Here is a 72,089-nt window from a genome sequence, read left to right on the forward strand (position 1 = left end):
ATTTTGCCATCTGGATGATATTTGATCCTAAATACCCACTTGCAGCCAATTAAATTTTGAGAAGGATCTGGTTTAACCTAGGACCAAGTTCCAGCATTCATAAGTGCATTGTATTCATCAGTGGAAGATACCCTCCAAACTTTTTCCTTGATGGTTGCAGCAATGGTTCTGGGAATATGACTTACAAAAGCAGTCTGCAAAGGATGTTTAGTAGCATAATAGGACTTTGGAGTGTAAATTCCATTCTTTCCTCTAGTAATCATGTTATGATCATTTCTAGTAAGAACGGAAGAAGTAACTGATTTTGAAGTGGAATGAAGAGGAGGAGAAAGAGTGGAAGTGGGAGAAGTACTTATGTTGGAAGATGAAGGTAAAGGATCAACAGATGATAATGAGGATGTAATGTCAGTGTATGGGAAAGAATGTTCATTGAATGAAACATGTCTGGAGATATAGACAGTACCTGTATTTGGATCAAGACATCTGTAACCTTTATGTTGCAAGCTATAACCTAGAAAAACGCAAAGTTTGCTTCTTGGTTCAAGCTTATTAGAAGTATAGGGTTTTAACCATGGAAAACAAGCACATCCAAACACTTTAAGAAAATTGTAATCAGGTTGTTTGTGAAACAAAACATAATAGGGTGAAGTGAAATCAAGATCTCTAGTTGGTAATTTGTTGATAAGGTAGTTAGCAGTTTGAAGAGCTTCTACCCAATACATGTTTGGTAATCTAGATTGATAAAGTAGAGTTCTAGTGACTCCTAGAAGATGTTTATGCTTGACTTCAGCAACACCATTCTGTTCTGGTGTATGAGGACAACTGAACTCATGAGTAATTCCTCTAGATTGTCAATATTGGTTAAGAAAGGTATTTAGAAACTCTCCACCATTGTCAGTCCTAATACTAATGTTTAATGAGATAGAAGTTTTTCAACTCTAGTTATAAATGAGATAAAAGCTTGTTTAAAATCAGATTTGGAAGTCAAAGGTAAAACCAAACAGTAATTTGTGTATTCATCAATGACATTTGCATAATACAAACTGCCTGACACAGAAGCTACATGACATGGTCCCCAAAGATCCATGTGCAACAATTCTAAGGGCTTACTAGCCACAGAAGAGGACAATTGAAATGGCAATTTTTGGGATCTGCATAATTTGTAGTCATTACAAAAGACAGGTTTATTTGAAACATTAGCTAGATTTAAAAGTTTACAGATTTTCTGAAAAGTCTGAAAAGATGGATGGCCAAATCTTTTGTGTAGAAGAGCTGTATCACTGATTGTGGAAGTGTAGGCTTGAGGTGGTGAACTGAAGTTGATAGGGTATAAGCCATTTTTATGTGGACCTTGGAAGAGAATCTTCCCAGAGGTCTGATCCTTCAGAGAGAAACCATGAGAATCAAGAGTTAGAGAACAATGATTATCAGTAGTGAATTTATGAGCTGACAATAAGTTTTGAGAAGCATGATTAACAAGAAGAATATCATTTAACATGAAAGAATGATCATTAACAATCTTACTAGAGTGTCATGTATGAGTAATAGACATACCTCCTCCATTTGCAGTTTGAATGATTTCTGAACCATCATAAGGAGTAACTTCTTGTAAAGTAGCAGTTGTTGATGTGATGTGATTGTTAGCTCCATTATCTACAATCCATTCATCAGTGTCAAAATTATCAGCTGCAACTAGCATTGCTTGCAGATTTATTGGTGGTGCTCTTCCTTTGTAGGTGAAGTTAAGTCTATGGCTACATTCTGGTGCAAGATGACTATCAGATAGACAAATTTGACACTTCTCAGGAATGATGTGTCCTCTACCATATGAGTGTCTGGAGAAAATTGAAGGATTTGGATATCTACCACTTGTAGAGATTCTACCTCTGAAATTGCCTCTGCTTGAATTTCCTCTATAGTATCCCCTTGAGTTATTTGCCATAAAAGCCTTTGCATCCATTTAAGTTTTAGTAGCTTTGAGTCTATCACTAACTACTACCTCTTCACTTAAAAGATTATTGTGTAACCCAATACTAGTGATAGGTGGATTTCTGTGCCTCATAGATGTAGCAAATGGTATGTATTCAGAATTAAGAGCCTTAAGAGTGACAACAACAATCTCTCTATCTGACACAATTTCCCCTGCAGCAGCTAATTGATCTGATAACTGTTTGATCTCATTGATAAGAGTAGGAATCGATTTATCACCTTGAGTTAGAGAGAGAAGTTTTGTTCGCAGTTGAATAGAATGTGTGGATGAAGCTTTAGAAAATCGATCTTCTATGCTTTTCCATAACTGATGAGAAGATGTAGATCTTGAAAAGTAGGCAATTACAATATCTGAGATTGTAGAATTGATCCACATAATGATAGTAGAATCTTCTTCAAGCCAATCAGTGTAGTTAGGATTCTCAATACCATTGGCTTCATTTCTTGGTGAAGTGTATTGAGGAGGACATGGATATGAACCATCCAAGAAGCGCCCAAGCTTGTATTTTTGAATCACAGGATTCATGAGATTTCTTCATGTGAAATAATTGTCTTCTTTGAGTTTTAGATGAACAAAATTTGTGATTTGATTGAGAGGAACTTTAGAAAAAGTAATGGCGGTGGGATTTTCCATTGAAAAAGTTGAAAAACAGATCTGAGATTCAGAAATTGATGTTGAAAAGAAAGAATGTAATGAAGCCAAAAGAGTGAAAAAGAATCACAGTAGCATAGTAAATGATAGGAATTCAATTGATAATCCTATTAAACCAGATTTTAATGACAAATCTTCAAAGAAACAATCAAGAAATAAGATAAGTGTGTAAAGAAATCACCAGGAACACATCGAAAAAGCTTCAAATTTGATTGAAGAGTTAGAGAACACAGCAGATTGCAGTGACTTGTTGTAGATCACACAGGGTCGAAGCACAGTTGATGAACAAACCCTAACCTATCTGATACCATATTAACATAGTGTTTATGATGATTAATCTCAAATCTTGATTATAGAGAAAATACAATTCATCACAGAATAAAGAAGATAGAGAAGGTATTAATACATGTCTCAACCGACACTAACAGACAGAAACAAAGTGATCTCACACGTGAGAAATAATAACGGCTTATGACAGGCTGGCTGTTCTCCTACACCACTAAATGAGATTAACCTGCACTGCATCTGTCTTCACTGATAACTCTATCTTTAAAAACCCTAAAAATCAAATGATATCAGAATTTCTACTTACCTCAAGAAAAGGGGATTAACATAGATAAGCGAGGAGAAACAGAGTAATTAGTAATGGTAGCAATTGCTGGGGTGATACCAATGGGGAAAGGAAAACAAAAAATTGAAATGGCGTTAAGTTTCTGATCCGGTATGGAAGAGAGAAGAGGAAGAACCTCGTGATATTAAATTTTTGATCTAATAATGGAAATGAAAATATATTTCACGGGTCGCCCTATAACCCGCGTTTTTCATAGTAAATCTAAGTCGTTCTTGATATGGTATCCAACAATCTTAACCGTTATTTATGTTTGAAATCTATGGCTGAGGTGGATTGTTCGTGGTTGTCTAATTAACGTTGTCCCCCGATCCCTCCTCTCTAAAAATCTAATTATTTACCTGAACACAATCTTACAAGTTCCATTAATATCGTTAATTTACTAATATAAGCAAAGCGAATGGTTAATATACATATCAATCATAGCAGAAATGTCAGATTTGACTAGATTTTCTTATATGAACCATATATAATTAAAAAGAAAAGAAAACAATATTTATTCTTATGCGACAAAAGGTATGGAAAAAATAATCATATTACAAATACACGAAAAAAAATTCCAATTATATAAGAAGAATATTCCCATACTTAATAAGTACGAAATAATTACAAACTTTCGGTTGGCAACCTAGCAACAAGCTGGGCTCCAACACCTTTTTGAATAGCAATATCTAATCTATGAAAAATAAAACTACCATAATATTTCTATATTTGTTGAAATTTTTATGTTGCAAATATTTAACTAATTTTGGAAGTCCGGGATATTTTTTCTTTTTAATTGTCTTCTATAATCAAATTATCTCAAATTATAATAAACTATATAAATTCTAAGATATCGATTGATATTATTACCATAACAAAATATTTTTCAAAGTTTAGTGACTCTTTATATAAGGAACTATAGCAAGAACCGCATTTGTTTGCGTACTATTTTTTTCTTTCATAGTTGTTTGTTTTCTTTCGTTGTTGTTTTTCTATTGTTTCTTGAAATTGAGATTTTTGATGGCTAATTTATTTTCGTTATTTGATTTTTATGTGCAATCAATACTTCCAAAAGAAGTTGTGGCAAAGGGAGCGCTCATGAATATTGATATTAGAGGTGAATAAATTGATTTAATATGGCTTCTATTGGTTTTAGGATTTTGTTTTCGGATTTTGTTTGAATTTTTTGTTGATGCTTAATTGGTGTTTACATTTTCTGTTTGGACTATATACGAGGAGAAGCATACGAGGTACCAAGCTTATAAGAGCCTAATTTTAGAAAAACCTACAAAAAAAAATTAATAAAACATCAGCATTTGGTTGTTCCATCAAATTTCCGTCTGGACTACATACGAGAAGAAGCATACAAGGTACCAAGCTTAATAGTAACTCCATTTTCTTGATCAAATGCTTATAAGAGCCTAATTTTAGAAAAACCTACAAATTTTTTTAATAAAATATCAGCATTATTGGTTGTTCCATCAAAGTTGTTTTATGGTGCTATTCTATCATTTTCTGGATTAATAATTTTTGGTACGGCCTCCGTAATAACGTGATCATGCAAGTATTACTCCTATTTTCATAGTCATTGCATTATTTAAATTACTTATTCCATCCATTTGTTTTCATATTCATTGCATAATTGAAATTACTTATTCCATCCATTTGCATGTCCAGATTTCGGATGGGATCCTATATTTCAACCTGATGACTATGATTTGATGGGACCTAATGTAACCTATATTTATTCCATGTTATATTAAAGGTGACAAAAATATGTATATATATATATGTATATCCAAATTTAAAATACTCATGTTTATGTGTGCTTCTATATTAATCGTAAGAATCTACATTTATTTCATGTAATTAAGAAAATTTAAACTATTTTTAGGCGACACAAATGTTATATTTATAGAATTATCTATATATATCGTGTGCGTGTGTGTATGAGTATACTAAATGCAGGTATCTATCTTAAAAAGTAAAAGGAATAGATTTTTTTGGATATTTATTAATATTGTTTCCAAAACTTTTTTTCTTTTTGGAGCAAAGGCAAACAGATTGTCTGCACACGTGGCTTCTTTTACGGACTGATTTGCGTTTGTTGGTTGTTTAGCAGGTGTGCTCAAAGGTTTTCTGTTGTATTTCGAATATATTTCTGCAAGGAAAGATATCTTGATAGCATGAAGCGTTCGGTAAATTTCTTTGTCTCTTTTAAACCTTTTAAGTCTTTACATATACATATGTGCAAGAATAAAATATTTAGGTTTATTGCATGGCGTCTATAATCGGGTTTATAGCAGTGAAATCATTTTTTTTCTTTGTGCTCCGAAGATTCTTCTTTGCTTTGTACTTTTGTTCTGCAGTCATTGGTATTATGAACACAATACATAAATGTGGTTACGTGGCAATATAATCATTTATTTTCCTTTATTTCTTCTAGGATTCTTCTTCGATTTTAGTTAGCCCATGATAATTTTCCTACCAGCTGAAATAGCAATCGACTTTATTGGCCAAGCCAAATCGATTGGACAAGGTTTATATTTAAACTATGCTTATCATGTTCCAAATGTGGATTTATAATTCTGCCGACGTTATCACATACTCGGAATATCATAAGCATTCTCTCCATAAAATATAACTTAGGTTGCTATATAGTTGATATTAAAAAAAATAACATTAATAGCTGTAGTTTTGTTATTTTTTCGCCGCAAAAATGATTCACAATTATGATGTTCTTCCGAAATATGCTAACCAAGGTATTTCGTGTACTTTTTCCTAACTCTTCCACTTTATATATGGAGAAGATATATGTATGTGGAACATACAACACGGATTAGCGTAAGTGTCTACTTCGTCTAAATGGGTGGATGAGGATTGTAAATTTCCGTTTATGATGGTAGTAAGCCCGTGAATTTGTTATGGGTCTAATAACAAAAATGAAATTGCATGTACTTTTTGTTAGTTTTTACTGTTAATAGTCATGTAACTTTCTATTTTTTTTTAAACATCTGTAACTTTGTACTTCACAAATGCGATAATGTTCCAGAAGTGGTGGTAGTGGCAGTTGTTGTCCCCATAATAAATAAAAATGCTCCAGAAGTGGTGGTACTGGCAGTACTCGTCACCATAATAAACAAAGCACTCTTGAAAACTATAAGTTTTAGCAGTTTCGAGATCGACATCGAACTGTACAAAAAAATTGGCTATATGTTTTTTGGCATTTGGTAAGTTACAAAATTTCCCTACATAATTAATGCAACACACCACCGGTAGAAATGTACCTACCAAGAAACCAAATTTGGAATCTATGACTTTTAGAACAAAGAGACCAAGAATATTAAACTTTCTATCGTTGTTTTTCTTTCAAACTCTTTATTCAAGTGAATGTCCTCTTGAGGATTTTATGGCTCTTATTGTTGATCCTAATCACCCCAATTATCATATCATAAAAGTCAAATAGTAAAATAATAACATTAACCAGTTTCCTGTTGTTTACCCCAATTATCATATCATATCATAAAATAATAGCCCGATGTGTAATTATACCAGGTTCCCTCAGTGCCTAACTTTATAATTTCATGATTCCATAAATCAAGATGTCAGATCAAAGTTGAGCTCACCATGTCTTAATTTTTCCTGTATAACGCTATGAAAGAAATTCTAAAACAACCATATTTGGTTTTCCGATCAAGTTATGAGTTCAAGATCGAACTCATTTACATGTCCTAATCTCCCGTATATAAGGCTCTGAAAGAAATTGAAAAAAAAAATCTTTTTATCTTTGGAAAATTTTGTTAGTATTTATTTTGCATTAGCAATACTCTTTCATTTCAGGCTGCAATGTATGTTTACGTTAGAGGATACTGCAGGAGGTAAAACATGCAGATGGAAACTTGATATGGTTGGAATATAGACAATTAGGAGAATTGATACTGATAAATATGATTTAGTATATTGGCGTCGATCATTTGTAGAAAGGGAAGCTCTCCTTGGAGATACCAGTCGGTACCCTATCTCCTTTTTCCTTTTTTTCAGCATCTATAAATATACATTTTCTTTTGTTGTTATCGATGAATTCCTCTAAATTGCACAATTTCATTTGACCATTGTAGTTACTGACATTTGCGTTCTTTAGTGACGCCCGAGGATTATAATTAATCATTCTTGTTGAAGCCAAATCTTCCTTTTCCTACTGATTAAGAATAATGCAGCACACAAATAACAGAGAGAAACAATGTAAACGTAAACACAAGAAGAAATTGAAGCCAAAAAATTCTATTAAGAATTTGTACTAATGCTTACAAACCCTTTGGCTCAAAGCCTGTATTTATACTAAAAACAAAGCGCCTAATACAATTCCAGAAATACTGAACTTCTAACAAAAGAAAATACGTACCAAGCAAGCAAACCAAACAACTTCCTATGCAAGAAAAACTAACGGAACATTCTAGTTCCTTATGGAATAAACTCTCGCTTTCCTGTTATAGTTCAAAGACCACGAAGTCTTGATTGAACTCAATTTCTAACAGCCTCCCTCAATCCAAGACTCTGTAAACTTGTCATTCCCATCATTGCTCTTAGATTAATAAAAGTCTCAGCTTTCAAATCTTTTGTGAAAATATCAGCAATTTGTTCTTCACTTAGACAGAAACTCATAATAATCTCCTTATTTGTTACTAGTTCACGAATATAATGATATTTAATATCAATATGCTTGCTTCTTCCATGGAAAACTGGATTCTTTGTCAGTGCAATAGTTGAATTATTGTCACACATAATCTCTGTAGGACCTTTTTGTTTATGATTCAATAAGTCTAACATTATTCTTAACCATACTGCATGAGTAGCACAAGAAGCAGCAACTATGTACTCAGCTTCAGTTGTTGAAAGAGCAACCACCTGTTGTTTTTTCGATGACCAACTAAAGAAGCTTGATCCAATATGAAAACCATAGCCTGGAGTGCTCTTTTCATCTTCAATATCTCCAGCCCAATCACTGTCAGCATACCCAATTAATTCAGATTCTTCTGATGATGTATAAAACATTCCCAAATCCATAGTGCCACAGAGATAACACAATAGGCGTTTTGCTGCTTGCAAATGAGACTGTCGAGGATCTTCCATAAAACGACTAATTATTCCAACTCCAAGCACAATATCTGGTCTTGTGGCAGTTAAATACCTAAGACTAGCAACTAATCTTGTATACAAAGTTGGATCAACAAGCTCCCCTCCTTCTTCTTTTACTAACTTCAATCTTCCTTCCACTGGAGTTAGAATTGGTTTACAGTTGTTCATGTTAAAAGGTTTCCAAATATCCTTTGCATATTTTTGTTGAGAAACAAAGATACCATAATCATTTTGTAAAACTTCAATTCCAATAAAGTAAGAAATCTTACCCAAATCAGTCATCTCAAACTGTTTGATCATAGCCTCCCTGAATTCATTAAACATTTGCATATTATTACCTGTGAATATAAGATCATCTACATATAAACAAATAATAAGAAAAGCATCTTCACATCCAAATCTCACGTACAAGGTGTGCTCAAATGGACATTTCTCAAACCCATTATCAGTGAAGTACTCATCAATTCTTGTGTACCATGCTCGTGGTGCTTGCTTCAAGCCATAAAGAGCCCTTTTAAGTTTATGCACTTGATTTTCTTTTCCTTCCACAACATATCCAGCAGGCTGCTCCACATCCACTTCTTCTTCAAGTATTCCATTCAAAAACACAGATTTTACGTCCATCTGGAAAATATTCCACTTATACTGTGCTGCCAATGCAATAATCATTCTAACAGTATCATGTCTAGCTACAGGAGCAAATACTTCAAAGTAATCAATGCCTGGTTTTTGGTTGTACCCTTTAACCACCAACCTAGCCTTTAATCTTTCCACTTCTCCATTGGGTTTAAATTTTGTTTTAAACACCCATTTTACACCTATTTCCTTCTTGTCTTCAGGAAGTATTGTAAGTTCCCAAGTATTGGTCTTCTCTATTGCATGAATATCTTCATTCATAGCATGTATCCATCTTTGATCTTGTGAAGCGTCATCATAAGTCACAGGATCACAGTCTCCAAAGAGTGCAAAATTGATTAATTCTTCTTCAATATTATCACTATCTCTGCTAAGAACACAATCATGTAAACATGCTGGTAAAACACGATTTCTTGTTGGTCTTGAAAGTCTTTCTTGAGTTTCAGCAGTGGATGTGGTAGATTGTGTTGGTGCTGGCAACACAACTTCAGTGTCTACTTGTGTATTTTCTTCTTGAATATCAACTAAAATTGTTGCCTCTGTTGATGATGCAGCTTTCTTATTCGAATCCCATTGACTTTGTTCATCAAAAATCACATCTCTACTTACAATATTCTTGTTTGTTGTAGGATTAAACAGTTTATATCCTTTTGGTTGACTACTATAGCCAACAAATATGCACTTTTCACTCTTATCATCAAGTTTTTTCCTTATTTGATCTGGAACATGTGAGTATGTTATGCAACCAAACACTTTCATATGTCTAATGCTTGGCTTCCTTTCTGTCCATTTCTCTTCTGGAGTTTTTCCCATAGTACTCCTAGTTGGACACTTATTCAGTATATATATTGCACATGAAACAGTTTCTCCCAAAAATTCTTTTGGCAACCCTTTAGCTCTTCTCATAGTTCTAACCATTTACATGATGGTTCTATTTTTCCTTTCTGCCACACCATTTTGTTGTGGTATGTATCTTGTTGTGACTTGATGCTCAATTCCATTTTCTTCCAAGAAATTATTTACTGCAATATACTCAGTGCCTCTATCTGTTCTTAGCGCTTTGATTCTTTTGCCAACTTGAGTTTCAACATAAGCTTTAAACTTCTTAAAGTACTCAAAAGCATCACTCTTTTGCGTCATCAAGTAAACCCAACCTTTTCTACTAAAGTCATCAATAAAAGTGATAAAATAGTTGTTACCACCTCTTGAGAATTCTTCTATTGGTCCACATAAATCAGAGTGAACTAATCCCAAAGGTTCTTCAGATCTTACAGATTTCCCAGCTGGAAAAGGATCTCTATGCTGGTTTCCAAAGATACAATCTTCTTCTTTTTTTGATAAATCATTAAATTTTATTACCAAAGAGATCAGAGTTACAAATATGCCATGAAAAATATTCAAGGCACTGACCTAACAAAAAAATACATCCCATTACATAAGGCCCAAAAAAATTAAAATTGTGAACTCAACAAGACCAACTCTGATTTTTCTGAACAGAGTGCTTATACATCCATATTTTTCATTTAGGAGCTGAATCTGAAGTAAATACCATCTTCCATCTCCAATTGGTTCAGGAAACTTGGTTTGTCTTCATAGTATATGATTGTCCCTCTTGTAAGAATAACACCCCTTTTTGCCAACTTATCAGCAGAGAAGTTAATCTCTCTATATGAGTGTAAAAAAGTGATTTCAGGGATGAATTTTCTTATGTTGTTCCATCTATTCACCACTATCCAGGGTATTTTGTTATTGCAGAAAGTAAGTAAAACTGCTTTAGAATCTAGGCTGAAGCATACCTTCTTGTATTTTTTCTTCACAGCCCATTAACCAGCAACTATCAAGGCCATAACTTCTGCCAGATGGTTTGTTGCAATTCTCAATCCTCCAGAAGCAGCTCCCAAACATCCACCACTGTCATTCCTTGCTACAAATCCCAATCCTGCATTACCAGGATTGCCCTTTGATGCACCATCACAACATATCAGAACTTAACCTCTTGCAGGGAGCTTGAAAAAACATTGCTTTACATATGTCATCTTTGTAGCTATTCCTGTGATTCCAAAGTGAAGTAATATTTGCAGATCATACATATTCCCCGTTTGGCTCCTTTCATTCTTACTCCACATTCCTTTGTGTAAAATAATATACTCTGTTTAAACTTTTCAAAGTTTGGTTCTTCATTTTCATAAATATTCTTATTTCTTGTATGACAGAGTTCCACCATTACTTTGAAAGCACAGTTGCACCAGATTTCTTGAATTGCTTTACTTTTCCTTTTTGCAAGTTTCGGTATTTCTTCAAAAGATGTGGGATTAAGAAAGTGGAAAATACCTCCCAGCCAACGCTATACTTTAGTGCTGAAAGAGCATTCCCATAAAATATGATTCATTGTGTCTTGTGCATTGCCACACAGATAACATTTTGATATTGTTGAGAAACCCTTCTTCCTTACGGCTTCCTCAGTTGCACAAGCCCCTCTTAGAATCTTCCACAAATTGGTAGATGTATATGGATGCACACTGGGATCCCATACTTGTTTTGACCAAGACATTACTGGATATTTCTTTCTTATTTGTTGTACTACACTAGCAACTGAAAATTTGCCTTCAAATCTTTCTCCCATATCAGTTTGTCAGGTCCATATCCAATAGTTGGCACTTCGTTCTTCTCAAAATAATTGAACATTTGTATTGGGATTTGCCATACACCATCCACAATTAGATCTGCAACTTTCAGATTTAGATTACTTAGAACAAATTGATCTTTTGCATGCCTCTCAATAAGAGCATAATCCTTGATCCATTTATCCTGCCATACTGAGATTGATTTTCCATCACCCACAATCCATCTTTTGTTATTATTTATCTCAGTAATGACCCATTTAAATCCTGGCCAAATGGATGACTGTTTGTAAGAAGTAGTCCATTCATTGTTCTTGTCTTTGTATTTTGCTCTCATGAATTTTGTCCACTCAACATCTTCAGTTTCAATCTTCTATAAGAGTTTCATCAGCAGTGCTTTATTCATCACCTCCAAGCTCCTTAACCCTAAGCCACCTTCAGTTATTGGAGCATTTACTTCATCCCACTTGACTGTGATTAGTTTTTTAACTGCAGGATCACCAGACCACAAAAAATTCCTGATAATTCTTTCACATTCTATTATAACATATTTAGGCCATTTGTAAACTTCCATATTATAGATAGGAATGTTGCATAGAACATGATTTACTAGAGTTAATCTAGCTGAGAAAGCTAGCAACTTACCAATCCAACCATCTAGCATTTTTTGCATTAGTTCCACCATCCCCCAAACTTGATATGTTTTGACTCTTCCTGGACATAGAATAACCCCCAAGTAGGTATCAGGGAGTTCTGAAAGGCCCATTTGTAAATATTCAGCAATCCCATTTCTTCTTGTATCAGAGATTCCACCTACAAAGCATTTGCTTTTGTTCTTATTAACAATTTGCCCTGATGACAATTGATACTTATTTAAGAAGCTCATAAAATTATCCAATGACTTCTTATGACCATTGCAGAATATGAAAATATCATCTACAAACATCAAGTGTGAAGGTTGACAGTTACCTCTTGTGACCATTGCTTGTATCTTCCCTTCTTGTATCAATTTTGATATATTTCTACTAAGTACTTCCTCTGCAAGAATGAAAAGTATGGGTGATAATGGATCACCTTGTATGAGCCCTCTTCCAACCCCAAAAAACTCACATGGGCTACCATTGACAAGCACAAAGATCATTGCAGACTCAAAGATTTTCCTGATCCATTTAATGCCCACTTCAGAGAAACCAAATCTTCTAAGTACTTCAAATAAGAATTCTCAGCTTAATGAGTCAAAATCTTGAGTTATGTCTAGCTTGATACCCACATTTCCCCCTCTTCTTTTTATGTTCAGTTCATTTATCATCTCAGATACTAACACTATTTTATCATGTATGTTCCTCCCCTTAATGAATGCACTTTGTTGATAAGAAATTAACTTTTCAATCAAAGAACTGATTCTAGTGGTAATAATTTTGGTGAAGATCTTGAATATAAAATTTGCTAAACCAATAGGTCTAAATTGTTCTTCTCTTCTTGCACCTTGATTCTTAGGAAGAAGGAATAGAAAATTTGAGTTGAGTCCTTTAGGAATGAATCTGTGAGACCAGCAATACTGAATTGTTTCAATTAATTCTGCACCAATTATGCTCCATGCAAATATGTAGAAGCTGCCATGAAATCCATCTGGTCCTGGAGCACTTTTTGCATTCATGCTAAAAACTGCCTCCTTGATCTCAATTGCAGTGGGAACAACATCCAAAAAATTATTATCTTCTTCAGTCAGTATCTTGGGAATTGCTTCCATTATCTCCTCATGAATAATAACATTCTGATACTCAAACTTCTTTGTAAAATGATCCACTAAAGTGGTTGCAATTTGAGCTTGATCAGTAATTACATTGCCCTCAGTGTTCTCCAGTTCTGTTGTATTATTGTGAGCTTGTCTTATTTTTATTGAAGAATGAAAGAAGTCTGTATTAGCACCACCTTTCTTGACCCACTTAATTATGGCTTTGTCCCTCATTAACTCATTATATTATTTTGAAACAACCTCTTGTTTGCCCCTTGCGGTAACCAGATTATTTAATAATTTAGTATTTTCAGGATCTGCATCTGACAATAAGGTTGCAGCAAGTACTTCATCCTCATTAGTTTTCATTTTAATTATGAGATCACCAAATACCTCACAGTTCCACGATCGAAATTTTGATAGTGGCAAAAGGTTGTCGTTCACTCAGACTTGATGAGATTGTTTTTAACAATTAATAAACTAAAAGAAAAGAAAAATATATATACAAAATATTGTCACAAGATGAAGATATGACCAGGACTCAGAATTCCACAAGACTTCAATTTCATGCAGTTTAAATACCAATTCTAAACAATAATAGCTCATGATATAAAGTTTCATTGACTCTAATTCATTGCCTAAAATAGATTTCGAAAGTAATGGATGTAAATCTAAAGCATGGGATATCAAAACATTTAAGCAAGCATAACCCATCAATTGAAATGACAACAATTCAATGATAATCATGATTCAATTAAATACTGTGCAATTAGTCATAAAAAGAATTACTATAATTACCGCATTAGTGAAATTTGGCTTTCATCATTATCCCGGTGATGGGGTCTAGCTCCACATGTTGGAAACATGCTCAAAATTCATTTTTATTGCTCAATGGGTGTTTACAAATATGAAAAGGGAGGAAAAATTATTAAACCGGGTTGTAACACTTATTTTTGTTACAAACAAAACTGTTACGGAGAACGATAGAAGCAATGTGTCACTATCACTGTATCTATACGACTGCCACGTCTTTGTCGCTGTCACTGTAGCTTCAGCGACTGTTTTTAGCAGCAGTTGTTCTTCATGTTCTTCCTCCTTATGCAGCAGCAGAAATATATTCTCTGCAGTTCTGTTTTTCACTCTGTACTGCTCCCCAAACTCTCCATACGCCCTCTCTGGTGCCCGAGAACCTATTTTATACTCAACAGGGTCATCCAATCTCTGCATTAACTCCGGAAATCTCTTCACAACTCGCCAGTGAAAAAAAAATATTCTCGGGAATATTTCCCTATTTTACCTCCTCACACGTTGATTCTCTGCCAGCACACTCTGAACAGGTCAATACACGTTCCAGAATGTTGATCGAGTCATCAGAACATGTTCAAACTCTTCAAAACCCGTGAAATATTCTTCTCGAGAAAGTGTTGCTCTGTTTACTTCAACGCGAGAATCCAGCCAATTTTAATCGATCAAATCACTCATGATAGTTTTGTTGGGACATATCAGAACTACCCAACAAATTTCAGCCCTTTAGTCTACCTAGAACTCCTTCAAACTTCGATCGAAAATCACACAGTTCTGTTCTTCATTTTCCCGCCAAAATGAAATTCAAAACAAGAAGATGGGTGCTAAGGATGAATTTGGGATACGCATAACCTTGGGTGCCCCTTATCCAAATCTGGGATCCGTATAGCAAATGTCCTCCGGGGTGCCTTTAGCAGTTTTTCGAGCCGAATTTTCCAAAAATGTTTATTTCCCAAAAATACCTACAAACACACAAAACACCATAATAAGTACAAAATCGAGTACCAACATAGAGAAACTTGAGGACAACTTAGACACAAAAATGTGTCTATCAAATACCCCCAAACTTATTATTTGCTAGTCCTCGAGCAAAACTAATCTAGAAAATAAAAACTTAACTCACTAGGTGGCCCTAGTGACCGAGATATAGTCTCGGGAGGGTTTACCATAGGTGTACCCACAAAACCTTTACTCTAGACCCTAGCTATCTACGCAGAACCTTGGAAGGCACTAAATAATCTCCTTGGTTGGCATACAATCATTGACTATAGGAGGAAGTACCCTGATGCGAAATTCCAGTTGTTGTACACGAGTTTTCACTCAAGCATACTAAAATTCATACAAAGTGACAGAGCTCTACTCAGATTGTTTCTGTACATCATAACCGGAGTCAACCAATCACATGGAAAGATTAAGAAGATGGATAAAGAGAAAAGATAGATGGTTTAAAGTGAACGGTGTTTCCCATATCTGTCTGAAGGCCTCTGCCAAGATGGACCTATCCTAATGGACTGAGATACCGGTCTGACTAATATCAACAGAACTTGCATATACAAGGGGACCAGTGGTCGATAAACCTAACTCTAGGTCAACACAACTGGCATATACAAGGGCACCAGTGGTCGACTTTATTGAATTTATTACGATTGGTCTGATGGTCTGGTCTTAATTCTCAATTTATTTATTTATTTATTTATTTTGGTATCTCAATCACCCTATTTCACCCTAGCAAAGGTAACAACTTGAATCGTGTGCCCCACCAAATCACTTAAATAAATAAAAACATAAGGATTAGGATTCAACAAGATATGGCGAAACTACCATGTTTTTTTTTAATTCTAACACCTGAGCTCTGTGCTTTTATGAATAGACTCTTTAGATGTTTCCATCTAATTAGATTGGTTCCTCAACTCCTACAACAAAGATGTTTCCATTCACTTAGATAGGTTAGTGCTATCCTTAATAGGCATAAATTTCTAGGCTCTGGAGTTTATTTATACTGCAACTAGAAAGTTTCTCCCATACCCCGAAACTTAAATCTAACATTGTCCTCAATGTTCTAAAGATAAAATTAAAAGCATGAACAAGGAGAAAATGTTACCACTTGAAGCAAAAGAGTTAAGGAAAGATATTACCGTGTTGCATGAGCATGGGTTACCTCCCAAGAAGTGTTAAGTTTAAAGTCTTCAGCCAGACATCAGAAGAAATTAGTCACCTCACAGAATCATAAAGTAATAGCCGGAATAACTGTGGATCACCAAAACCAAATAGGGCTATCACAAGTAAAAGGAATCTGCAACATCCCAAGAAAATTAGCAAATAAAGCACACCCTTGTCTAGTTTCTTGTTTAAGACAACTACATCTAGTTGTGGTTCAGGTTCAGGTTCTATAACAGGGTCTAGATAAAATATTTTCATGGGTTGCAATTCCTCATAAGTTAGATCCGAATGTTCAGGTTCTAGAGTCTGGAAATACTCAACTAAGAATTTAGAAGCACATAAAATTAACCTGAATAACTGGGGATACTCTAAGTCAATCAAATTTGACTTACGCAGCTGACCACAATGAGAGTGGTGGTGTTCCTTAAACAAATGTGTCGACCTAATCTCCCAAAGTAATTAGGTTTAGTCTCAAAACTCAATAACTGACACATTTCAAATTCAAACGTTCCCACAATTGGAATAAAAGTTTTTGGTGGGAAAACAATCTGGGTATCATAGCCTGGGTAAACCACATCAACCAGAGGATGGGTTTCTAACAACTGAACTTCTTTCTGGACATTATTAGGTTCGGGAGAGCTAGTATGACGGTAATCTGGCACAATGGTTGAGGCACATATATCAAGTCCCAAATGAGGGACCTTTCTAAGAGTTAAAGCACACGGAGAATGATAATCACCCTCAAACTTAGAGTTTTCAGTGTCTCTAGAAAGACTAGTCACAACTTCCCTAATTTCTAGGTCATCAGATTCCTGGAAATGGTCAATTGATTCTTCTAAGTCAGGTTCATCCTCACTCATCTCTACGAGTTTATGGTCTTCTAAGACTAGTGTTTCTAAATCGCTAGACTCTAAAACAATATTCTCAGGGTAAACTCTTTCCTCTAAACCATCATCACAATCATATAAAGGATTATCAGCGAAAGTTTCTATTAAAGGCTCATTAACAAAGGTGTTAATCATAATTACTTCCTCTGATTCACTGATAGGAACATCAAATAATGGATTATCCAACACACTGCAGGCTAAAGGATCATGAACTACATCGTCTAAAATGGTGGTATCTCTAGTCAAATCCTCATCCTTTTGAATAGGTGAATAATTATTAAAATTATTTGGATTTGTACTCGAAACAACACTATCATTATAAAGCTCAATCGGAGTAACAAATTCCTGATCATTATGCCTACATATTTTATGTTCTTCATCAATATTATCCTCATCAAAATCATCATTATAATAACATGAAAATGATCGAACCCCATCTAAATAAGTAGTATTACCAATTCTAACCTCGTCATCTTGATTATGTGAATAAAAACTATCCTTACTTTCAAGGGTGGTATTGGGAACACTATATTGGTATTTAAGACTATCTTGAGCAAATTTTTCTACAATCCTATTTGTACTCTCAGTAAATTGCTTGAGGGACTCTTGTAGAGACATCTTAGTTGACTGCTCTACGGACTCTTCTGGGAGCGGAATATTATAAGTCTCTTCATAAATAATTTAAATTTCTGTGTTGACTCATTGAAACTCTTGTGAGACTCTTCTAGATAAATAGAAGGATTGTTTTGCTCGTATGACTTGTGGGTATGTGGATAGTAATTGGGCTCACAATGGTATGGACCATAACCTTCAAAAGTTTCGCGTTCCCAATCGCTATTCACACTATGGTCATAAAAAGAATAATGTCCAAGCTGCTCAGTCGGATACTCATTGTATTGGCTACTATAATACCATTTTGACATCCTAACTGCAAGGGAATTCTAAACAAGCACAAAGAAGGCTGACTCGACCACAACAAGCCTATTTTATCTAGCAAAAAAAAAGCATGATGACTCCACTTAGATTGTTTCTAGACCAGCTTCTATTCTTTCGAAAAGGAATTCGTTACAATCTGAGCAAACCCCTCTGGAATCAATCCGAGTTAAAGTAAGTTGAATAGAGACGAGGGAAGCTGCGTGGAGCTTTGATACCCAAGGCCTCACCGGCATTACAAGGCGGCGTATTCAACTCACAGAAACCATCATGAACTTCAAAGTATGCTCAAAAGAGTAATTAATATTTTTCGAACGACTTTCCAATTAAGCTCGTTACCCTATCGGTCTCTTTCTAGTCCAAATTTTAAGGCTTAGGTTCTCGTAGGTTACGTGTTCCTAAGGCGGGCAAGAAGGAAATGGTGATGAAATCCGAGTCCTTATCTTGATTTGGCCAAGCCTTGCCCTTTACTAGAAAATTAAATCCAATTTCAGGTCCTCAACATATATGCATATAAAATCATCCAGTAAACCCGCTGACAGGGGATTCGCGGGTGTTTAGAATTCTTACCTCCCGTTCCATACGGGGGATGAACCGTTGAGGTCGACTCGGGCCACCGACTCCAATGTCAGTGTACGAACCCGAGGAGCCGAGACAGTATCGTAACTGTCGTCCTTCCCTGTGCAGATTATATTTAAACCAACCCTTCCTTAAAGTTTTAAAAATAAAGTCAAATGTTCAATGTCCGGAAGAAAAAAAATGTCCAAAAATAAAATATTACAAAAATAAAAACCTTAATTACAGTTTCTAAAAAAATAAAATAAAATAATATACAAAATCTTCTTCTTCACTCCTTTTGCATTTCTCTTTTCTTTCCTATTTGGGCTTTTCCTTTCTTTTCAGCACTTTCTCTTTTTTCTTTAGCTTAGCTCCAAATCTGAAAGCAAACAAAAATACCAAAACGCGTAAAAAAGAACAAATAAAATAAACCTAAAATATGGAAGAAAAAAATTTCCCGAGAATATTTTTTTCACGGGAGAGTTATGAAGAGATTTCTGGAGTTAATGCAGAGATTGGATGACCCTGTTGAGTATCAAATAGGTTCTCGGGCACCATAGAGGGGGTACGGAGAGATTTGGAGCAGTTTGGAACGTCATAGAGCCAAAAATTCAGAGTTGCGGAAATATTGTTTGCTGCTGGTGAAGAACATACGAAGAACATAAGACGCACACCCATCTGCGGCGCCAAAAATTGATCGAAATTTTGATAGTGGTAAAAGGTTGTCGTTCACTCGGACTTGATGAAATTGTTTTTAAGAATTAATAAACTAAAATTAAAGAAAAATATATATACAAAATATTGCCACAAGATGAAGATATGACCGGGACTCATAATTCCACCAGACTTCAATTTCATGCAGTTTAAATACCAATTCTAAACAATAATAGCTCATGATATAAAGTTTCATTGACTCTAATTCATTGCCTAAAATAGATTTCGAAAGTAATGGATGTACATCTAAAGCATGGGATATCAAAACATTTAAGCAAGCATAACCCATCAATTGAAATGAAAATCATTCAATGATAATCATGATTCAATTAAATATTGTGCAATTAGTCATAAAAAGAATTACTATATTTACCGCATTAGTGAAATTTGGCTTCCTTCATTATCCCGGTGATGGGGTCTAGCTCCACATGTTGGAAACACGCTCAAAATTCATTTTTATTGCTCAGTGGGTGTTTACAAAGATGAAAAGGGAGGAAAAATTATTAAACCGGGTTGTAACACTTATTTTTGTTACAAACAAAACTGTTACTGAGAACGATAGAAGCAATGTGTCACTGTCACTGTATCTATACGACTGCCACGTCTTTGTCGCTGTCACTGTAGCTTCAGCGACTGTTTTTAGCAGCAGTTGTTCTTCATGTTCTTCCTCCTTACGCAGCAGCAGAAAGATATTCTCTGCAGTTCTGATTTTCACTCTGTACTGCTCCCCAAACTCCCCATACCCCCTCTCTGGTGCCCGAGAACCTATTTTATACTCAACAGGGTCATCCAATCTCTGCATTAACTCCAGAAATCTCTTCATAACTCGCCAGTGAAAAAAAATATTCTCGGGAATATTTTCTTCCCTATTTTACCTCCTCACGCGTTGATTTTCTGCCAGCACACTCTGAACAGGTCAATACACGTTCCAGAATGTTGATCGAGTCATCAGAACATGTTCAAACTCTTCAAAACCCGTGATATATTCTTCCCGAGAAAGTGTTGCTATGTTCACTTCTACGCGATAATCCAGCCAATTTTAATCGATCAAATCACTCATGATAGTTTTGTTGGGACATATCACAACTACCCAACAAATTTCAGCCCTTTAGTCTACCTAGAACTCCTTCAAACTTCGATCGAAAATCACACAATTATGTTCTTCATTTTCCCGCCAAAATGAAATTCAAAAGAAGAAGATGGGTGCTAAGGATGAATTTGGGCTACGCATAACCTTGGGTGCCCCTTAGCCAAATCGGGGGTCTGTATAGCAAAAGTCCTCTGGGGTGCCTTTAGCAGTTTTTCGAGCCGAATTTTCCAAAAATGTTTATTTCCCAAAAGTATCTACAAACACACAAAACACCATAATAAGTACAAAATCGAGTACCAACATAGAGAAAATTGAGGACAACTTAGACAAAAAATGTGTCTATCATTCTACTTCTTCAGTATTTGCTTTAACCTTTTTAGCTTGCTCATGAAGGAAAAGGCTGGATTGCCTGATATTGCTTCATTCCATGCATCTTTAATTACATCAAGAAACCATGGATGAGAAGTCCAAATATTTTGATATCTGAAAGAGCATTTGTTGGTTTACAAATATTGACAGTAGAACCAAATAAAGGTCTATGATTTGATGTGCCTCTGACTCCTACTTTATAAGACCAACCATCAAACTTTTCCAGCCATTTAAGATTGTAGAAGGCCTTATCAATATCACATAAAATTCTTTTTTTACCTGCTCTATTATTGCACCAAGAGTATTGATTCCAGTTCTTGTAGCTTGAATAAGATTACATGATTCTAAACAATTCCTGAACTCCTGCATTGAAATTCTAAGTGGTCTTCTTCCTCCAATTTTTTCTTCATAACTCAAAACCACATTGAAATCCCCTATTATCATCCAGGGGCAGTCCCTTTGACTAATATTAAATAATTCTTCCCATAAATCTCTTTTATCAACAGTGAGACAAGATGCATGAATCCCAGTGACCATAACATCACCTACTTGAACAGTAATGGCTTGATTTGTGGATGAAATCACTACTGGCCTTGATAGAGATGAATTCCAAAAAGGCCAAATATTCCATTTTCGGAGTCATTAGAATTATGTATAACCATTTTACTCATTCCAAGTAAATTTAAACTTTTGAGTACACCACTAAAACTTTTATTTTTGGCTCTGCAATCCATAGTAATGAGGGACTAAAATTCTTAACAAAATTTCCCAGTTTATCTTTGGCTTGAGTTCTTCTCAAGCCTCTGAGATTCCAGAATATTACTTTCATTAAGAAAGATTTGATTGAGAAGTACTAGTACCTCCCAAATTGGAATTAGACTTAACTGAAGTATTTGCTTGTTTCCTAGTGATCACATTAGGTTTAACCAATCTTCCTTTAACAGGTTTACTAATCACTTTAGAAAAAATATGTTCATGTTTCTCTGCAACTTCAACAAGGACTTGAAATTTACTAGGAGAAGCAAAATCTTTACCTGAATTTATATTGTTATCAGCATTCTTGAATTTAGCAATGGAACCAGGTACTTCCTTCCATCCCTATGAAATTGTTGCTTCATTAGTGTGTGAAGTATTATTATCTGTTGGGATTATAAAAGGAACATTGACTATTGTCTCAGATTCAGCAACACTATGAACCTGCTCTAGGATTGCAGGAGTTTCAATAACTGAAAGTATATTTTGTATACTTGCACCCACATCAATAAGCTTGTCTACAGATAAGGAAGGAAAATCACTTGGGGACTCCAAAAGACCAGTGAAACCTTTTTCTTTGTTAAGTGCAGGAGTATTATTCTGAATTGGAGAAACAACTAAAGTAACATCATCATCTTCATGGTTTTTTCCTTTTTCCAAGTTGGAACAAGAAGAAAAGCAATTATCAATTTTAGCAGTTTGTTGAGTAGTAGCTTCCACTGTTTTTTCAACTTGCCATACTGATTTGGGAGTTTCCTGACATTTTTCCTTTGGAGAATTACAGATATCAAATCCTACTTTTGGAGGAATTGTCTTTTTTTTTCCAAACTTTTTTAGAATCTCTGAAGACTGTACCTCTTGTTCTTGGTTTTTCCTTTGAATCCTACACTCAGCCACATAATGCCCTATATTTTTGCAATGGATACAATATTTGGGGAGCTTTGGAATCTGAATACACTGCTCAAATTTGCCATACTTAGATTCAACCATAATTTTGCTAGGGATATAATTCACAAGATCAACTTCTACTAAGACACTTGCATAATATCCACTTTGTCTTTTTAAAGTAGTTTCATTAACTTTAATGGCTCTTCCAATTTTATTACCCATCTGCAACAATATGGATTCCTTCCAGTACTCAATACTTAACCCAGGAAAATATACCCATACAAAAGATTTTAAAGTTTTTTTATTCTCTGGGTTAAAATTAGGTTCCCAAGCACTTAGATTAAGCTCTTGTTCTTCTACAATCCAATAACCCTTCCAGATATAACTTCTATCATCTGAATTCTCTAGTTTAATAACAAAGAAACCCTTACCTAATGGGATAAGTTGCAGATTACCTTTAAGATTCCATTGCTTTCTTAATGAGGTTTCAAGTGTTTCCATTTTCAATTTAACCAAATTCAATCTCCCGATTAAACTGAACTTCCATTCATCCAAACAATTTTCAATTACATCATCAGGAATGAATAGAGATAGAGAATCATCACTCTTCTCCATTGAAACTGAATTAGATTTCTCCAAATTTGTTGTATCCGAATGATTTAATCTAGATCTGAAACTCGATCCATTATCCAACGTTTTAAAAGAATCTGAGTTAAAATTTGTTGTCATTTAATGAAAAAACTCAGAAAATCTCTTACCACCAATCATTTGAGTCACCTGAATTGATGAAAACTGGTTGTAGATATCGAAATCTGAAAATTTAATGAACTAATTCAAACTCCAATTCGAACACCGAGTTGTCGCCGATTTGAAGAGCTCTCTTCTCTCTCCTCTATATGATTACTGCATCCAGTATCTAGAAACCACTTTTGATGTGCTTGTTCTTCACTAGAATGATAAGCCATCAACAAAACTTCAGATTCTTCTTCTACCAAATTCACCTTGTTATCAGCTTCATCTTGCTTAGAAAACTGTTTGGTAGAATTACATTCAGTAGAGAAGTGACCTAATTCACCACACTCCCAACATTGAATCTTTGTTTTGTCAAGATTTTTCTTGTATTTTCCTTTTCCTTGATTTTGAGATGGATTGAATTTTCCTTGAGATGAATTAAATCTTCCTTGAGTTTTAGACTGTTGTTTGCTATTCCAATTTGTATGACTCTGAAGTGCCTCTTCAACTAGTCGAATGACAGATTTCTCTAGCATTCTCTGCTCATAGGCTTGTAATGAACCTAATACTCTGTCAATCTTCATATCAGAAACTGTATTAAACTCTTCAATCGCAGTTACTTTTGACTCAATTTTTTCAGGTAAACTGCGCAATATCTTTTCTATGATTGCAGTATCTTCAATTGTATCTCCATTAGCTTTCATCTCATTAACAAGACTTAATGTTATAGAGAAAAAATATGCTATCAACTCAGTTGAATCCATCTGCAAAAGCTCATACTTTCTTCTTAAGGTTTGCAAACGTACCTTCTTCACCTTGTCAGAACCTTTATAATAACTTGTTAAAGAATTCCAAGCTTTCTTAACTTCCTTGATATACACAACTCTATCCATGATAGATTCATGAATTCCTTGATGAAGAATATACGTGGCTTTAGAATTTTTTTTCCTATTTTCAGATAGAGCAGTTGTTTGTTCTGCAGTAAGAACAGTTGCTGCAGTTGGTTCTTCATATCTTGTATCGACAATATTCCAAACTTCTTGAAACGTAAATATGTTTTTCATTTGTATTCTCCAATGTTCAAAATTCTTGCCATCAAAGACTGGTACCTTGATCGAACTCATGTTGGATGTCATCTTCTTAACAACCCTAACAACCCACGATCTTCTGGCTCTCGATGCCAAATGTTGAACCCAAATATTCCTTTTCCTACTGATCAAGAATAATGCAGCACAAAAATAACTGAGAGAAACAATGTAAACGTAAACACAAGAAGAAATTGAAGCCAAGAAATTCTATCAAGAATTTGTACTAATGCTTACAAACCCTTTGGCTCAAAGCCTGTATTTATACTAAAAACAAACCGCCTAAGACAATTCCAAAAATATTGAACTTCTAACAAAATAAAATATGTACTAATCAAGAAAACCAAACAACTTCCTATGCAAGAAAAGCTAATGGAACATTCTAGTTCCTTCTAGAATAAACTCTCGCTTTCCTGTTATAGTTCAAAGACCAAGGAGTCTTGATTGAACTCAATTTCTAACAATTCCTTATATTTCCAATTGATAATTTTCGTTAAATCAACATGGTTATTCCCCTTATTTCAACCACAGACAATATTATCACTTTATTTTCACAATCAATAATTTTATCTTATACAAACTTGGGCAGTGCATGTGGTCTCGGAGAAATTATTGGCTATTTTTCCACTGCTCCATTGAAAATTAATTATACTTTCAGTGAAATGTCTTTTAAGTTTATTGTCTACTTAAAGCATTCACTCATTTAAGCTTTAGTTTGGAGCTTTTTACCCACACAATCAAGCAGAAGAAGTACCAATGTTTTTAATTCCTGTAATAGCCTATGACACTGTCAAGGCATTAGAATCATGTAATATGAACACTATCTCGGTTTCTTTTTTAGCGGATGCTTATCACACAGATTAATCCATCGGATGGACTGCTCAATCAGAGCTTGTTCCAAATGAGCCTGAATCTGTAGATTAGCTCTCCCTGTTAGTAATATATCTTTTTATCTTCAAAAAAAAAAATCAAGCAGAAGAAGAAAGAGTAAGCTAGAAATCAAAAAGTTCCTCAGTTTTTTACTGATTTTCTTCTTCTTTTTTTTCTTTTTTTTTGTTGTTGTAGGTAGTGGTTTCTCAATTTAGACTAAATAGAGATTAGGGTTTGAGTTCTCATCACATTATGAGTTAGTCGGTTCGAAGGTTGTCAGTTCGAACCAGATGGAAATTGGGGTATGATTTATTTTGATCGGCTTTTGCATTTTATTTTATTTTTTGTTTTTTTGTCTATTTCACTACATTACTCGCATTAGTGTAGGTTGTCCCTTGCAGCGAGGAACTCAATAAAAGCCTCATACTGGCAGTTAATATGCTCGGTTTCTGAAGAATTGATGCATTTATTTGACGGGAAGCACTTCATATGCTTAGCACTATTTAGAGTTGGTAACCTATTTTATATTTATATCGTGTATTTTTTTAGTGTCTTTAAAATCAGATATTGATACAACTATATAGTGAGTGTGATTTTTCATTTAAATACAGGTTATTGGAGCATGGATGAGCAGTTGAGTTGGCCGTTTGATTTTTAACACAAGTATATAATTTCTGAAGAAAGATATACCGGTGCATCTCATTGATCACATCTTCTTTGACGGAAACACTTCATATGCTTAGCACTATTTATTGTTTTGGCAATTTATTTTACATTTATATCGTATGTTTTTTTAGTGTCTCTAATATCAAATATTGGTACAACTATATAGTGAGCGTGATTTTTCATTTAAATACAAGTTGTTGGAGCTTGGGAGAGCAGTTGAGTTGGTCGCTTGATTTTTAATGCAAGTATATAAAGATATATCAGTGCATCTCATTGATTACATCTTCTTTGACGGGAAGCACTTCATATGCTTCGCACTATTTAGAGTTGGAAATTTATTTTATATATCATGTGTTTTTTTAGTGTCTCTAATATCAGATATCGATACAACTATATAGTGAGCGTGATTTCTCATTTAAATACAGGTTGTTGGAGCCTGGGAGAGCAGTTGAGTTGGCCGCTTGATTTTTAATCCAAGTATATAATCTCTGAAGATATATATCGGTGCATCTCATTGATTGCATCTTGATCTTTGACGTGAAGCACTTCATATGCTTCACACTATTTCGTGCTGGCAATCCATTTTTTATATATCGTTTGTGTTTTTAGTGTCTCTAATATCAGATATTGATACAACTATATAATGAGTGTGATTTTTCATTTAAATACAAGTTGTTGGAGCCTAGAAGAGTAGTTATTTCGGCCACTTGATTTTTAATGCAAGTACATAATTTCTGAAGAAAGATATGTCAGCGCATGTCATTAATTACATCTTCTTCGACGGGAAGAAATTCAAACGCTTTGCACTATTTAAAGTTGACACTCTATTTTATATTCATATCGTGTTTTTTTTTTTTTTTTGGATCTCTAGTGTCATATATCAATACAACTATATAGTGTGTGCGATTTTTCATTTATCTACAAGAAATTGGAGCCTGGAAGAGCGGTTGAGTTGGCCGGTTGATTCTTAATGCAAGTATATGGTTTCTGAAGAAAGATATACTCGTGTATTTTCTTGATAACATCTTCTTTAACGGGAAGCACTTCATATGCTCTGCACTATTTAGAATTGACAACTATTTTAGATCAATATCGTGATTGTTCTTAATGTCTCTAATATCATATATCGATACCTATATAGTAAATGTGATTTTTCATTTAACTGCAAGAAGTTGGATTCTAGAAGAGCAGTTAAATTAGTCGCTTGATTCTAATTACAAATATATAATTTCTAAAGAAAGATATATCAGTGCATTTCCTTAATTGCATCTTCTTTGACGGGAAGTACTTAGAGTTGGCAATTTATTTTATATTAATACCGTGTTTCTTTTAGTGTTTCTAATTTTATATATCGATACAAATATATAATGAGTGTGATTTTTCATCATATAACTACTGATTCTTTTGTTTTATATACATGAACTACCTACTGATTTCAAAGGTTGGTATTTCAAATGTAATTTCTTAAAGACGGCTTCTTAATCTCCAACACTTTATACAATGCGTAATAGGTGAATTTGGTTTCATAAGTTAATCTATTAAATAATAATTGGTGTTCTCATTATACACTGCAATTGTTAATTGAGACCTTTCTGGGACGGGCCCGTCTCACCAAATGGGGATCAATTCCCATCGTACCCGATACATGGCACAGGTTAAATACTAAAAAAATCTTATTACACTTTTGTATTTATAGTTTAAACTATTTTAATTTTGAGATTATTTTACTCATTTATTTTAGTTTATTTATAAAATTATAAAATTGATTATTGTTTCATTATATTATATTGTTTGAAATTAGTTCTCAAAACCATGTGAGATCTTTAGATAATAATAATAATATTACATATTTGATAATTAGAAATTTCTAATTACATAATTTTAATTATTAATTGTTAATCTGTTGGATAGTAATTCTATCCTAGCTTATTAGGATTTACACTAGGGCGGGCGCGGGGCGAAGCCCCGCCTCAGTGGACATGGACCAAAAGGAGTAAAATATTTCAACAATCCCGATGTGTAGCACGGGTTTCAAACTAGTGTTCCTAAAGAGGCAAATCATATTGCAGATTTATTAGTTAGGTGCAAGGAAGCTTACAAAGAGCCTAACAATTACAGTAAGGTTATCATCATCGAGGCAAATCATTGTTAGTTAATTTCATTAGTTCAATGACTCAATCTTTTTCCTAGTTTAACGTATTACACAGCAGATACGGTTTACACTATAATTATTTTAAAGATTGCACTCAAAATCGGCTTTGAAATATAACAACATAAACACTATCAGATAAACAAATAAAATAATACATGAAGATAAAACCCCCGCGTGTACAAATTGTTTAGAAAGGGAAAAATCATGATGCAGAGGGAAAACTTCTCATGCTACCTAGTCAGCAATTTGCAGTAACTAATTATTCATCAAGGCAAGGCATCTCATACATTCCATGGTCAACCCAAACAAAAAATAAACAAAAACAAAAAAATCAAATCAAAATGTTGTATGCTTACATGGAATAGTATGAGAAATCAATTTGGTGGGACAAAACCTGGAAAGAAACCCACATAACACATTTCACAAGGTATAGATGATCAAGCCGACTAACAAATAGAATGTTGGGACATTTTCTAAGGTATTGCGAATTATGATCTCGAATCCTTGGGAGAGCCTTCCAACTCTTGCTTGCTCTTGCTTTTCTTCATTTTTGCCTTGAACCTTGATTTTGCCATCAAAGTTTGTACTGTGTTGGCAAAGTTGCCAACCGCCATTAACACCAAGAGGATCCCACAAACTATTACCTTTAATCATAAGCAAATAAGAATTTGTATGAATGCACCATTCTTTAAATATGAGAACAACTCTAGATAAGAGTTATATGAAGCAAAGGAGATGATAGCATGCGTGCTGGTGAATCAAAACTAATTCTTACCTGCCACTCCGAGACAACACCAACCATTGCAGTCTTAAGTAGCAATAGTCCAACATATGCTTCAAAACCCTGAAAGAAGTCAAGTACCAAACAACCAATCAGATGTGAACATGACTCAACTCGCTTTCCTTAACAATATTTCTATACTACCACCACATTATTAAGTTATTGTGCTTCAGGCTAGTGATATATAAAATCTGCTGCTGTGTAACCACTTCAATCACCTGTAGAATGAATAGTATAGGGCATAACAGCCACAATTGACCATCTACACCAGCAGTTTCTCCCCACACCACATCCATTCTTTTTGCCTGCAAATGGTAAAGAATGCGAGTAAGACAGCTCACACAAATAAGAACAAACCGGGAACACCATAGTCGATGACCTGTATGAATGTGTTCACTGAAAGGGCCAACAAATGGCATCCATTTCATTGCAAATTATAAGAAAGTTAAACAAGCGAGGCCAGACTTATCAAACATGGTAAAAAAAGATATTGGTAAGTAGGTTTCTGAAGAGCTGGTGACAGCCAACTTAAGTCATTGTTTTGGGAAGAAACAAGACATAAGGCACATAAACTGACACAAACAGAACACACAGAATGGTTACAAAACCTAAGGTGCAGCACTTAATCGCAAACCAGTACCTTTCCCAACGCAATACGAGTATATAGTCTCTGACGCTGATACCTATTTTGTAGTAGCATGGCAACTCCTTGCATTATTGCCCATTGAAGAAAAAGTTGAACACCTCTCTGCTTAAACCATAAGAATCAGGAGTCCTCATTAGGAAATAAACACAAATCTGATCTATTTCTACTGGAGGAACACAGACCTGCTTCTGCGAACAATCAGGTTGACCTTTAATCTCCCATGTGAGACTGACAAGCGCCATCACCATAGCACAATAGTGATGATATATCCACCTACAAGAACATAATAGGCACTTTGAGTGTTTACCATCTTCTCTATTGGGTATTTAGGCAGATTCAATAGAATAAAAAGAGTATAAACAAGACGCTTGGTCTTCAGGGTAGTCGCTTAAGAGTCCGAAGCCAACAGTGACAGTGTCTTCACATGTGGTGCTGACGTTGCAGGACTAAAAGAAGATCCATTTGCTTCACCACTTTATTCCTCCATGTGCAGTAAATATTTCAGCAGTAATAACCTTCACCAAGCGGCAAGCTGAGCTCTGTTTTCCATATGCAAAGAGGCCAGAGCCCAGTGCGTGAAAGAGCATCAAGGATGATTTGGACCTGTACCCTAGATATGTCAAATACGGAAGGTCCAGCGCCAATAAATTGATGATTTGACTAAAAATCATTAGCCCGCATAGTAGGAAACCCACTGCCACTGTAGCCTTCTAAGTGCAAAGCCACTTCCCAGATGACCTTCCGCCTTGTATCCAATTACCATGCACGAATATCACTTCCATTCACTCTCAATATGTTCTCACGCAAAGCCAAACTTGTATAGAGAAACAAAAGCCAGGCCTGAAACAGTGGTATAGTAAATATTGACATCATAGATCAAAAAAATAAATTTTAACATCATCAGTACATTTAACATAGCACTACCAATACAGATCAAATATTTGGTAAGTAATGAAGAACTATGCAGGCACAACTTATGGTACCTGGTAGAGCTGAACTGGTAATGTTGGCAGGCACCCGCTCCAAACATATGCTCTTAATAGTAGTAAAGCAGATGGGAACAGAAGAAACATAAATGCCGTTCTATCCTGTTTATAAAGAGACAGTGTTATTGATCATATACCTTTAAAATAAGAAGAGACTGGAATCGAAACCAGAACCCCCAAAACAAGCATACTGCAGTTTCAGAAGAAAAAACAATAAAAGGATAGTGGTCATTCACCATAACCTATTAAAGCTTCACATATAATAAAAACAATATCCATTATTTGCAATCATCATTGAGGGTTATAAAAGAAATCTTTGCATTTAACAGACAAATACAAACAGGTTCTGGAAAGACGAATATTACAACAGTTGGGAGTACAACAGTTGGGAGTACAACAAAAAATTGTCACGGACAACTCTGCTATCAGCAACAACTGAAATGATCTCAGACACAATGCACTAACGGGTATTCCCTTTGAATTACAGAGTGATTTCGAGAGACAACTCCAACAACACTACCAGAAACTCTACTCCTAGCAGCAGTTCTATTCTACGGTATCCCATGGAAATGGTTCTTGAAACAACTTTACCTTTCTAAAAGATGATTCTCAATATTCATTCTCCAACTAAGGAGATGGTCTTTTCTATTGAAGCGTTGATTAAGATTTGCCAACGGAATTGCATTAATATATAACCAGTTTCATGTTCCATCCAATGACCATTTGGCAAAGACTCATACAACTAATCTTTAATTTTAACACGTAAAGAACCAAGACTGCATCATCGCCATTGTTTCTTTTTTCATTCAACCCACATTTCTAGCTACAAAATACTGTAGTCTGTAGCTCCTCCAGAAGAGTTGAATCGTGTTTCACCACCCAATATCCATACCTCCATAGCTTCATGCTATTTGTGATGGTGTCTTTAAACTCTTCCTATAGACCTCAAATCGAGTCATTTGAGGACATAAATGTCACCCTTCTACAATTTCAAATTGCACTGAAGCTCCCCTGCTCATACATGTGGTTTTGTACATGCTCTAAACCTTTCCATCAACCATATTTTATCATACCTGAAACTTAATTTATTCTCATTTCACTCTTCCTTTCTTTCCAGAAAACCATCTAAAATTGTGTTTGTCTCTGCTACGCTCTAACTGGAGATATGTTCCTTGGCATCATTTGTTACACACTCATAAATTTGGGGTTTTAAATCAATTATAATTATCAAATCCCCCACTCAAGATGCACCGCAAGTAAACGGGCAGATTGCTTTCTTTCCTGTTCTCCATTTAACTTAGAAATGTAAAGTAAATTCTACTTTTGTGCATGTTCATTATTCTACCATCAACGAATAAAACAAGCTTTTGCAAAACAAAGAAAGAAAAGAAAAATGCAGTAAGAAACATACTCTATAACTATTGTATTCCTCTTTAACTTTCAATTGAACATCTTTCTTGTTTGCGCGTACACATATGGGTCCAAGAAACATTCTCAGGAAACCACCTATCACCACATGCAGTTCCATTAGACTTACAAAAATATAACAATAAACCAATAACAATAGATTTGAGCAAGACCAAGCTACGGAGAAAGTGAAATCACCATGCTGTTTGATAGGAAGAAATGACGCAACATCTCCATCATTCAAAAGGCACTTGGCTCTATACAATTCTTCGTCCAGCTTATAAACAAAGTAAAATAAAATCATAACCAATGAACAAGAAATATCCCCAAAATACAAAACTAAAACTAAAATCCTGAAATCAAATAATCAAAATTAGGTTCGATTTAATAAACATGCAGCTTTATCAAAATGAGATCTACAATAAAAACAAGACTTTAAATACCTTTTCAGCATCTTTGCGATCAATAACTCCATTTTGAACAGCAGAAGCAATAGAAGAATGAAGCGTGCGAATATTAGAACCAAGGGCTATAGCTCGTTGTCTAATAGATTGTTCTTCATGTGTGCTTTTCGAAATCAAGGTTGATGCTGAATCTTGTAACTCCTTGGCTAATTCACTAACTCCTGAGACTTCTTCAATAATCTTCCTTTCTGAATCCGCCATATCTCCCTCCCCTATAGTGTCACACGGCACAGATTTGCTTGATTTACGCAAGTCGGAAGTCCTTAAAACCTCAAATCGAGAACGAATTGAATTCGAGATAATGTAATGATGAGATCGAGAATATTATGAATGAAGTATTCACACACACACTTATTTTTATTTTTACTATTTATTTATTCTATTCGAAAAATAAACCAAATTCTAGATTTTCTTTTCTAGAACAAACACAGAAAGAAAGAAAGAGAGAGAGAGCCGAGTAGAGGGTTTTTGGTGATGCATAGATACTGGACCGGATCCGAATAGACCAGATCACTCAAATATTATTCTCTTTCTCTCTCTATCACTACTTTTTCAATTTTCAGAATTTTTATTTATTTCTCCTATAAAGTCCAAGGCCTGGAAAGTCTTTTACTGATAGTGTCTCTAGTCCTGTTATCATTCTTCTTCTTTTTTCTTTTTGGTTTTTCTTTCTCGCGGTAATCTGCATTACCTCCCTGCCAAGATCGCTCGTTTGCGTTACCTCCCTACAATAATAAAATTATCAAAACCTCCTTTCGCTATGTATTCCATCCAAAAATTCAGTTAGTTGCCACATCAGATGTACACGTGTAGCAGATCCAATATGAGTCTAGTGAAATAACAACATTACCCACTCTTAATTTTATGTTTCACCACCGCCGCCACCATTTCACCTTCTTCACCACAGCCGTCCCCAGCAACGATACAGTTACCCACTTAAAACCATTCAAGTATTCAGATTCATTGATATACATTTGAACTCCCATGAAAACTTTGTTTACACAACAAACATATTTCAGAAAATCTAACCCCAATTCTCAGATCTCATGTAATACTAGAAAAGAACCCATATATTTCTAATGGTGATTTTTCACTCTTAGCAGAGACATAATGGTAAATCATACACATATATAAATTTGCATCCCGTACAAAATTTAGCCAATTCCCATCTCTAATTAATCTTATCAATCATCAATTATTGACAACAATTACAAATTGATAAATCTAGGGTTCATACAAATTCCCAAATTGAAAAGCTCTAATTTTTAAAACCAATCATAATCTGTATGTTCAAAGAGGGATTAGGGATTTCATGTACCTTAATTCGCTTGTTCAGCAAACTTCACAAAGGAATCTCTTCAATCCAAGATTTTTTTCAAACACCACCGTTTTCTGCTATTACGGGAAGAAGAAAAACTCCTCTAGCTTCACCTCTGGATACACTTTAATTTTTCACCACCAAATACTATTAGTTAGTTATGTGATTCTTTCGCTAACTTGTGCCGTGAAGTACCTGTTGAGAAAAATAATAATAAAGTAACTGAGAAGAAGATACTTAGCACAAAATAATGTTGCTGATGTTGCTGCACAGAGAATGTAGAGGCACGTAGACTACGCTGTCCTAAAGGCAATATCGCCTGCCACTCCTCTGAGATGCTACAGCAGTTGGCGAGTCACCTCCAGGATACAACTACAGTTAGTACCCCTCAATGTAGCATACAATGAGGGTACCCTTAGAGCTTGGCAGAACTTAAAACAGTAGAAGAGATGTTTATAGAAAAACTGAGGGAGAGTAGAAGAGATATTTCTCTGTGGTGTGTCTTATGAGATTACAACTACTCTCTTATATAGTGTTTGTGTAGTTACAAACAAGAAAGAAAACCCATGCGTATGACAGGAAAAACTGGTTATGTTGGGTTAAAGATAGTGCAAGAAAAGTTGTTTTGACAGGCATGGAGCAGTGTGTTGCTGCCAAGCCAAATACGTACATACAAGAGAGCCAGGACAAAACACGTACAGACAAAGAAGCCAAGACAAGCACGTTCAGACAAAGAAGTCAGGAGAAAACTCGTGCAGACAAAGAAGCCAAGACAAGCACGTTCAGACAAAGAAGTCAGGAGAAAACTCGTGCAGACAAAGAAGCCAAGACAAGCACGTTCAGACAAAGAAAAGATTCTTCTACTTGTGTGGAAAACACGTACCAAAAATTTCAGCAAAAAGATAGGATCTAATGAACCCACACCCACACCCACACCCGAACACCCGAGCCCGAGCCCGACCCGACCGACCGACGACGGACGGACGGCGGCGGCGTGCGTGCTTCTGTGCGAAGCACCGCGCGTACGGGAAAGGCAACCTTGCCCTAGTCTAAGCCTCCCCCCCAAGCACAAAAGTCTAATGACCCAAGGGCCATGCCCTTATAGCCAACTCTATGGTATTTATGTCTAAAACTCTTTAGATTTTAGTCAATGTGGGACTATTGTTTTATCTATTCAAAAGAAAAAACAACTAATGGGCAATAGGTCTAGGGATCAAAACACAGTCCATGGAAAAATTGGTAATTTTAAAGCGTTTTTTCTAACAATCCCCCACATGAATGATAAAACATATCGACGAAATACGAGAAAACATAATACATCAATATTAGGCTAAGGTGTCCCAGAGATTGAACCTTAACATAGTGAGAGGTTACCGGAACTGCTTGTTGTTTCGGTGAACACAATGTCTTGAACCGTCAACAGTGAGTGCAATTCAGAAATAACAACCACACTTTGATGTCTCAAAGAAAAAGAAAGCTGCCAAGCTCTTGCCGTTGTGCCCGTTTTGGCCGTGGGCTAAATCCCGGACTTAATGAATGTCTCTAGAGAAAAAGCTCAAATTCTCATAGGAAGCGGCCCCACTTCCAACATCCACATAGGTGAGTCCATTAAGAGTGTCCTGCCACACTCCGCTGTAAGCAAAGCCATGGAACTCATTAAGATCCTGACAGATCATCCTAAAACATGCAGGCAGCACTATCATACGGTTACACCATAGGGAGGGACAAAGATAGTGCTTTCTCTCGACATCACCAAAAATTAGTTATCTCATTGAACCTTGATCTTGGAGCTCCATTCACAAGGTTGAGTGTCCTTCATGGCGATTTATTCTATGAGCTTGAGTCCCATCCCCTTCGATGTGGATCTAACTACCTCTCTAGATAACCCTTTCGTCAAAGGATCTGCAATATTCTCTTTAGACCTTACAAAGTCTATAGAGATGATGCCAGTAGAGAGTAGTTGTTTCACTGTCTTGTGTCTTCTTCGAAGATGTATAGACTTTCCGTTGTATACACTATTCTTTGCGCATCCAATAGCAGCTTGACTGTCACAGTGGATTGCGATCGAAGACACAGGCTTGGGCCAGAGTGGAATTCCACCCAGGAAACCTCGTATCCATTCAGCTTTCTCTCCAAGGCTATAAACTCAGACTCCATGGTGGATCGAGCTATACATGTCTGTTTGGTAGACTTCCATGACACAGACGCACCACCAAGTGTGAAGATGTACCCGCTAGTGGATTTGCACTCATCTGAGTCTGATATCCAGTTAGCATCACAATACCCTTCTAGCACAGCAGGATACTTCCCAAAACTTAGGCAATAGTTTGAAGTTCCTCTCAGGTACCGTAGAACTCTGTAGAGAGCATTCCAGTGATCCTGCCCAGGGTTGCAAGTGTACCTGCTTAATCTACTCACAGTATAAGCAATATCAGGTCTTGTACAGTTCATTAAATACATAAGACTGCCAATAACACGAGAATACTCAAGTTGATAAATACCCTCACCCTTGTTCTTTTTCAATTTGCAATTGGGATCATAAGGAGTAGTTGCAGGTTTAGCTTTTCATGATTAAATCTCTTAAGCACAGTTTCAACATAATGAGATTGACTAAGACTATATCCATCAGACATCTTTCTGATTTTCATCCCTAAGATTACATCAGCAGGGCCTAAGTCTTTCATGTCAAAGTTTTCGTTAAGCATGCTTTTAGTGGTATTGATACTATCAAGGTTACTTCCTAATATGAGCATATCATCAACATATAGGCACACAATAACATGAGAATCGTCCACAGATTTAATGTAAACACATTTATCAGATTCATTAACCTTGAAGCCATTAGATATCATTACATGATTAAATTTTTCATGCCACTGTTTAGGTGCTTGTTTTAAACCATACAAAGATTTTTTCAGTTTGCATACTTTATCTTCAAAACCTTTCACAACAAAACCTTCCGGTTGGTCCATATAAATTTCTTCATTCAATTCACCATATAAAAAAGCAGTTTTAACATCCATCTGATGTATATGCAAATCATAAATAGAAGCAATAGCAATCAACATCCGGATAGAAGTGATTCTAGTGACCGGTGAATAGGTGTCAAAGAAATCTAATCCTTCCTGTTGTCTGTACCCCTTAGCTACCAACCTAGCTTTGTGTTTTTCTATAGTTCCATCTGTTCTAAGTTTCCTTTTGAAGACCCACTTGCAACCTATGGTTTTACTACCAGGAGGTAAGTCTACAAGCTCCCAAGTTTCATTTTGTTGAATGGAATCCCACTCATTATTTGAAGCTTCTTCCCAGAAGGGAGCTTCCGGAGAAGTCATAGCTTCCTTATAGGTTTGGGGTTCAGACTCTACCGTAAGAGTCACAAAATCTGGACCGAAACCTTTCTCGGTTCTGACCCTCTTACTTCTTCTAGGTTCGGTTTCAGCATCTAGAGACGGGGGTTGACTAGTCGAAGGAACATCTGAGAGATCATCGCGGACCCTTTTATGAGGTCCAGACCCTAAAGGGAAAATGTGTTCGAAAAACACTGCATCTCTGGATTCCATTATGGTGTTCTCACCAATTACCATGAACCTATAAGCACTAGTGTGCTCAGGATATCCTAGGAAAACACAATCTACAGTTTTTGGTCCTATTTTGGTTTTCTTGGAACGAGGAGTGGCCACCTTGGCCAAACACCCCCACACTTTAAAGTATGCATAGGACGGTTGTCTTCCTTTCCACAACTCATATGGAGTTTTGTCGGATTTCTTAAATGGAACTCGGTTCAAGATATAGCAAGCAGAGAGAATTGCTTCCCCCCACAGGTTCGAAGGTAGCCCTGAACTAGCTAACATAGCGTTCACCATATCTATGAGTGTTCGGTTTTTCCTTTCAGCTACTCCATTCGACTCAGGTGAATAAGGTGCAGTAGTTTCATGAATGATGCCATTAAGTTTGCAGAATTCTCCTATAGGTATCACATACTCACCGCCTCGGTCCGACCTAAGAGTTTTAATAGTAACACCTCTTTGGTTTTCTACTTCAAGTTTATATAATTTGAAAGCGTCTAGGGCTTCATCTTTACTTCTAAGAAGATAAACCTGACAGTATCTTGAGTGATCATCTATAAAAGTGATGTACCATTTTTTCCCACCTCTAGTTGGTGTTGATTTCAAATCTCCCAAATCGGAGTGGATTAGTTCTAGGGGAGTTGTACTACGTTCAACCTTTTTGTTAAAGGGTTTTCTAGCAAATTTAGATTCAACACAAATTTCACATTTATGACCTCTGTCAAAGTTTATTTTAGGAATGCAGCCTAATTTAGCAAGTCTTTCAATAGATTTGAAATTAACATGTCCTAGTCTATCATGCCAAACATGTGAGGAGTCACAAACATAAGCAGAAGAAGATGCATTATCATTCAAGTTCAAAGAAAGTACACTAAGCTTAATCATGTTATCAGTGACATATCCTTTTCCTACGAAGTCACCACCTTTAGAGATTACAACTTTGTTAGACTCAGCTACAAATTTAAAACCTTTTCCAAGTAAGATGGTTTCTGAGATAAGATTCTTGCATATGTCCGGGACGTGATACACGTCATTCAATGCGAGAGTTTTTCCTGAAGTGAGCTTCAATTCAACCTTGCCTTTTCCTACCACTTTAGAGGTAGAAGAGTTTCCCATAAACAATTTCTCATCGTCTCCTACTTTGTTATAGGAGGAGAAAGCATTTCTGAACTTACAGACATGCCTAGTGGCTCCAGAATCAAGCCACCAGTCTCTCACATTGGTCACATTAGAGACAAGGTTGACTTCAGACACCATGCCAGTAAAATATCCAGAATCATCTACTACGTTTGCCTTATTTTTCTGTTTAGGATCATTTTTGGTCTTTTTAGGTGCCCTACAGTCCTTGGCCATATGACCAGTTTTCCCACAGTTATAGCAGTCGCCTTTGATGGTGTTTTTGGAGACACCACCCTTTGGCTTAAGATGGTTACCTTTGGAGTTACGCTGTTTGTTACGTTTACCATTTTTGCTGGATTCTCCGTGCTTTTTCTTTGACGCAGCATTATCGTCCAGGACATGAGCTTTGTTTGACATGTCTTTGCTCAGCATCAGGCTCTTGTCTTTGCAGCACAGAAGTTCCTCCACCTGGATCTTTTTCCCCAGCTCCACCATGGTGATTTCACGATTCTTGTGTCGCAGCCTCCTCTTGTACTCGTTCCATGAGGGTGGTAGCTTTTCAATCACTGCGGATACTTGTAGAGATTCATCAATATGCATGCCTTCAGCAAGAATTTCGTTGATGAGTAGCTGGAGTTCGACGAATTGTTCTACAACAGGCTTTTCATCAGTCATCTTATATTCCAGGAACCTAGCCACCAAGAACTTCTTGCTTCCAGCAGCTTCAGCAAGATATTTTTCTTCTAGGGCTTCCCATAAATCAAAAGCAGTAAAATTATCTTTTGCATTATAAAAGTCGTACAAGGAGTCATCCAGACAGTTAAGAATATGGTTTTTGCACATGTAATTTTTCCTAGTCCACCTATCCAGTCTATCTTCATAACCACGGTCATGAAGCCTTCTTGAGGGTCTTTCTAAGGCAACTTCATCTAGCCTTTGGTCTTTTAAGAAGAATAACATTTTGGACTGCCATCGTTTAAAGTCTTTGCCACTAAACTTTGGGGGTTTGTCTACAGTACTCTTTCCCATGTTGTTACAAAATATAGTAAAGAGGCTATTGCCTTTAGATTGTTGAGAAAAATAATAATAAAGTAACTGAGAAGAAGATACTTAGCACAAAATAATGTTGCTGATGTTGCTGCACAGAGAATGTAGAGGCACGTAGACTACGCTGTCCTAAAGGCAATATCGCCTGCCACTCCTCTGAGATGCTACAGCAGTTGGCGAGTCACCTCCGGGATACAACTACAGTTAGTACCCCTCAATGTAGCATACAATGAGGGTACCCTTAGAGCTTGGCAGAACTTAAAACAGTAGAAGAGATGTTTATAGAAAAACTGAGGGAGAGTAGAAGAGATATTTCTCTGTGGTGTGTCTTATGAGATTACAACTACTCTCTTATATAGTGTTTGTGTAGTTACAAACAAGAAAGAAAACCCATGCGTATGACAGGAAAAACTGGTTATGTTGGGTTAAAGATAGTGCAAGAAAAGTTGTTTTGACAGGCATGGAGCAGTGTGTTGCTGCCAAGCCAAATACGTACATACAAGAGAGTCAGGACAAAACACGTACAGACAAAGAAGCCAAGACAAGCACGTTCAGACAAAGAAGTCAGGAGAAAACTCGTGCAGACAAAGAAGCCAAGACAAGCACGTTCAGACAAAGAAGTCAGGAGAAAACTCGTGCAGACAAAGAAGCCAAGACAAGCACGTTCAGACAAAGAAAAGATTCTTCTACTTGTGTGGAAAACACGTACCAAAAATTTCAGCAAAAAGATAGGATCTAATGAACCCACACCCACACCCACACCCACACCCGAACCCGAGCCCGAGCCCGAGCCCGACCCGACCGACCGACCGGACGGACGGCGGCGGCGTGCGTGCTTCTGTGCGAAGCACCGCGCGTACGGGAAAGGCAACCTTGCCCTAGTCTAAGCCTCCCCCCCAAGCACAAAAGTCTAATGACCCAAGGGCCATGCCCTTATAGCCAACTCTATGGTATTTATGTCTAAAACTCTTTAGATTTTAGTCAATGTGGGACTATTGTTTTATCTATTCAAAAGAAAAAACAACTAATGGGCAATAGGTCTAGGGATCAAAACACAGTCCATGGAAAAATTGGTAATTTTAAAGCGTTTTTTCTAACAGTACCGAATGCAAAAGAATTTCTTTTCTTTTTGTTGTAAAGAAATAAAAAAACGCGATGGAGAAACGCGATTCAGGTTCAGGGTTTTCTTACAATTCTTAAACGGTGGTGTAGAAGATGAAAACGATGGGAGAGGATAGATTATCCACGTGTATATTTTTGTCACGTGTATGAGCATGCCACCTGTATATTTTCTGTCCACCCGTACAAAGCTGGTGACTCAGCTAACTGGTATTTGACGGAATACATAACGAAAGGAGGTTTTGTTAATTTTATTTTTATAGGGGACGTAACACAATTTAGCAATCTTTCCGGGGAGGTAATGCAAATTACCCCTTTTTCCTCCTTCATTTTATATTTTTTTTTTGAAGCATTCTTTCTGCTTCACGTGGATATGATGGTGTGGTTTTCAGCTTATTAATATTTAGGGTTGTTATCTCTTTGAAATTGTAACCTGGGAGATTGGGCAGTAACAAGTGGTAAGCTCTACGCAATTGCAACATAAATGGGCTGAACAAACATTTTTCAATACAAAAAATAGACCATGCTCTTTATCTCAGATAGTATTAAAATATTTTTTCTTAAATAAAATTGAATGAATAATGATATGAAAGTTTGTTTTGATATCTCTGCCAATCCGAACATCATAAAAATTTCACGAAGGTTATTATTGGGGCATCACATTCCATTAGAGGGGCGTCATCTAATATGACAAAAACGGGTCACTCGTAAGTAAATTCAAAAACCCCGTATCTCAAATAATTGTGTAATGACCAAACAATTCTTATTTATTAAGTTAATTTTAATTAAATTTAATTATTATCTAATTAAATTAAGCAGATGAATTTTGATATATATTTGTAAAGTCTGGGACAAAGTTATGTGGGAGAAAAACTAGAGAGGAGGAAAAAGAAAAAATTGGAGATTTTTTTCAAAACCTAGATTGTTTGATTCACTCAACAAAAATGGATGAAACAAGTTACAAATTCGAGGTGGGTGAATCTTTGTATGATAGAGAAGACAAATTTTACATTCCTCATGTTGGAGACCAAGAGATTGATGATTTGTTAGATGGTAGAGAGGGTTTAACACAAAGTGATGATGAATCTCCACCAATTGAAGAAATAAATCAACAAAGTGAAGAACCAATGATTGAAAATCAACGAGTACACCTCTAAACTATCTCCTATGGGTTCAATTTCGCTCAAAACTAGCTTAAGTACGTAAAAAATTTCAGATTTTTAGACTTTCATGGCAGATTACGTCTTGGTTGGGCTTGGTTTCCAACCGTAAGTTAGTTTTACGCCTGGGTTTGGAAGAGGGTTTAGTCTTCGTTTCCAACCGTAAGTTGGGTTTACGCCTAGGTTTGGGATAAATCCGAGCGTAACTGGTTTCCAATAGGCAAAACTTGAGAATTACGCCTAGGTTAGATTCATCCAAAACACAGACGTAAATAGTTTTTGCATGGGTATTTATTACTTGTTTTACGTCTTGGTTAGGATTTTGGATTTCCAAACGTAAGTGAGAACGTCTAGGTTATATTTTCATCGTTTCCAACCGTAATTGAAAACGTCTAGGTTAGAGGTTGAATTTTTCAATCTTAACCTTTCATATGCCTAAAACGTCTGGGTCTGTGTACCTTATAACCTGGACGTAATTCTAGTATTCTTTTTTTTACTAATATTGTGATATTTTGGTTGATAGATTGTGCTTCCACCTAGCCCAATGCCTTCTCAACCTAATGCAAACGAAATTCTAACCGAAGATTCATCCCATCACTATTTGAATGACTTGGTAAGTGTTTTTTTTTTTTTGAAACTAATGCAAAGATATGTTGCTCATTCACTATGTTTTTGTTTTTTTACTAACTTTGAGTTTTTGGAACATGTAGAGATGGAAAGATAAAGAAGATGCAAAGAAATGGGCTAGAGAACGTGGCAAGTCAATTATGTGTGTTATAGTTTGTAATGGATCAACAAATGACCGCCACTTTCAAATGGTTTGCGAGTGTAGTGGAGAAAGTAAAAGTCATGTGAAAAGGGTATCGTATATGAACCAAAGACGAATAGGAAGAATACTACTTTCACTAAGAAGACTAAATGCCCGTTCAAGCTTCAATTCATGCACAACAAGAAAAGTGTGAAAAGTGAGGAGTGGTATTGGTATTTGGAGAAAGTTGTATGCAGTCGTCATAACCATCCCATACCGGATACTTTGCTATCCGGCTTAATGATGAAGAAAAACTCATTGTAAGTTCCATGACGGAAAACCGTATGAAACCTCTTGATATACTTGGTCATATAAAGCTCGTAAACCCAAAGAATGTTTATACTTTTCCAACCATCTACAACGCCAAAACAAAATTGAAAAATCAACAATGGGAAAATATAAATCAAATGCAACAATTAAGGCATTTGGGGGAGAAGTATAATTACTCGGTTTTCCATAATGAAGATGAGGATGAACAAATAAAGAATCTCATATTGGCTCATCCCGAGTTTATACAATTGGCGCGGTGCTCCAATCAAGTAATTTTAATGGATTGCACGTACAAGACCAACAAGTATGAGATCCCGGTGTTGAACATTGTTGGACAAACTTCCACCAACTCTCCGTTTAGTGTCGCGTTTTGATTCTTGGAAAATGAGCTTGAAGAGAGTTATGTGTAGGCACTAAAACAAGTGAAGTTATTCTACGTGGAGGGATATACTCTAAAGGTGATTGTCACCGACAAGGAACAAGTATTGCTGAATGCAATAGAGAGGGTTTTCCCGGATGCTCATCACCTTCTTTGCACGTTCCACCTATGGAATAACATTGAGACTAAATGTAAGACCATCATTCGTCCAACAAAGAAAAGTCAAATGGAAATAATAAAGAAACTACCGGTTGATCAACAAAAGGAAGCCAAAGAGAAATTTAAGAAGGATGATGGGTTGGCGGAACTAAGATGGGCTAGTTTCCAAAAGGATTGGGAAGCCATGGCATATTCTCTCACCGTGGAAGACTATGAACAACGATCTCGTATGGTATTGGCTAGTTTGAGAAGTTATCCAACTATGGTGAAATACTTGGTGGAAAATTGGTTGGATCCGCACAAAGAGAAGTTCGTAGCCTCATTCACAAACCAATATAGACACTTCGACAACCAAGCTACAAGTACAGTGGAATAGTCTCACAACCGGTTGAAGAAGAAGCTTCATAGTGGTGATGGTGGATTTTTTACGGTATTCCAAGCCATGCACGCCTATTTCCTCCGTAAATGTTCTTGAGTACCTAATTTTAATTTTGTATTTCACTTTAAAACTAGCAGCACAAATCCAATTTTTGGACTTATTCATTCATTCTAGCTAATACTAAGCCAAATTTGTGCATTGACTCAAACATAAAGATACGTAAATAGAATTCATTATAGCTAATACAAACCAAAGGAAAATTTCATTCTTGAAAAGAAAACTTGTTCATAACAACCAAAGAAACAACCAAAGGAAACTAAATAGTCTTCTACACCAAAGGAAACTTGTTCATAACAACCAAAGAAACAACCAAAAGAAACTAAATAGTCTTCTACAATTATGACATTTATAGAGTTTAAGGACAATTACGACCACGACCTCTTTTGTTGCTTTTGTTACCACCTCGAGTACGAGGACCGTCACGACCACCATGACCCCGACCCCGACCATGAGCATGCATATCCTCTTCATTGGTTTCAGAACTACTAGGTGATGGCTGACGTTGACTAGTACCCACATCTCTACTCCTCTTCAAGCCCCTCTCTAAGTTCTCGTAATCCTTGTTTGGATCCGTCAAGTCTTTGATTTGTTGTTGGAAAACCTTTACTTGTGCACTTGTGAGGCCCTCACCTTTTTGGACGCATGGAGTCAATGTTTGTGCCAAGTGAAGGCATTTCTTTTTCTATTTTATATATCAAAATGAAACATATTAGTACAAACAAATATAGTGTTATGAAATGGCGTCATGAAAAATAACAACTTTACTTACCATCTTGAAATATAGCGCCTTCCAATTCGTATCAAATATACTTCTCTTTTCGGCTTCACGCTTCTTCTTTTCTTGAGCCTTTTTGATATATGTTGCCGCTTCCGGATCATTATTAATCACATGAGGATGACCAAAATGGTAATACCATTCCAAATAACCTTCTTCGGCTTCCTTTGTGGCTAGAATAGGAATGAGCTCCTTCATGTGGACTTGGTATAGTGCATTATTGCGGTCGTTCCAAACATCAATACTTGGATCTGGGCTGTAGTTGAGCACGACATTGGCACTTTTTACGGAAGAAGCATTAGCCAACAATTTGAACGATTCATGAGTGACTTTTTCTTGCACATAACCATATTGGCGGAGAACTCGACGTGGATTGGCCATTACGTACGCATGAGGATGAAACAAAGGCCCGTTGTAAGATTCCAAACTTGAAAAAACACGATGATCAATCTCTTCTCCAAACTTATCTTCCTTTAGATCTATGTAAGGATCAAATATCACATCTTCAACAGTGAGAGCATCCATTTTCAACCTTAAATCAGCTATCTTCTCTTCTTTGTGCTTTATTTGGGTACCAGTGAATACAAACTTCTTTCCTGTAGGACGACCAATCTCATCGTCTGACCAAGATGTAGAAGGTCTCATGGTCGGAAAGTGGTCATATACCCATGCCTAACAAATTATATATAACCATAAAAACTATATACATAAAACCAATAAAAAAATGATAAATATAACAAAACCGAAACTATATAAATTACATGAAAAAGACCAACATTCCCAGCAAGTTCAGTGGCTCCAACCCTCGAAGCTTTCCGAAAACTATCAAGTAAAAAAGCGAGGGTGGCAGTGCCCCAAGCATACTTTTTGGTCTCCTGGAAATTTTTTAACCATTGTAGATAGTGAGCATTAACTCGATTCCCCGAGTTATTAGGAAATAATATGGTACCAAGGGAATGCAATAGGAATACGGTGGCTGTACGACGAGCTCTTGTTTCATCTATCACCTCATGACGTTCTACTACAGCCTTTTGTGTTCCTCCAAACATATCTTTCAGATTCTTCAACAGTATCTTTTTGACAGGTATAGCTGGACCTTCTCTTGGTTCAGTTGGTTTATCTCCACCAGCCCACTTAAATTGTTTCTCCGTCTCAGCTTTCTCCCATCCAAGTGTGTCTTTAACAAGGACATAAAGGTCTTCCCAACTCATATTGTTGTCAAAACCTTCAGAAACAGATTTTCCTTCAACGTTTAAGTTCAAGATTTGCTTCACATCATCCGACGTTATTGTCATCTCGCCGAATGGAAGATGAAAGGTACCGGTTTCTAACCAATATCGCTCTCTAAAGGCACGTGCAGTAATAGAATCAAACTCATGCTGATGGTTGAGAATTCTATTACCTAGCCCTATATCCACTACAAGATCACGAACCTCTTTACATTCTTCACCTAACGACCAATAACCAACCTTTTTATGTTTCAGTTTCTTTATCGCAATTTCATGATCCTACAAAAAATGTATAAACAACAAATTTGTTAAGAGAAAGTTGTTAAGGAAGTAATAGAATCAAACTCATGTCTAAATTATACCAAATAAACAATATATCAAGTTGAACAAAATCATGCAAAATAAGAGAACGTTATAGATTATTACCCTGCTTTCGCAAAACTTAGCAACCCATGAATGTGGATAACCGAATAAGACCGCAGATTTATCGGGCGCCTCACCCGAAAGTGCACCATTCTTCTTCTTAGGCAACAAATTAATGCCTTTAGGAATATGCTTGCCTTTTGGTGAAGGTTTCTTCCTCGGCTTCTTTTCCTTCACTTGAGGTTTAGGTGTAGCTTCAGGTGAAGCAACAACAACTTGTTTCCCTTTTCCTTGAACAACAAATTCTTCTTCTTCTTGTCGATTTGGTGTATCTCTAATCACGAGTGTACCTCCCGATATCACCGGTAGTTGAAATTGTTCCCCTTCAATTTATAGATCTTGGAAAACATTATCTTCAATTTCAGGACATGTTGATCTACTTCCTTGAATCATATCCTTCTTCTTCTTAGCATCCTTGTGGATACCTCTATGATCCACCCCACAATGAATATCATGACGAGGTGGAGGAGTATCTTTTGGTGTTAAGTTATTTCCTTTATTCTTTTTAGGCTTTGCTCTATCACGATTCCTGCAAGTTACAAGAAATAGATCTTATAGAATCAGTATAGATGAATTAGTCACACAGGCGAATCTATTAAAAAAAAATTGTTCAGGCTTAATTACGCCTAGACTCGACATATAGAAAACCTGGACGTCCAGCTTTACGCCTGGGAAATGTAGTGCAAGAACCTAGGCGTAAACTCAAAGTTGGAATTCTTCAAAACATCCAGGAAGAATTACGCCTAGGATCGACATAGAGAAAACCGGGACGTCCAACATTACGCCTGGGAAGTGTAGTGCAAGAACCTAGGCGTAAACCAAAATTGGAATTCTTCAAAACATCCAGGAAGGTTATGCCTAACTTTTACATATAGCAAACCTAGACGTCCTAAATTACGCCTGGAAAAAGTGTGAAAGAAACTGGGCGTAAACCTAAAGTTCAAATTTCTTCAAAACATCCAAGAATAATTACGCCCAAGTTTCAATCGAAACGTAAAACTAGAATTACGCCTAGGTTCGCCATGGGAGAATTCGGTAACTAAACCTAGGCGTGAAATTGGAATTACGCCTGGAAATCAACTAAACCTAGACGTGAGCGACATGCAAATCAAAGTTTACGCTTGAATTGAACTAAACATAGGCGTAAGTTCTTCAAAAACTAAATTACGACTGGAAAATCTAGTACCATACCCAGGCGTAACAGTAGCAGAAAGTAAATAAAACCCTAATTTTACTTTGATTTCATTCGATTTAAGCACAAAAATGAGTACAAAAAGATGGGTTTGTTCGATTATTACCTTACATACACCATGGGTTGTTGTTGAGGAGTTTGAAAACTTGATTCTTCAATTGATTGAATCGGTGGAATGAGTTGAGAGTGAAGTTGAGGTTGATTGAGATGTTGATTACCATCACCGGGATCAGTTTGCTTGTTCCTCATCTTTCATACAGATTTCAATCCAACGATGTTAAGGTTTTCGAATCGCCGATTAATCGAAAATGATGAAATGAATTGATGTGAAAATAGAAATTTACTGTGAAGAAGAAGAAGAGAAAGAGGATAAGAAGAAGAGAGCATGAGTCAAAAGGTTGAAAGTGTGAAGATTAGATTAGGTTTTTATTCTGTTTTTGTTTTAATTTTAATTGAAGGGTAATTTGGACAAATTTCTATTGAATCAAAAGTATCCCTTAACTAGATTTTTGGTCACCAGATATCCAAGTGAAACCCCTCTAATGGAGTGTGACGCCCCAATAATAGCCTTCAACTTCATTGTGCGCCTACTAAACATAGTATAATAATATATGAGTGATTGAGAGTGTCCATTTTCTCCGCAAAAGTATTGCCAAAGGGGATCAAACTGAGGTCCTACACTGGTTCTCTTTCATTATAGTTTCAAGAGGAAATTGATATACGTTTACTCTTGGATTTCCTCGGCAACACTAAGAGCATCGAGCATCTTAAGCAGTGGGTGCTAAAAAATTTATATGGAGTTTTATTTAGATCCTTATTTATATGAGATTATATGTACATGGTAAAAATAGTGATGTTTTTCTCATAAGCCATCTCTAATGGTGTGGGCACTGTGGGGTCTTAATTATAGCGTGTTTGGATACACATCTAGAAGTTGCTTTTTGAATTCTAGAAACAAAAAAGTGAGAAGTTAGTTTGGGTAAACAATTTCAGAATGACTTTCAGAAGCAGAAAAGTTAACTTTTTGTAAAGCAAAATGTTTTTGTTTATAACTTATGAGATTTGTGTTTTGGATAAAGATAAAAGTAATTTCCTTTTTCCTATTGGTTTAGAAAAATCTATTTAAAAATAATAATTAAAAAAATAGCTAAAAAGATGACATGGAGTCATTCCCAAGCTCTAGATAAGACTTTCTGTAGGAAACAATGCACAAAAAAATCAAATTACAAATCTCAAACAGCTGAGTCGCGGACTAGGTCGCCATCTTTAAGGTGTTTCGCGACTCTGCCTCTTGATTGTGTGCTAGCAGTCAATTCTTGTCGAAAACCCTATGGGATAAAACAACCGATACTCTCTTGTTCGATTTCTCTGCACTTTGAGAAATCGAACCGACTATCACTCTTTCTAACACTTGCTCAGAATCACACGAAAAACGGATAACTTCTCTTTTCACAAAACCAGCCTTTTTAACAGCTTAAGAGAATCAATTAAGTTTTAATAAAAACAAATTATGATTAATTACCCACAATGAATCTTCCGTAATAGTCAGAAAACGGGCAGAATATAATACCAAATTAATGACAATTAATTAGAGAATAATTTCCTTAAAACGTTTTCGAAAAATCAAAAGTCAAATCTGCAAAAAGTTATTTTTTAAATCACCAGACCTCCCAAGACCCCCAAGGCCCCGCTCTCCGGACTTTTGATTAATACATATAGATATATACATATACCTAGTCAAATATATGGGATGAGACTTGAACCCAAGTCTATAGTGTGGGAGCCTAAAATAATACCACCACACTATCTTTCTAAGTTTGATATAATATTACAAAACTAGGTTTTTAAATATATATATCCCAATACTTTATCTAAGACCTTCGTATTTATTTTGACAGCCTTCCCACTTTGTAGGACCTATTTGTTAGAGCATTGCTCGGTCGAACTCAGTTGTAATAAGCAAGGAGGGTGTATGCCATTGATGTACAACGCGAGCAATTGTGAAATACCTCCAACTCATTCACAATTCTCGTAAAGTCCGGACAGCTAGCTAGATTTCGACCTCAGTTCTTAGCCTGAGAAACTATCTCTTGGTGATTAGTAGTCATAACTTCAGATCTTTCTTTACACATGTGTAGATACACTTTACACTCTTATCACATGTCTTTATTTGTTATCAGTGCTAGGATTGTGCCTTTGATAGCTAGATTGACATCTCCATTTTGTTGTGAGCTTAAACTGTTTTGCACATGTCACATTTGATGGAATCTGAGCTTATATTTTGTCCTTAGGTTTTGTAGGCACACCTCTGGTAAACCTTCACGAGACTTCAACTCGTCCACTAGGGACACTTAGTGGTTTAAAAGGCTTAGTGCATACGCTAAATGCATTCGAGAGACCAGCGACAGTGGTATAGGTAGGATTTCCTTAGTTTGTTTTTACTTGAGGACAAGTAAAATTCAGGTTTGGGGGTATTTGATGAGTGCCAAATATTGTATATATTTATCCCTTTTTGTTGGCATTTAACTCATCTTTTGATCATTAATTCTACATTTTATCCCATATTCTGTATTTTCATTGTTTTCAAGAATAAATATTTTTCTTACTTAATTTTGCATTTTTAGGTAATAAATAAAGTCTGGATGACTTGCGGAGCGGAAAAGAGCAGAAAAGTAGTGAAAAGCCGGGAGAAATCACGCAAGGAAGCCGCGAAGAATGGTGCGCACAACCTCATTTTCTACACACAAAAACGCCTCCGTTCTCAGCCATCAGATCAGTTCTCAGAAGCATCCGATGGTCGCTCCTTCATAGATGATCAAAATCTGAAGTCTCTGCCAAGCACCACAGCGCTGAAATTCCAAGCCTTCAGATTAGATGGTAGTTGAATCCAACGGTTGCTCCCTTGCTGTTCATCAAAGTTTGATATCTCCGCCTTACACTACAGCACCTAACCCCATCTGGATCCGTCTATTTAGTTGTACCAAAAAAATCCTACGGTCGCTTCCATCCCCTTCCTTAAAGCCGTTCGATTCCATCTGAACTTAATGATCCGATGGCCCAGCTCGTGAAACATCATCTCTTGATGAACCCGACTCACACCAGAACATCCCATACCCTAAAAAACCCATCGAGAACTACCCATTCCATTTCTCTTCTTCTCTTTCTTCTTCTTCCCATCTTCACCGACAGTTGCAGAGCTGCAACTGCAACTCCTGCCTCCACCGTACCAGCCTTCACTTCACCTCCATTTCCACTGCCACCACCACCTTCCCAAAACCGACCGCCTCGACCATAACCTCAACTTCTCTCTTCCTCGGTTATAGCTTCTCCATCAGACGCTAAAACCTAGAAAGACAGAACTAGGGTTCCATCAGAAGACAACATTGAGGCGTGTTTCAAGAGCGCATATGCAAGTGGAAGCATGGGTATGAGCTTAATCGCAGAGGGGACAACGAAATCAGAAGAGTATGGTAATTTTCTCCCAAGTCTGAAAACCCTAATTTTCTTTATAATTTAGAGTTTTTCTAGAAAACCCCAATTGATGTAATAGAACTGCTTAGGAGAGGATGAGAGTAGGGTTATGGGAAAAATTAGACCCAGAACACTAGAAAAAGGGGAAACCCTAATTGTACTGTCGATTGGAGATTTTTGGGGAAAATGGGTGTAAACCCTAATTTGATAATTTGGGTATAAAAGGGGAACTATTAGGTGAAGAGAGATTCATGCTGGACTAGCCAGTGTCCAGAACTTTGTTCTGTTAATGTTCATTTTTTTTGATGTTCATATTATGTTCTGTTAATGTGTATGTTCTCTGTTAATGTGTATGTTCTGTTATGTCTTGTAATGTTCTCATGTTGTTCATGTCATTCTTAGATATGTGAAATGTTCTTGGATAGAATTGAATCAAGGTAAACCACATTTTACTCTCACAGTGCATATCATGTATGCTTTGTAGTTAGGATAAAACTATGTGATATTACCACAACTCATACCTTATTGACATTGTCAAATTCTCTGACTAATTGTGCTTTAGTCAGACATTTAGTGCTTAGGATTGACACTTTAGTTGTGATTCAACTATCCATTGGTGAAACACCTTAGGTAAAAGGCAGGCTTGAACCTTTACCTTTACCTGCTGTAAGGAAGAATTGGCATGATCAGTTGAGTTCATCCTCTTGTCTTCACTGTTTTGTTTTGCTCTTTTTCATGTTTAGACTCATTCCATTGTTTACTGTTTTCTTTCTTTCATTTGCTATTTTCTTCACATCACTGCCCTTGGCTTAGGCCTTGGTGTGCAACTGTCTCCTTGGCACTTTTCTTCAGTATCTTAATCCATTTTCCTGTTTTGGTTCACTGGTTTAAGCCCATTGCACACTGTTAGGGTTGAAACCAAAGGCTAAAAGCCCAAGCTCAGTACTAAGCCAAGCCCAGATCACAGCTACTGCTAGGGAAAGGCAAAAGCCCACTTCAAAAGCCAAGCTCGGTTCACTGCTACATTTGAAGTTCAGTCCCTCAAAGGCCCAAAGGCCCAGTTCACATCAAAATACTACCAAGCCCATTGTTATCAAAACCCATTAGTACTCAAAGCCCATTGACCATTCAAAGCCCAACAGCAATTTAGAAACCCAAAATAGCTAGAAACTCCAAACACACCCAGTCTCTGTGGATCGACCCGTACTTGCACGGACTACAACCAACGACCGTGCACTTGCGGTATTACTGTAGGCCCGCGTTTCATTTCACTTCAATTTTATACACATTTCCGGGCCCACCAAGTTTTTGGCGCCGCTGCCGGGGATTGGTGCTGTGTTTTATCTGTGTTTTTCTTAGCTATTTTTGCATTTCATTGCATAGCATTTGCATCTGCATCTGCTTCATTTCATTTGCTGTTGGACCTGCTGATCTGAACCTGTTTTTCCTCTGCTGGGACGCCACCAAGGAAAAGAACCAAAACCCAACTGGGTTTTTGCAACAATATCAGAGCAGCTGGGCTGTGCTAAAAAGGTAAGCCTAAACCCATTCCATTGAGAGAACCCAACCTGTGGGCTTCCAAATTTCTTTAATTGTGGGCTTGTAATAATTAACCCAATTTTTTTGGGCTTTTTATTTTCCTATTGTGGGTTTGTAATAATTTATTTTTGGGCTTGTTTGTTTAATTTGTGGGCTTGTATTTATTTTGTGTGGGCTTGTTTAAATTCTTCCATTGGACTTGTATTTTGGACTCTGGGTTTAAACCCAGCTGAGCTTATAACTGATTGTGGACTTGCTGCCACTCAAGAGTGGACCTCGAAACCAAAGTTTTAAAACAAACGTCGGGCCTTAACCAACTGGGCCAAATTAAACTTTCAAAATTAAAACTTGGATTTTCGTAGGCCGCAGCCTTCATTCCATTAGAGGACCAACAGTGGGCTTGCTCCCATTTCAAAAAACCAAATTTTATTTTTTTTTTATTTTTTTTTTTTTTTTTTTTTTTAAAAAAAAAAAAAAAAAATTATCTAAAATTTTCTTTGTGCTCCCAATTTTAAAACCAAATTTTTACTTGCTCCCATCTTAAACCAAAAATTTTTATTTTACTCCCATTTTAAACCAAATTTTCAAATGTCTCCCACCAAAACCAAATTTTTCCCAAAAATCCAAACTCATTAAAACCAAATAGTGGGCTTAGTGTCATTTCAAAATGGACCAACCTCGTGCTCTCCATGAATACATGTATCCATCAATACAAATTCCATTATCATGTATTGTATTACCTCAAACCATAACCCTTTTAAAATAAATGCAAACATGATACAATACTTCCTATATTTCGAGGGTTCGATTCTGAGAACCCCTATACTCATGTAAGAGAGTTTGAACAAATTTGTCGGACTATGCAACCTGATCATTTGTCCGAAGACTCTCTGAAATTGCGTTTGTTTACATTTTCTTTAAAAGAAAGGGCCAAAACATGGTTTTACGGTTTGAGACCACAATCAATCACCACTTGGGAACAACTCACTAATCAATTTTTCCAAAAATTTTTTCCACACCATAGGACCATCGCTATTCGTCAAAGTATCAATTGTTTTGTCCAATTGGATGAGGAAACTGTTTTTCACTATTTTGAACGTTTTAATGATTTGTTGAGTGAATGTCCGCACCATGGAATTGAGAAGTGGAGACTTGTCGTCATCCTCTATGAGGGACTAGACTTTAAATCTCGAACCATGGTTGAGTCTATGTGTAATGGTGAGTTTATTGATAAATCTGTGGATGATGCATGGAATTTTTTAGCCGAGATTGCAGAGAAAACCCATCAATGGGAATCCGTTAGGGAAACAGGAACAACACCACATGATATGAATCACCCTCATGAATTAGAGTTTTATTCTTGTAATAGCTCCGACCTTAGGATTGAAAATTATCCTAGATTGCAAAATGCCTATCATGATGATGATGATGATTATAATGTTATGTTAGAAGAACATGTCTATACTGAAAATGTTATGGAACCTTTGGGTTCAAATACATTAGGCTTCTCTGCCCCGACCTTAATGCATGATATTTCTTCTAGTATTCCATGTGATGTTTCTCCTGATGTGCCGATACACGAGAATAAATCTGTTGATGATGTTAATAATTCTGATTGTGATCTTGCCAATTTGATTGATGATTGTGAGCATGATGTGACATGTGTAGATAAGTTAGGAGATTTTGATTTGATTGATAATGATATGCCTATTCTTCTACCTAAGTCACAATCTGATGGCCGTCCACCCAACCTAGATTTGGTTTGTACCAATATTGTAAAACCGATTTTTCTGAAAATTCCTAATCTAGGATTGGAACTGTGTGCTTCCCAAGTCCTCTTGGACTATTTTGCTTCAAAATATAACACTTTTAAAGAGCCACAGTTGGAATGCATTTCTTTGCCCATCCCGAAAACAGTCCATTATGAGTTAGACCTTTTGAATCCTGAACCCTTAAAATTAAAAAATTTTGTGCTTAAAAGTAAACCTGTTGAACAATTTAGGTTTAGGGGTGATTCATTCGGTTTTTCACTCTCACTCCCATTTAAGTCCAATTTTAGTGTTTTGGAACTTTCTATGTCTTTACACTTTTTCTTTTGGGTTGATCCTCAACTCTTTAGACTTTTGGTGTATGGTGAATTTTTTGTATATAATCCAGTAGTTAAAATTTCTTAAAAACCCTTTTGTTCCTTTTGTATATATTTTACTAATCCAATATGATCTCGGCTGAAATATGTTGGATTTTTGCCTTGAATAACGGAGTTTTAATTCTGCTTTCGCCGAAATCGGGTATTCTCTCTCCTTTTACTCTACTCAGCATGTCCCTTTCCATATGTTGCATTTTAATCCTTTCCATATTTTGAAACATTGAGGACAATGTTTAGTTTAGGTTTGGGGGTATAGAGTAGATACCACGATAATATGCCATAAATATGCCATAATTGAAAACAAAACTCCATCTTTTTGAAAAATATTGAAAAATTCCAAAAAAATTAAAAAATCAAAATTCAAAAAAATTAAAAAATGAAAAATCATAAAAAATGGAGCTCATTTACCTTGAAATGTTGACTCTTGTGCAAATATGTATTTTTATTAGGAGTCTTAGTCTAGATATTTAGGCACCCTGATTCTAGCACAATTCACATTGTGATAAGAAATTTGCACGCGCACGATCTACCAATACATGTATGGCCTCGATCTTCAAGGTGTTTGATAGGAAGTTACGATTGCCAATCACTTTAGAATACTGAACGAAACTTGACTAGCTTGTTCTTTGGTTGGTTGGGATAGAAGGTGGAGGTTACATTAAGAAAAACAACCATCGAATTTAACTGGGTGCATCAAAAAGGGCTACCTCTTGCAAAGTGTCATGTAATTTTTTGTTTCTTTTTGTTATGTATCAAAAGAGCTACCTTATGTAAAGTCAATTTCAAGTTCTTCTCAAAAAAAAAAAAAAAAAAAAAAAAAAAAAAAAAACGATGTATATATTCAGAAAAAAAAAAAAATATCAGAAAAATATCAGAAAAATACAAAAAAAAAAATTCAAGTATTTATCAATTCCATCATCTCTTGTTCCAAAAATAAAAAGAGAATAGTCAATGTAAATAAGAGTCATGTAATAGTCATCTTTTGTTGTTTCATTGTAATAAGCAAGGAGGGTGTATGCCATTGATGTACAACGCGAGCAATTGTGAATACCTCCAACTCATTCACAATTCTCGTAAAGTCCGGACAGCTAGCTAGATTTCGACCTCAGTTCTTAGCCTGAGAAACTATCTCTTGGTGATTAGTAGTCATAACTTCAGATCTTTCTTTACACATGTGTAGATACACTTTACACTCTTATCACATGTCTTTATTTGTTATCAGTGCTAGGATTGTGCCTTTGATAGCTAGATTGACATCTCCATTTTGATGTGAGCTTTAACTGTTTTGCACATGTCACGTTTGATGGAATCTGAGCTTATATTTTGTCCTTAGGTTTTGTAGGCACACCTCTGGTAAACCTTCACGAGACTTCAACTCGTCCACTAGGGACACTTAGTGGTTTAAAAGGCTTAGTGCATACGCTAAATGCATTCGAGAGACCAGCGACAGTGGTATAGGTAGGATTCCCTTAGTTTTGTTTTACTTGAGGACAAGTAAAATTCAGGTTTGGGGGTATTTGATGAGTGCCAAATATTGTATATATTTATCCCTTTTTGTTGGCATTTAACTCATCTTTTGTGCAGTAATTCTACATTTTATCCCATATTCTGTGTTTTCATTGTTTTCAAGAATAAATATTTTTATTAATTAATTTTGCATTTTTAGGTAATAAATAAAGTCTGGATGACTTGCGGAGCAAAAAGAGAAGAAAAGTAGTGAAAAGCCGGGAGAAATCACGCAAGGAAGCCGCGAAGAATGGTGCGCACAACCTCATTTTCTACACACAAAAACGCCTCCGTTCTCAGCCATCAGATCAGTTCTCAGAAGCATCCGATGGTCGCTCCTTCATAGAGCATCAAAATCTGAAGTCTCTGCCAAGCACCACAGCGCTGAAATTCCAAGCCTTCAGATTAGATGGTAGTTGAATCCAACGGTTGCTCCCTTGCTGTTCATCAAAGTTTGATATCTCCGCCTTACACTACAGCACCTAACCCCATCTGGATCCGTCTATTTAGTTGTACCAAAAAAAAATCCTACGGTCGCTTCCATCCCCTTCCTTAAAGCCGTTCGATTCCATCTGAACTTAATGATCCGATGGCTCAGCTCGTGAAACATCATCTCTTGATGAACCCGACTCACACCAGAACATCCCATACCCTAAAACTATCGAACCAACCTCATTCTTCCTCTTCCCTTCTCTTTCTTTTCCTTCTCCTTCACCCGAAAGTTGCAGAGCTCTGCAACTGCAACTCCTCCACCGTACCAGCCTTCACTTCACCTCCATTTCCACTGCCACCACCACCTTCCCAAAACCGACCGCCTCGACCATAACCTCAACTTCTCTCTTCCTCGGTTATAGCTTCTCCATCAGACGCTAAAACCTAGAAAGACAGAACTAGGGTTCCATCAGAAGACAACATTGAGGCGTGTTTCAAGAGCGCATATGCAAGTGGAAGCATGGGTATGAGCTTAATCGCAGAGGGGACAACGAAATCAGAAGAGTATGGTAATTTTCTCCCAAGTCTGAAAACCCTAATTTTCTTTATAATTTAGAGTTTTTCTAGAAAACCCCAATTGATGTAATAGAACTGCTTAGGAGAGGATGAGAGTAGGGTTATGGGAAAAATTAGACCCAGAACACTAGAAAAAGGGGAAACCCTAATTGTACTGTCGATTGGAGATTTTTGGGGAAAATGGGTGTAAACCCTAATTTGATAATTTGGGTATAAAAGGGGAACTATTAGGTGAAGAGAGATTCATGCTGGACTAGCCAGTGTCCAGAACTTTGTTCTGTTAATGTTCATTTTTTTTGATGTTCATATTATGTTCTGTTAATGTGTATGTTCTCTGTTAATGTGTATGTTCTGTTATGTCTTGTAATGTTCTCATGTTGTTCATGTCATTCTTAGATATGTGAAATGTTCTTGGATAGAATTGAATCAAGGTAAACCACATTTTACTCTCACAGTGCATATCATGTATGCTTTGTAGTTAGGATAAAACTATGTGATATTACCACAACTCATACCTTATTGACATTGTCAAATTCTCTGACTAATTGTGCTTTAGTCAGACATTTAGTGCTTAGGATTGACACTTTAGTTGTGATTCAACTATCCATTGGTGAAACACCTTAGGTAAAAGGCAGGGTTGAACCTTTACCTTTACCTGCTGTAAGGAAGAATTGGCATGATCAGTTGAGTTCATCCTCTTGTCTTCACTGTTTTGTTTTGCTCTTTTTCATGTTTAGACTCATTCCATTGTTTACTGTTTTCTTTCTTTCATTTGCTATTTTCTTCACATCACTGCCCTTGGCTTAGGCCTTGGTGTGCAACTGTCTCCTTGGCACTTTTCTTCAGTATCTTAATCCATTTTCCTGTTTTGGTTCACTGGTTTAAGCCCATTGCACACTGTTAGGGTTGAAACCAAAGGCTAAAAGCCCAAGCTCATTACTAAGCCAAGCCCAGATCACAGCTACTGCTAGGGAAAGGCAAAAGCCCACTTCAAAAGCCAAGCTCGGTTCACTGCTACATTTGAAGTTCAGTCCCTCAAAGGCCCAAAGGCCCAGTTCACATCAAAATACTACCAAGCCCATTGTTATCAAAACCCATTAGTACTCAAAGCCCATTGACCATTCAAAGCCCAACAGCAATTTAGAAACCCAAAATAGCTAGAAACTCCAAACACACCCAGTCTCTGTGGATCGACCCGTACTTGCACGGACTACAACCAACGACCGTGCACTTGCGGTATTACTGTAGGCCCGCGTTTCATTTCACTTCAATTTTATACACATTTCCGGGCCCACCATGTACACCTTTAGGTACGGTTACTCAAACCTAAATGAAATACATTTCATTTGTGTGTGACAAGCTAAGTTTTGATCTAACGGTTAAAAGATATTAGCTTGGTTAAATCAGGTTTTTCATCTAACGGTGAATATTGAATGTTTTGTTATCAAGGTAACTTAGATTGCAAATCCTGATTTGAAAACTATATAAAGAAGACATCTACCAACTGGAAAACTAATCCCCACACCTCATGTGTGATACTAGTTGGTTTTGCTCGAGTCAGTTCTCCTTTAACCTTAGGTTTCTTCTCGAGACCCTGTAGGTTAACGACTGAAAGACTTCATTGGGATTGTGAAGCCAGACGAAACTACTTCTCTTGTAGTTGACCGATCTGATCTTGACATTTTCTATCGTACGAGTTCAATTGAATAATTGACTTGATATTATATCTGCGATAGGGCAAGATAAAAAGAAATCACAAACATTTTCGTCTCATCGTTTGTGATTCCCCAATATCTAGTTTCGCTACCATACAATTTAGATTATTGTGAGGTGATTGATAATTCTAGGTTGTTCTTCGGGAATATAAGTCCGGGTTATCGATTGGTTCCTGTTCACCTTGATTTTATCAAAAGACGGAACAAAACTTTTAGGTTTATCTGTGGGAGACAGATTTATCTATTATCATGACTTTTCTGTGTGATACAGATTTGTTTATTAAAGTCTTCGACTTTGGGTCGTAGCAACTCTTGGCTGTGGGTGAGATCAGCTAAGGGAATCAAGTGCGTAGCATCCTGCTGGGATCAGAGACGTAAGGAGCGCAACTGTACCTTAAATCAGTGTGAGATTGATTATGGTTCAACTATAGTCTAGACCGAAGTTAGTTTGTAGTAGGCTAGTGTCTGTAGCGGCTTAATACAGTGTGGTATTCAATCTGGACTAGGTCCATGGGTTGTTCTTCATTTTCGGTTTCCTCGTTAACACAATTAAATTTCTGGTGTCTGCGGTATTTCTATTCCGCATTATATTTTGTTATATAATTGAAATATCACAGGTTGTGCGTTAAGATCAATCAATTAGAATATCCAACCTTTGGTTGTTGATTTAAATTGATTGACACTTGGATATTGGTCTTTGGTACCATCCAAGTTTATCTCTGTAGTATTTGATAAAGACTCGCATATTTCCATTTGCTTGAGTAAAGAACAAATCTAGAAATTAAGATATTAACTCTTTGATGTATTTTTATCTAGATTGAGTCTGACTGTCTAATTGATTCTCTAGAAAGTATATTGGAGTTAGTCCATGCAGATTGCTAATCGAAATATTGGGTGAGGTTGTTATACCCCCGCTTTTTCAATTGATATCAGAGCAGGCAAACACCTTAAACCTTATAAGTTTGTGTTTGTTCGATCCTTAAAAGTCTATCCCTATGGGAAATCTGTTTGGGGGGCTTGCTCATGGCATCTGTAATGCACACCAGAGTTCCTTAAAGATGCTTCAGAGATTATTTTTCAGACCTACGGTCTCTCATGATAATCTTATGCCATCTAGAATATCCGAAAATCTAGATGTGAAGAAACAATCTAAAGAAAAAATCAAAAATTTCTCTAAAGAGAATCATCAAAGAAAACATGATCAACGCTCAAAGTTATGGACCCTCACAAGAATTACTCTTAATCTCTTTGAGGAATACTATCATAAAGGATCAATTGACAAGGATCTATTTAGAGCGTTTGAAAATGTTTTAAAATTCTTAGAAAAGCTTAATTCCATAGAATTGAGTCGTTCTGATAGAAGTTTTATACCAGTTAAATCATGTTCTAATGATGTACAAACTGTTCCAACTACCAACTCTCTTGAAGTTGATAAAAAGATTTCTTGTAAGATTGGTAAAGGAACCATTTATCAGAAAAAGTCATTTCTGTGTCATAAGAAAAAGAGACCAACGGATTCTAAGTTTTATCACTATGATTTTACTCCTAATTCTGTCCACAAATGTCAACCAAAGAATTTTCATAAGAAATTCTCTACATTCTACACCACCTGAATTCATGAATGGCGTCACCCCATTTGTATATAACTTGAAATGGGGCAAGTAACTGGTTGACCTTGTTTATGAATTCCTTTTCCTATTTTCCTTGTGACAAAAGCTTTTCAAGAAGTTTGTGCATGTATTCTTTCTTCATACTGGTACTTTTTATCCCAGTACGTGTACCTCTAAAAATCCTACATTCCTTATGTGGTCGCGGTTCTGAACGGGTCCAAGCCTAATTGTGGGTATAAAAGAAGTACGGGTACGCAAACCCTCCTTCCTCCCTCATCTGTTCGCGTTCGTGAACTTTTAGGGTTCAATTTTTTTCTCCATTAAAGCTTGTGGAGAACAACTTGTGAAGGGACTCCTAAAGATAAAAGTCAAGTAAGTAATCTCTTGCCCACTCCCTTATTTCATTCTAGAATCATGAAGAATGTTAAGGGTTCAAAAGGTTTTTCAAATAACCTAGGTTCTTCATCCTCTTCAATGGATCTTCCTATTGAACAAAATTCTATTAGGATTAGATTTGTGGATGAATCCTGCAACAAAGTATTTGAAAAGATTTCTTCTACTGGGTTTATTTTAAAAAAGAAATTGGATAATACAAGTGGGTATAAGGAGGATTTATCTTTTTTTGAAAAATTCAAGCTTGGAAACATCTTTGATGGCCTTGGTGAAGGTTTTGATACTCTTACTAGAATCTTTTATGCCAACATTTACGATGTTGTCCCTGAGGACATGGAATTCAAGACCATGGTTAATAGAGTGAGGATTTTAGTTAATATAGAATTGATTTCGAAAATTACCGGAATTCCTTTGGGTGATTTTCGCCTCCCTAGACCAAGCGATGAATGACCTTCACAAGAAGCTATTTCAAAAGTGCTTTGTGGAAAGAGTGTTGTGTGGAATAGGGGAAAATTTCCCACTAATCAACTAAATTTTCCGTTAAAGTCTTTTGGAAAATTGGGTATTTCGAATCTTAGTCCTTCCACGGTTGGTTGGAGCCGTGAGTTTGAAATTAGTCTATTACCTTGTGATGGAAACCAAAGGTCTTGACATTTGTGGATTCATTATTTTTCAAATGATAGACATGACATCCGTTGACAAGAAGTTAGGCTTCCCTTGCTTGATTGAGCGAATTTGTCGCGACTTCTCCATTGAGCCAATTGGGAATTCCATTGGAACTCCCAAGCTTGTTCGACTGTGTACCTTCAGTCGAATGAGGGAATATGAATGCAAGAGGCAAAGGTGTGACACAATTGATGGCTCGAGTGATTCTTCTACGAAGCTTCTTCGCCAAATTTACAAAGGTGTTTGTAAGTTGAATACCAAAGTAAATTATGTTCAATAACAATTACTTGTGATTGCTACCAAGTATCCCGATATTAAAGAAGACATGGACAAAGTCTGTTCCACCTTCATGGTTTCCGAAGAAGAAGATGATGAGTAGCCTCTTGTGCTTCTGTTTATTGGTGTTAAATTTTTTTGACTCTTATTTTTCTAGGAAACTTCTTAAGAGAATTTTAATTCTTGTTTTTGTTTAAGAAGGATAACTAGGGTTTGGAATAGCCATTATTGTGAGTACACATAGCTATGTCCAACGTTTTCATCTTGCAATGTTTTTAGATTTATTTACTTAAATTCTAAAGTGATTTGGAAGATGATGTTTACAGTATTAATCTTTGTGGTTTTATATATTGCAATATGTTATGGGATATGTGTGTTTGCGTCCGTGAACTATTATTGTCCCATACGATGTCAAAAGTTATCTCTTTCATATGTCGATATGCATGCATTGATACAATATCGATGAACTTTTCACAAACAAAAGTTAAGCCTATTATGTCAATTCTTTGATGGAAGATGGGTTAAAATCTTTTGTTTACAAAGATTATGTCTATGTCGTTATGAAAATAGTGATGAAGGTAGAATGACTCTTTGTATATTCCGCAGTATTGATCTTCCCTGATCCATATTTTATGAATATACTGTGCGGCTCCATAAGTCTTCTTATGTGAGAATTTCCAACTAAACAAATCATAGATTTGTTTATGATTAATTTGGTTGTGTATTCCGATTAAATTAATCATGGGTTATCTTATGATTAGTTTAATTGAGAATTTTTGGATACAAAATCATTTTGTGGTTTTTGATGTCTAAAGAAATCCTTATTTTCTTGTAAAAGTAAGGTCGCTCTTGTTGTTCTTTCGGGAATGACATCAAATGGGGGAGAGTTCTTTTGAACTTGCGCTTAATTTCCATATCTTTGTGGGGAGTGTGGTTGTGGAATATTTTAGGAGTTATCTTGTATCTTTATAAACTCCTTGATGAATGCATTTAGCTTCGACTATTTGATTGCATCTAAACAAAGTTGATATGTACTTTTATTTGGTCTTGAAGCATCTCCGTGGAAATTTCTTTATGATCCCGTTTTCGTACCTTTGCCAATTTTATTGACAAAAATGGGGAGAATTAATATTTAGTTCAAACTACAAATACATATGGTTTACGTGTTTTACGGATCATTATGTAAGGGGGAGTGGTTTTCATGTTGAGATGAAAGTATTGACTAAAGGGGAGTGATACATATCACCATAGTATTGTTGTCGAAGTTGTGATATAAGAACTTTGATACTGTGTAATAATACTATGGCACTGTATAACAATGATCGAGAGCTTTTGTTTTCTCATTGTTATGGCTACGGATCTTCAACAACTATGATGCTGAATTGAACATCTATGGAATCATGGGAGTACTTGGAAAAGACGAAGTTTTCGAGTAATGTTGAATCACCAAGGAGATCAAGCATGTGGACGAGAAGCTACAAAATTTTATTTATTTTGTAGTCCATATGTTTGATAGTTTTGCCAGTAAAATTGACAAAGGGGGAGATTGTTAGAGCATTGCCTGGTCGAACTCGCATGCGTTGCTATCTCAAGCATGTTTTTAAGGTTTAGTTGTCAAAACTATATGACTTGATTTCTAGACTACTTATAGCTAAGTCTCGGACTAGGACAGTTAAGTGTAGTTGAGCTCCAGACTCCATGGCGATCATCTTATGAAGACTAAGAACTACTCAAGGAACCAGTGGAACTTCATCCGACTAAAAGGTATGTGGAGACTTGAACTTATCTATCACTCAAAAATCTATCTCTCTATCTCCTATTCCGGAGACAAAGTCGTATAAGTATGATAGTTTTCATACATACACATTTGTTATTTCGAGCCGAGTTTACTCGCCTATCTTTTTCTCGAAATATGTGTTGGTAAGCTTTCGCTTTAACCACTTTTCATCTTAACCCGTGACGAAAGTCATGATGACGTTTCAATCTTGAAAATATCTTTGATGACGATAGTCGTGAATAACGACTGTTATAACATTATAGAAGAATGTTTCAATGATTGAAATGTAGAGTTGAGATTACGTAACCAACTATGGATATAAGCATATATAGTGTGTTCGTACATTAGTGTATGAATCCATGTGACGGAAACCAAGTGTGTGTATATGTGTGCATACGGTATTGGTGAAGGAGACAGGTTGGGTACGCATACCAGCGGAAGTTTTCGACCGAAAATTTCCGCTGAGTTTGTAAGTTTGCAAACTGTTAAACCAGTCACCTTAGGTACGCGTAAAAGTTTTCGACCGAAATTTTTTGTTGATTTTCTAAACTCAAATCCGGTAGCTATGGTAGACGTACCCGTACGCGTACCCAAGCTTGTTATATTTCTCAAATCGGAAGTTCATGAACTTAAACAATAAATCAATAAGGAATGAAATCTTTGCAAACCGTGGCTATATTGTTCATGAATTGATTCAAGTGAATCAAACCAATTTTGTTTCAATTGTGTCTATTCATAAAGACCTAAGCAATTGAACAACTCTTCAACTAGTTCTTTTGAAGTCATTTGAACTAGTTGTGAAGAAGATGAATACGGTTAATATGAAAGTGCTCATATGGCTAACCATTGGTTAACTATTTGTGAACCAACTAAGTGTACACGTTTAGGTACGGTTACTCAAACCTAAATGAAATACATTTCATTTGTGTGTGACAAGCTAAGTTTTTATCTAACGGTTGAAAGATATTAGCTTGGCTAAATCAGGTTTTTCATCTAACGGTGAATATTGAATGCTTTGTTACCAAGGTAACTTAGATTGCAAATCCTGATTTGAAAACTATATAAAGGAGATATCTAGCAACTGGAAAAACTAATCCCCACACCTCCTGTGTGATACTAGTTGGTTTTGCTAGAGCTGGTTCTCTTTTAACCTTAGGTTTCTTCTCGAGACCCTGTAGGTTAATGACTGAAAGACTTCATTGGGATTGTGAAGCCAGACAAAACTACTTCTCTTGTAGTTGAGCGATCTGATCTTGCCATTTTCTATCGTACGAGTTCAATTGAATAATTGACTTCAGATTATATCTCTGATAGGGAAAGATAAAAAGAAATCAAAAACATCTTCGTCTCATCGTTTGTGATTCCGCAATATCTAGTTTCGCTACCATACGATTTAGATTATTGTGAGGTGATTGATAATTCTAGGATGTTCTTCGGGAATATAAGTTCGGGTTATCGGTTGGTTCCGGTTCACCTTGATTTTATCAAAAGACGGAACAAAACTCTTAGGTTTATCTGTAGAGACAGATTTATCTATTATCATAGACTTTTCTGTGTGATACAGATTTGTTTATTAAAGTCTTAGACTTTGGGTCATAGCAACTCTTGGTTGTGGGTGAGATCAGCTAAGGGAATCAAGCGCTTAACATCCTGCTGGGATCAGAGACGTAAGGAGCGCAACTGTACCTTGAATCAGTGTGACATTGATTAGGGTTCAACTACAGTCCAGACCGAAGTTAGTTTGTAGTAGGCTAGTGTCTGTGGCGGCTTAATACAGTGTGGTGTTCAATATGGACTAGGTCCCAGGTTTTTTCTGCATTTGTGGTTTCCTCGTTAACAAAATTTCTGGTGTATGTGTTATTTCTATTCCGCATTATATTTTGTTATATAATTGAAATATCACAGGTTGTGCGTTAAGATCAATGAATTAGAATATCCAACCTTTGGTTGTTGATTTAAATTGATTGACACTTGGATATTAGTCTTTGGTACCATCCGAGTTTATCTCTCTAGTATTTGATAAAGACTCGCAAATTTCCATTTGCTTGAGTAAAAATCAAATCGAGAAATTAAGATATTAACTCTTTGATATACTTTTATCTAGATTGAGTCTGACTGTCTAGTTGATTCTCTAGAAAGTATATTGGAGTTAGTCCATACAGATTGCTAATCGAAATATTGGGTGAGGTTGTTAGACCCCCGATTTTTCACTATTGTTGGAGATGAATTTAATTTAAACGCTGAAACTGTTATATAGCCAGCGCCTTGACAGCTGAATAACAGTTGATCCGACGTGGCCGGTCAACGTGGCGCACATATTGTTTCTTCTTTTATCCACGTCACTAAGATAAAAAGAAAACAATATTCTAGATATCTAAACTGAAGAACTGGTGTGAAAATGGGGTTGCACACAAAACTTGCAAGTATACAAGGCCAAGCTTTATAGTATAGGGATGAGTAGGGGTTAGTCCACAGGGAGTGGGAGCATACAAGAAGTTTTCCTAAGCTATCAATAGGTGCAAAGCACTATGGCAGTGAGCAAAGCAAGGTAATGTGGCAGATGCAAAGAACTAAAACAGTTAACAAAGCAAAGCAGTTAACACACAATGGCAGCACATCAAAGATTAAATGGCAGAGGATATAAAATAACAATAGCAGGGAACCAAGGCTGTAAGCCAAGGGCAGGGGGAGTTTGTGCACTGATTTCAGTGCACGACAGCTTCAAAATGCAAGAAAAACAGGCAAAACAGGCAAGGAGATAAACTGAACAGGAAGCAAAACAGAACTGAATTTAAGTGACTGTAAAAGGGATTGTGGCTAAGCTAAGGCTTAGTATCCACCTTGTGTCCTAATCAAACAACATATTTCTAGGTTGAGTTGAAAATCCTATGCATACATATAGAATGGGAGGAAAACTAATTTGCTCACTAGTTTGCCCCTAGCATTGACTGTCTTTTGACAGAACAATCAATCACAGGCACTATGAGCATTAATCTCTTCCCAATGCTCAAGCAAAACAGGGAAAGGAGTTAACTATCCTAGCAACTTATCATTTGACAGTGCATAAGGCTTCAACTGAGCCTCAGCCTAATGCAGTTTAGCTCATGCTAAACATGTAACTAGCAACAGCATTCATCAAATAAGCTAAATTAAGATACAACATGCACACAGGTTGCACACAATCAACTGTAGCTAAAATGGAATTTGGAAAATGAAAATAGATTGCAAATATTGTTCACTGGCTAGCCCAGAGATGATTCAAAGTTGTTACAGTTCTTCAATTTATACCCAAAAGAAAAATTAGGGTTACACAAAAAGTAGCAGTAGACAATTTTTTTGGGTTACTCAACTTACCCATGCCCTGAATTTGTCTCTTCTGTCGAACCCATCTCTCTTCTGCTATTGTCTGCTGGCTCAACTCCTCGATTTGGGTCTCCTCTTCAACTATGATGAAACCCTAGTTTCATCTCTCTCTTGATTGTAGCACCTAAGGTGTGTGGGTGCTAAGAACGAGAAAGAGAGGCAACTAGGAAATGGGTTTATGGGATTTTTGGTGATGGACAGGGTATGGAGATGGTGGCGCAGAGGGTGAAGGGATGGAGTTGCAGACTGTTGTCGGGGGAAGAAGAAAGAAATTTGGGGAAGAGAAGATTGATGGGAAGAAGGGAAGGGAGTGTTTGGGTGAAGGGTATAGGTTCCAATGCTAGGGTGTGAGACGGGTGTATCAAAGGTTGATGCTCAGCGAAGCGAAAGCGTAGGATGAAAAGGTAACGGAATGATCCAACGACGCGATAGAAGCGACCGTTGGATGATGAGATACGACAAAACTGACGGCTTCAGATGGAGTTAGGTACTATAGTGTTTGACGGGAGCTTCGGAGTTTGATGTGCGATGATGGAGCGACCGTAGGATGCTGAACTGCTTCGATCTGACGGCTGAAATCCGAGACGGGCTTGGATAGTGGAAATGTGTTTGAGTAAGGGTTTTAGGCCTTGGGTATGCCAAGCCCATATCTTCTTTAAGGACAATTCTTCCTCTTCAAGCCCACTCCTAGTTGATCCGGCTCTTGCAAACATCATTCTTTGCTTCCTCCTAGCGAGAGTCTTTGCCGTTCCTTTGCTCTTTTCGCTCCGTGAGATAACCATGCTTTATTTAGTACCTAAAAATGCAAAATTAATTAAGAAAAATATTTATTCTTGAAAACAATGAAAATACAGAATATGGGATAAAATGTAGAATTAATGCACAAAAGATGAGTTAAATGCCAACAAAAAGGGATAAATATATACAATATTTGGCACTCATCAAATACCCCAAAACCTGAATTTTACTTGTCCTCAAGTAAAACAAAACTAAGGAAATCCTACCTATACCACTGTCGCTGGTCTCTCGAATGCATTTAGCGTATGCACTAAGCCTTTTAAACCACTAAGTGTCCCTAGTGGACGAGTTGAAGTCTCGTGAAGGTTTGCTTAGAACGTACCTACAAAGTTCTAGGTCAAAATATAAGCTCAGATTCCATCAAATGTGACATGTGCAAGTCAGTTTAAGCTCACAGCAAAATGGAGATGTCAATCTAACTATCAAAGGCACAATCCTAGCACTGATAACAAATAAAGACATGTGATAAGAGTGTAAAGTGTATCTACACATGTGTAAAGAAAGATCGGATGTTATGACTACTAATCACCAAGAGATAGTTTCTCAGGCTAAAAACCAAGGTCGAAATCTAGCTAGCTGTCCGGACTTTACGAGAATTGTGAATGAGTAGGAGGTGCTTCACAATTACTCGCGTTGTACATCAATGGCATACACCCTTCCTTGCTTATTACAATAAAACACAAAAGATGACTCTTTACATGACTCTTATTTACATTGACTACTCTCTTTTATTTTTGGAACAAGAGATGATGGAATTGATAAATACTTGATTTTTTTTTTTTTTTTTTTGATAAGGAAACACTTTTGATACATATACAAAAGGAAACAAAAAATTACATGACACTTTGCAAGAGGTAGCCCTTTTTGATGCACCCAGTTAAATTCGATGGTTGTCTTTCTTAATGTAACCTCCACCTTCTATCCCAACCAACCAAAGAACAAGCTAGTCAAATTTCGTTCAGTATTCTAAAGTGATTGGCAATCGTGACTTCCTATCAAACACCTTGAAGATCGAGGCTATACATGTATTGGTAGATCGTGCGCGTGCAAATTTCTTATCACTATGTGAATTGTGCTAGAATCAGGGTGCCTAAATATCTAGACTAAGACTCCTAATAATCACATATTTGCACAAGAGTCAACATTTCAAGGTAAATGAGCTCCATTTTTATGTTTTTTTTAATTTTTTTTTTTTTTTATTTCATTTTTCATTTTTTCAAAAAGAAGTTTTGTTTTCAATTATGGCATATTATCAAAGTATATACTTTACCCCCAAACCTAAACTAAACATTGTCCTCAATGTTTCAAAATATGAAAAATTATAATACAACAATGAAGAGGAACATGCTGAGTAGAGTAAAAGGAGAGAGAATACCCGATTTCGGCGAAAGCAATATTAAAACTCCGTTATTCAAGGCAAAAATCCAACGTATTCAGGAGATCATAGTGGATTAGCAAAAATATGTACAAAAAAATAAAATATTAACTAACACATTATCTACAAGAAAATTTGGTTTTTAATGGGATTGGACTTTTTGGGAAAAATTTGGTTTTGTCGGGAGACATTTGGTTTTGATGGGAAAAAGAAAAATTTTGGTTTTTAGGGAAAATTTGGAAAACTTTGGTTTTTATGGGAGAAAACATTTGGTTTTTGGGAAAAATTTTGGTTTTTAGGGAAAAAACGTTTAGTAAAGGTGGACCAGTTTAGTCCACATAGACTGGGTCCTCCAGGTTGGTTGTTTCAATGTCGGGTGGGAATGGTTCAAGGAATGGCTTCAATCTCTGCCCGTTGACTTTGAAAGTTCTTGTTGGAGACATCTTCTAGCTCCACAGCTCCATGAGGAAACTGTGCGTACTAGGTACGGACCCTTCCATCTGGAACGCAGTTTTCCCGGAAAAAGATGTAACGGGAGTCATACAGCAAACTTTCTGACCAGGAGTGAAGGATTTGCGCAGAATACGCTTATCATGAAACATCTTCATCTTCTGCTTATATAACTTGGCACTATCATAAGCCTCATTTCTCAATTCTTCCAACTCGTTGAGTTGAAGTTTCCTTTGAATTCCAGCTTCGTCCAGAGAGAAGTTCAGCTCTTTGATTGCCCAGTAGGCACGATGTTCTAATTCCACAGGTAGATGGCACGGCTTTCCATACACTAGACGATAGGGGGACATGCCAATTGGTGTCTTATAAGCTGTTCTATAGGCCCACAAAGCATCATTCAATCTTAATGACCAATCTTTCCTAGACGGGTTACCGTCTTCTCGAATGTGCTTAATTTCCCTATTAGAAACTTCTACTTGTCCACTGTCTGAGGGTGGTACGGAGTAGCAACCTTGTGAGTTATGCCATACTTGCGTACTAAAGACTCAAAGTACTTGTTACGAAAATGTGAACCGCCGTCACTGATGATAGCTCTAGGGGTACCAAAACGTGCAAATATGTTTTCCTTTAGAAATGAAAGTACCACCTTGTGGTCATTTGTTCTGGTTGCTATGGCTTCTACCCACTTAGAAACGTAATCAACTGCGACTAGGATGTACAATCTACCGTCAGAAATAGGGAATGGACCCATGAAGTCGATCCCCCAAACATCAAAAATCTCCACAATCAAAATGGGGTTCAATGGCATCATGTTTCTCCTCGAAATGCTTCCTAGCTTTTGACAGCATTCACAAGCAACACAATAATCATGGCAATCCTTGAACAATGATGGCCAATAGAATCCACACTGAAATGGCCTCCACATGCTTGGTCATGACAGAAAGATATCACATCTTTCTGTTCAGTGTTGGGGACACATCTCCTAATGATTTGGTCCGGGAAGTACTTAAACAAATATGGGTCATCCCAAAGGAAATGTTTAACTTCAGCCAAGAACTTATAGCGGTCTTGTCTCGACCAACGTGAGGGCATCCTACCTGCAGCAGGTAGTTAACATGTCGGCAAACCAAGGAAGGTTAGACAGACATCATGTTCATCAGGGAATGATTCTCTAATAGCATGGACTCATCAATAGACTCAATGGTTAATCTAGACAAATGATCAGCAACCACATTCTCACAACCTTTCTTATCACGGATTTCGAGATCGAATTCCTGTAATAAGAGTATCCATCGAATAAGGCGAGCTTTAGCATCCTTCTTGGAAAGAAGATACTTCAAAGCCGCATGGTCAGTGTATATGATGATCTTAGATCCTATGAGATAAGATCTAAACTTGTCTAATGCGAAACACAAGCAATTCCTTCTCGGTAGTTGTGTAATTGAGTTGATATCATTAAGGGTTTTGCTAGCGTAGTATATCACGTATGGTAGTCTATCAACACGCTGTCCTAAAACAGCACCAACAGCATAATCAGAGGCATCACACATAGTTCGAACGGAGTTCCCTTGGGTGGTCGGACTATAGGAGCGGCGGTGAGAAGAGTTTTTAATTCCTCCCAAGCTTCACACAAGCATCATCGAAATTGAAGGTAACATCTTTGGCGAGTAGACTACACAGAGGTCTTGAGATTTTGCTAAAGTCTTTGATGAATCGCCGGTAAAAACCAGCATGACCTAAAATGATCGAATTCCCTCACAGAGCGGGGTTTGGTAAATGTCGGATGAGGTCTACTTTAGCTTTATCTACTTCAATGCCTTTTTCGAGATGATGTGTCCTAGAACTATTCCTGAATTCACCATAAAATGGCACTTTTCCCAATTTAGAACAAGGTTCCTTTTCTTACATCTGGACATCACAAGGGTAAGATGTCTTAAACATTTATCAAACGAGAACCGAACAGGAGAAATCATCCATAAGATCTCGAGAAAACTATCTATCATGTCAGAAAAAATGCTCATCATGCAACGCTGAAAAGTAGCAGGTGCATTACACAACCCGAAGGGCATACGTCTATAAGCAAACGTCCCAAATGGACACGTGAATGTAGTTTTTTCCTGATCTTCTGGAGCAATGTGAATTTGGTTATAACCGGAAAAGCCATCTAGAAAACAGTAGTGACTGTGTCCAGACACACGTTCTAGCATTTGGTCTATGAAAGGGAGCGGGAAGTGATCCTTCCTAGTTACTGTGTTCAACTTCTGTAGTCGATACATACTCGCCATCCTGTGGTTGTACGTGAGGGACTAACTCATTCTTGTCGTTCTGAACTACAGTAATGCCTGACTTCTTAGGCACAACTTGAATGGGACTAACCCATTTGCTATCGGTATTGGGTATATGATACCCGCATCAAGTAGTTTCAGGATTTCCTTTGACTACATCTCTCATGTTAGGATTAAGTCTCCTTTGCATTTCCCTAGATGGTTTGGCATTCTCTTCGAGATTAATGTGGTGCATGCAAATGGTGGGGCTTATTCCTTTGAGGTCTGAGATGGTCCATCCTAAGGCCTCTTTGTGTTCCTTAAGTACTTCTAAAAGCTTACTTTCCTGTTCCGTGTCTAAACATGATGAAATAATGACAGGTAAAGTATCAGAAGAACCTAGGA

General features: G+C 36.5%; 2 protein-coding genes across 4 annotated transcripts; both read right to left on the reverse strand.

The window, feature by feature from the left end:
* Positions 1 to 21,722: 21,722 nt before the first annotated feature.
* LOC113294704 lies at positions 21,723 to 23,264 on the reverse strand. Its single transcript, XM_026543082.1, has 2 exons — positions 22,092 to 23,264; positions 21,723 to 21,992 (listed from the first exon to the last, which is right to left on the reverse strand). Exons 1-2 carry the CDS (start codon positions 23,262 to 23,264, stop codon positions 21,723 to 21,725), a joined length of 1,443 nt encoding a protein of 480 aa, XP_026398867.1.
* Positions 23,265 to 28,196: 4,932 nt separating this feature from the next.
* LOC113297492 (transmembrane protein 120 homolog) lies at positions 28,197 to 33,799 on the reverse strand. 3 transcript variants are annotated; one of them, XM_026545975.1, is made up of 11 exons: positions 33,643 to 33,799; positions 32,304 to 32,586; positions 32,059 to 32,137; positions 31,865 to 31,959; positions 30,451 to 30,555; positions 30,228 to 30,307; positions 29,650 to 29,740; positions 29,462 to 29,569; positions 29,040 to 29,126; positions 28,816 to 28,884; positions 28,197 to 28,684 (listed from the first exon to the last, which is right to left on the reverse strand). In XM_026545975.1, the coding sequence occupies exons 2-11, from the start codon at positions 32,523 to 32,525 to the stop codon at positions 28,529 to 28,531; spliced, it is 1,092 nt and encodes a 363-aa protein (XP_026401760.1). In that variant the 5' UTR covers positions 32,526 to 32,586; positions 33,643 to 33,799; the 3' UTR covers positions 28,197 to 28,528. The 3 variants fall into 3 exon arrangements, with proteins under 3 accessions (XP_026401760.1, XP_026401761.1, XP_026401759.1); XM_026545976.1 differs by having other exon boundaries at positions 32,304 to 32,536; positions 33,643 to 33,798; XM_026545974.1 differs by having other exon boundaries at positions 32,304 to 32,594; positions 33,643 to 33,794.
* Positions 33,800 to 72,089: the final 38,290 nt, after the last annotated feature.

This window comes from Papaver somniferum, chromosome 7 (assembly GCF_003573695.1).
Source record: "Papaver somniferum cultivar HN1 chromosome 7, ASM357369v1, whole genome shotgun sequence".
In the NCBI taxonomy this organism is placed as follows: Eukaryota; Viridiplantae; Streptophyta; class Magnoliopsida; order Ranunculales; family Papaveraceae; genus Papaver; species Papaver somniferum.

Excerpts from the sequence above, each read along its gene's own strand:
- LOC113294704 (XM_026543082.1), bottom strand. The coding sequence starts at position 23,264 with ATGACAACAAATTTTAACTCAGATTCTTTTAAAACGTTGGATAATGGA. Across the intron at positions 21,993-22,091 it reads CTCCTGCAATCCTAGAGCAG|GGATGGAAGGAAGTACCTGG; the intron begins GTTCATAGTGTT and ends ACAATTTCATAG.
- LOC113297492 (XM_026545975.1), bottom strand. The coding sequence starts at position 32,525 with ATGGCGGATTCAGAAAGGAAGATTATTGAAGAAGTCTCAGGAGTTAGT. Across the intron at positions 29,570-29,649 it reads CTGATTGTTCGCAGAAGCAG|AGAGGTGTTCAACTTTTTCT; the intron begins GTCTGTGTTCCT and ends TGGTTTAAGCAG. Across the intron at positions 29,127-29,461 it reads CTCGTATTGCGTTGGGAAAG|GCAAAAAGAATGGATGTGGT; the intron begins GTACTGGTTTGC and ends TACCATTTGCAG.